General features: G+C 46.2%; 1 long non-coding RNA gene across 1 annotated transcript; it reads left to right on the top strand.

Annotated features, from left to right (window-relative positions):
• Positions 1-16960: 16960 nt before the first annotated feature.
• On the top strand, positions 16961-48806 carry LOC148513569 (uncharacterized). Its single transcript, XR_015880164.1, has 3 exons — positions 16961-17025; positions 20267-20363; positions 48722-48806. It is a non-coding gene; the product is annotated as an uncharacterized LOC148513569 (long non-coding RNA).
• The last annotated feature ends 23283 nt before the right edge of the window (positions 48807-72089 follow it).

Below are 72089 nucleotides of genomic sequence, written 5' to 3'. Positions count from 1 at the left end.
GTAGTGATGCCAGGCGCCGGTCTCCCGGCGTCGGGGAAATGCGGGCGTCTACATATAGACGCCCGGCATTTCACCCATGCCGGGATAAGACAGTCGGGAAGCAGGCTGCCGGTATATAGGCAGTCAGCTTCCCGATTGCTTCCCTTGTAGATATGTCCCTGGTTCCGCACCAAATTTGTGAGTCTCCTGGATGAGTGGGCAATGAGTAAAGATCAGTCCAGACTTGACAGAACAGGGCTGGTGTATCATGCTTGCCTATTCTCCCGGAATGTCAGGGAGGCTCTCAAATCTCAGGTGGCTCTCTTGGACTCCAGGAAGAGCAGACAAGTCTCCCAGAATCCACCGCTGCCGTCTGCTGACTGACCACTTCACTAGTAAAGTGGATGGTCTGGACAGCTAGATGACTCTGATTCACGTCATTGGGACCCCGTCCTCCATTTTACCAAGTCCGGAATCGTGGCTTTGTAAAACGGGGTGGGGACACGGATCATGAAAATAGTGCCATGCCCCCATACTGCTCATCTGGCTGCCCCTTCCCCTGGACCCTCCAAGAGACTCTTACTAAGAAGTCTATAGTGTATATATGAGGGTAGGGAGTTGTGGCAAAAAAGTGTGCCTCCCCCTTCTAGGGGAGGCTATCAGATCTGTGCTGAGAAGTCGCTACGTACTCCACCCATTGTACTGAAAGAGTATAAAATAAACACACATGCAGTAGACAATTTACAATAAACAACTCTCAAAACCCTTTATTAAACATATCATTAAATGTATATTTTTCCGCCATTTTCAGCACACTCTGTAATACAGGGTTTTGGGGAATTGTTTACAGGGCCATCATGAACTTGGCCAGTCTCGGTTCTGGGGAAACATGTCCATACAAAGGAGCCCAGGTACTTTCAACGATGCAGGCTCTACTCAGCGTCTCTGCTTGTTTATTCAATTAAAGCTTATTGAAAGTTCTGTAACTGTGTTATTATGCATTTATTAATTTAAATATTTAAGTATTTTGGTATAATAGGCAGGGTCTCAGGAACTTCTGTGCAGTATATGGTGAGGAATAACGGGTTTATGGACCAACTCGATATTCTCAGCGACTGTTTAACACCTTAGCTGAAAATAGATTAATAAATCTCATACACCTGCTGCAGAATAAAAAAGAGGCAATGCCCTCATCACACAATTAACTAAAAATATATTAACACAATTCTGCGCTGGTGTATTTGTGTAATTCAGTCATAGAAACATTTATTCAAATACAGTATACATAACCCATAAACAAATAAAAATAATAATAATTAAATATACAATTACTTCTGCAGTAGACAATTGCTACATTGAGTAGAACTATAGATTACATCGTAGCAATTAAATTGACATGCAACATTGTATTAGAATCAGCAATGTCCACAATCCTGATTCCACAATAGTTAAATTCTGTTATGATCAGTTTCTTTGTAGCTCTAATGCAAGTCCAATGTTATTAAAAACAGCCTCAGCTCTTGCTGTGTATTTATAAGCACTGCACTAATATGTTTGTGATCACTATGCAGTGTTAGGCAGTCAGCAAAGAGTGGTAATTACCTCCGGTGTACTTGATAATAAAATACTGTTACTAGCTCAGGGCCTGATTCAGAGCCAGACGCTCTGAACGAGCGCCCGCTCTGAATCAGGGCGTGTTTTTTTTTTTTTGCGAGGCGGCCTCGTGGACGCTCGCATAGCTGTGGGTTACCACCCACAGCTTATGCGAGCGTCCATGATGATGGTCACGATAGTCAAGACCATCGCGAACATCGGGCTTGCGACGAGACCCTTGCGGTAGGGTCTCGTCTGCCGCAAGCCCTGGAGTGATTTTGGCTCTATCAGAGCCAAAATCACTCCCACTGACATCACTAGGGATGTCAGTAGGGCCAGACCCAGACGGTAGGCGTTCCCATGGGAACGCCTCCGTCTGGGCAGCCACGCCCCCGGCACGCCCACCAAAGGGGGCGTGCTGTCAATCACCATCGACGGCACGCCCCATTTGGTGCAAGACCCATAACGACGGCTACCCCGTCGTTATTCGGGTGTCGCGCATATGCACGACGGAGGTGTTCATTTTCACCAGCTTTTGTGGAAATTAAGTGATGATTAATAGACCCCTAAATATTATTCAAGTGGGAAGACAGCGATATTTTGTGAAGGGTTTGTGTGGTTGATTCATATTAGTGTCTACTCCTTAAATAGTTTTACCTCAGGTTATTGTGACATTAAGTAGTTATAAGAAGTGGCTGTGCGAAAATATGCAAAGGTCCTAATGGCAGGGACTTGTATTGAGACGCCCACTCGCGTCTTTACAAATGCAGGCGACTGCGTACAAAGACACAGCATCGGTCACAGATCAGTTTATTCTCAAAGTTCTGAGCAACCCAATGGTTACTGCATATGGGATCTCAGCAGTAGCGGAGTATCTATAATGGGTGCAGGGTGTGCGGGGCCCCGCACCGCACACACTGCACCCATAGTATTACTTACCTCTCCGAAGTCCCACGTCGGCACGGGGGTCTGGCGTTGTAAAAACGACTGGAAAATGGCTGCCGCAGCCATTTTCCCATTGTTTGCGCATGCGCAGTACAAGGAATATGGCCGCCCAGAGTCTATAACTCCAGCGCTGGCCGTGTACAGCTCAGTGCGGACAGAGAGGAGGGGGCCCGTGTCGGAGACTGCACACGGGCCCCCTCCTCTCTAGAAATGCCCCTGGATCTCAGTCTGCAACATGACCCAAAACGGTTGCGACAAACCTGCATTTGCATTGCCACTCTCCCGCTGAGACCGCCGATTGTAATGAAACTTGACTCTTGTGCAGTGTATCTCAGACGCATACGCAGTTCACCAATAATCGCTCAAATGCAAGAACATTGGCATTGCATCCATATCTAAATCAGGCCCATTGTGTGTTATATAGTTTGTGTAAGTGAAAGGTAATAGATTCATTGCACCAGCATTCAAGGCCGTTAAGGTGCGTACACACGGAAGATATATCTTAATGATATGAACGATAACGATATCATTCAACGATATGTCATTCTTATCGTTCCGTGTGTATGCAACAAATGACCAACGATGCACGCTCCCACTGGACTATAATGATATTGACCATCATCCATGCATGCAGACCAACCTGGACGATATTATGTCTCCATAGGGATCCGCGATTGTTGATCGTGGGTCGTTGGTGGTTTTTGGGTGTGTGGATGAACAATATCGTTCATCCACCACACCGTGTGTACCCAGCATTATGGCTTTTCCCTAGCTGAGCCCCCCACTTTCCCTTGGAAGACTGATATATCTCAGGTGCAGGAACCGCCACCAAGAGGATCATCAATAAAAGTTTATATTTTGGAACACTGTAACCCTATCTCACACCCAGTGAGGAAACAAAGAGGTGAGAAGGGCTGTCATTAGTATTATTGCACATATACAGAGCATAAGAATATTATGGAAAAGGCAAATGATCAGACTTCCCTTCCCTTATAGGTGAATTCCCCTTTCTTAAAAATGATTTATCCCATCCCAATAATGTAATCTACCCCTTAAGATTTGAGGCCTAAACAAAAAAAAATACATTGGGGCTCACTTTATCATAGGCAACAAGTGATAAAACTCGTAGCGTATGATAAATGGTGCTCCAGCCAATCACCTTCCAACTGTCATTTTTCAAACAAGTGACAGTTGGGAGTTGATTGGCCGGTGCACCATTTATCATAAGCAATGAGTTTTAATTCTCGTTGCCTATGATAAAACTCATTGATAAATTAGCCCCATTATTTGCAAAGCAATGATCAGTGGCACGCTTGCCCTCACTGGATCATTGAAATGCCATAGATAGTTGTATCAAGCATTGGAGAGAATGGAGAAGTTACCGAAAGCAACCAATTAGCTTCTAAATTTCAGTTATGTAGCAAAGTCTTTGAAATGACCGTCAAAGGCTGGTTGGTTGCTATAGGCAACGTCTCCATTTTGACATCTCATAATGTCCACTGGTTGAGCAGGCACAAAGTCCCAGCTAGATCGAATTAAGAAGAAGTAGAAAAGATAAACAAAGGAGGTTTTTTGTGAGTGAACAGTAAATAGACATACTGTATGTGTTATTGTGATACAAGATTTCACAGCAATATAACAACATTTACAAAAGTCCTTTTAAATTTCTAGTCCATCTACAGACAAGCCTACTGCATAAGCTCTGTCACAGCATGTCCCATTAAACACACTCCAAGCCAGCTGAGAGCAAGAGAAAATTGTATAGTAATAAATAGAAAGTGAAAATGCTCACACCACTGAACACGAAGACAGGCGGTCAACAATAAAACACCAGGGATATAGGATTCTATAACATAGAAGGCTGCCCACAGAGAAGCCAATGCTTTACCTAAAAGCCAGCACACTGGAAGATGACATGATTACCGGTGTTCTATGAGCGCAAACAGACTCCCGCAGATACACTCTATTCTGCTGAAGATGAGAAAAAATGGAAATGCTAAATATGCCAATCTATGTAACTAAAGGAATGCAAGGACATGTTAGCCCTATGCTGTAAAATAATATATATATATATATATATATATATATAAAATCTCCAATGGCGGCACTCAGCGGTCTATAAGTCAGGCAATAAATGAAAAGCACACCAGTGCTATAAGCACCGTTTCGGGCTTTAATCGCCCGTCGTCAGGCTACAAAACATACGTATGTATATAATACATATATATATATATATATCTTATGCTTTATACTTTGATCAGAACATTTAACTGTAAGTAGTCAGATAATACTTAGAAAATGTAAACTGTAATAGAGCATGGGTGCTACACAATATGAGAGCATGCATGCAAAAAAAGAAAATCTTACACTAAAAGCATCATATAGATAAGTGGGGGAGTCTCTACAGTGTCTCTATTAGGGGGATGTAGTCAATATACCGATGGCTGGGATCCCGTCTGTAGAAATCCGGGCGTCGGAATCCCAACCCGGGACTAAACATAGGCGGCTAAATTCCGAAGCCAGCCTAAACATCGATGCCGGAATCCCAACAGATGGCATCCCGATTGAAGGTAAGCGGTTCACCCCTAGCTGTTAGCCGGTGGAGGGGAGGGTTCACATTAGGCACCATGGGGGGGATAGGGTTAGGCTTTGGGGGGGTCTAAGCCATATCCCTTAAAATGTCACCTATCGAGTATGCTGAGTGAACCCAATTATTATATGAGCTAAAGGGCAGCCTGCTGATACTGAAGTGTTTCTGATGGGTCTATTTACTAAGCCTTGGATGGAGATAAAGTGAATGGAGATAAAGTACCAGCCAATCAGGTCCTGACTACAATGTCACAGGCTGTGGGCCCAATTCAGACCCGCTCGCTAGGATGCGTTTGCACGCAGCCTGTCGATGTTTGGAATGTGCACATGCAGGGGCGTATCTATAATGGGTGCAGGGTGTGCGGGGCACACAGGCCCCTGAGTCCAGAGGGGCCCACACCGCACACCCTGCACCCACAGGTAATTATACTTACTTCTCCGTTGATTCCCAAAGTGCTGCTCCGCAGCGCTGGACCAGCGCTGTAGAGCAGCAAACACTCACTGGGAAAATGGCGGCGACCATGTTCCCAATGATCTACGCATGCGCAGAAAATATGTCCCCCTGGGAAAGTAGGCTCGGGCGCCATTTTCCCAGAGACCCGCACATGCGCTGTAGATTCTGGCATGAAGCCAGAATCTAAAGTGCTCAGTACAGCTGAGCCGCAGTCAGAGAGGAGGGGGCCCAAACAGAGGCTGCACATGGGGCCCCTCCTCTATTAAAACGCCCCTGTGCACATGTGTATGCAGCGAAGTGCACTTGAGTGACAGGACGAGCAATTTGTGAGTGGTGGCAGGGGTTGGTCGATGGAAACGGGGGTGTGGTGGTGCCAACGCAGGTGTGTCTGAGCATCTTAACACCATAACATAGGCGTCATAGTACAAGTCACATGGCTGAATTTTACACTGAAGCACTCACAGTGCTTGCGGTAGGGCATGGTCAGCCACAAGTGCTGCGTATGCGTCCGATGGTTCTCAATGTTACCCATTGTTGCATACACTTCCTGGAGATGACGTGTATTGTTAAGGGAAAGTGGGCGTCTTAAGACAATGTGGTGGGCGTCTACATACACACCACGATCGCACACTAATTCATAGTGGGCATGCTAATGCCTTGCTGTGCGATCGCGGGAATTGCAAACTTTGGCAGCGTGCGAACGTATCTAGCGAGCGGGTCTGAATTGGGCCCTGTGTTCGGAACATTACATTTAGGAGTTGATTGATTTGGACTTTATCTCCATCCAAAGCTTAGTAAATAGACCCCTCAAGAAGAAGCTTCCAGAATATAGAGAAAGAGGCCAGCGATGCTGCAGAAGGATGATAGTGTAACTAAAGACCTAGAGGTCTATTCAGCAATGTATTTTTTACATAAAAAAATAAGGAAACTATAATTTCTCCATTATTCAGCAATGGGTTAATGGAGAAGATAACGCAATTATCTTCTACATTCATTCCCATCCTGCGGAATACCGCGCTGTAGGGATTAGCCATTGCTCTCTACGGTGCTTTTACGCTTTTTGCTATTCAGCAAAGGAAAAAGCGTTAAATTACTAATTACTTTACATAACGCATAGTTGCCGTATTTCTGGCTACTCCTTCCGGGACGGAGCAGCCAGATCGGCAAGGCAGGGGGGCGTGGCTGCCAAAAGAGGGCATGGCCAGGCGGATGATTGAAGTTTGTGTTCGAGACGGGGAGGGGTCATGCGATCGCGTCATTTTGACCCCGCCTCCGCTACACAATGCTGATGGTACAGGCATTGTGAAGCAGGGGGCGTGGCCAAAAAAATGTGATTCAGCGTGAATCGCGTCACCACCCCGCCCCCTCTGCGGGGGTTTAACAGTTAACCGTGGGGAGGGTCAGGGGGATCGGCGGCCGGCGGGAGGCTAAACTGTCTTTCCGGGGGGCCGGGAGCTGCATCCGATTATCGGGAGGCTCCCAACCGAATCGGGAGGGTAAGCAACTCTAATATAACGCCATCTCAGAATGGTGTTATATGAAGAAAATACTTAAATTGCATGGACAGAGGGAAATTTTCCCATAAGTCCCTGCAGGATCTTGTAACTCCGCCCAGTGCTTTGCTTTGCGGTGACTGCCAACTGGTAAGTACAACTCCAGCCTGTCAAAAGTGTCTAAATTGATTGAAATGTGTACACAGGATTTATATTAGTTTGTACACATTTATATTTATTAGGGGTGAGCGGGTTCGGATTTCTGAAATCCGAACCCCCCCGATCCGAGGCAGATCCGAGTCAGGCTCGACTTTTCCCGCCTGACTTGGATCTGAAATCGAGGCAAAACGTCATCATCCCGCCTTCTGGGTCTCGCGGGTTTTGGATCCTATATAAGGTACCCGCGTCGGCGCCATTTTCTCACTCGGCTGTGGACAGTGAAGAGGGAGGGTGGGAGTTAGGGCTGGCTGGGCTGTGTAGTGTAGTGTAGTGTAGTGCAGAGTAGTGTTGTGCTGTGCTGTGCTGCTGTTGTCCACTACTTCAAAGTCCATAGGGGCTGGCTGTGTTGTGCTGTGATGCTGCTGTTAATAGGGGCTGTGTCCACTACTTCAAAGTCCATAGGGGCTGGCTGGACTGTGTTGTGCAGTCAGTTCTCCATAGGGGCTGTGTCCACTCCAAAGTCCTGTGCAGTGTCCCAGTCCTAAAGGGGTGCTGTAGTGTTGTCCAGCGGGTGCTCTGTCCATCAGGGGTGCTCCCCCCAAGTGCTAAAAAAATAATATTTTTTGTGTGTTTGTGAATTGTGTGCGCAGTAGCCGCACGTGCATCAACAAAGGAGCAGCGCCAAGCGTGCGCCTGTGTCATAAGTAAAGGGCCGGCTGGCTTGACCGTTAAAGGGTGCTGTAACTCCCAAAGTACACTCCAGTCCAAACCAAAAAAAAAATTATTATTTTCTGTGTTTGTGAATTGTGTGCGCAGTAGCCGCACGTGCATCAACAAAGTAGTGCCAAGCGTGCACCTGTGTCATAAGTAAAGGGCTGGCTGGCTTGACCGTTAAAGGGTGCTGTAACCCCCAAAGTACACTCCAAACCAAAAAAATATATATTTTCTGTGTTTGTGAATTGTGTGCGCAGTAGCCGCACGTGCATCAACAAAGGAGCAGTGCCAAGCGTGCGCCTGTGTCCCATAAGTAAAGAGCCGGCTGGCTCATTTCTTAAAGGCTGGTGTAATCCACAAAGTGCACTACTCTCCAGCAAAAATAAAAAAATATTTTCTGTGTTTAGCCGCACGTATATATCAAATCGATATAACATAAATGGAGGACCAAACTTTCTCCGATAAAAATAAAATAGAGAAAGATCAAGAACCACTTCCTCCTAGTGCTGAAGCTGCTGCCACTAGTCATGACATAGACGATAACATGCCATCAACGTCGTCTGCCAAGGCCGATGCCCAATGTCATAATAGAGGGCACATACAATCCCAAATGACAAAGTTCAGGAAAATGACCTTGAAAAAAACATTTAAATCAGCTGAAGAGAAACGTAAACTTGTCAATATGCCATTTACGACACGGAGTGGCAAGGAACGGCTAAGGTCGATCCCTAGTATGTTCATGACTAGTGTTTCAGCTTCACATGACGATGGAAGCCCTCCTCCCACTAAAAAAATCAAAAGAGTTAAGCTGGCAAAAGCACAGCGAAGAACTGTGCTTTCTAAGAAGATATCACAAATCCCCAAGGAGAGTCCAAGTGTGGTGGTGGTTGCGATGCCTGACCTTCCCAGCTCTGGACGGGAAGAGGTGGCTCTTTCTACCATTTGCATGCCCCCTGCAAGTGCTGAAAGGAGCACCCACAGTCCACTTGCTGATATGCAAATTGAAGATGTCACTGTTGAAGTACAACAGGATGAGGATACTGGTGTAGCTGGCGCTGAGGAGGAAGTTGGCGAGGAGGATTCTGATGGTGATGTGGTTTGTTTAAATCAGGCTCTGGGGGAGACAGTTGTTGTCATATGTACCATATGTAAAGGTGAAATAAGTAGGGGTAGGGACGTCAACCACCTAGGAACATCCTCCCTTATACGGCACCTGCAGCGCGTTCATAAAAAGTTACTGTCAAGTTCAGAAACTTTGGCTAAGACCGTAAGCAGTCCAGGGACACCTAAATCCCATTGTCCTGTTGTATCCAAATGCCTGCAAACCACACCGTCAACTCCCTCCTCGTCAATTTCCTCCTTAGTCAGGATCGGAAGTAGTCCTGCAGGCCATGTCACTGGCATGACTGACTCTCCTATCCGGGATTCCTCCGGAGGATCCTGCATTGCTACGCCTACTGCTGCCGCTGCTGCTGTTGCTGCTGCTGGGAGTCGTTCATCATCCCAGAGAGGAAGTAGGAACACCACTACTTTTACTAAACAACTGACCCTCCAACAGTCCTTAGCGAGGAGGATGAAGTACGACAGCAGTCATCCTGAAGCAAAACGTATAACTGAGGCCTTGACTGCTATGTTGGTGTTAGACGTGCGTCCGGTATCCGCCATTAGTGCAGTGGGATTTAGACAATTGATGGAGGTAGTGTGTCCCCGGTTCCAAATCCCGTCTAGATTCCACTTCACTAGGCAGGCGATACCGAGACTGTACAGAAACGTCAGAAAAAGTGTCCTCAGTGTCCTGAAAAATGCCATTGTACACAATGTCCACTTAACCACGGACATGTGGACAAGTGGAACAGGGCAGACTAAGGACTATATGACTGTGACAGCCCACTGGGTAGATGTATCACCTTACGCAGCAACAGCAGCAGCGTCACCATTAGCAGCATCTCAGAAACGCCAGCTCGTTCCAAGGCAGGCTACGCTGTGTATCACCGGTTTCAGTAAGAGGCACACCGCCGACAACCTCTTAGAGAAACTGAGGGAAATCATCACCCAGTGGCTTACCCCACTTAGACTCTCCTGGGGATTTGTGATATCTGACAATGCCACCAATATTGTGCGGGCATTACATCTGGGCAAATTCCAGCACGTCCCATGTTTTGCTCACACAATAAACTTGGTGGTGCAGAATTTTCTGAAAAACGACAGGGGCGTGCAGGAGACGCTTTGGGTGGCCCGAAAAATTTCTGCCCACTTTCGCCATTCAGCGACTGCGTGCCGAAGACTGGAGCGCCAGCAAACACTCTTGAACCTGCCCCGCCATCACCTGAAGCAAGAGTTTGTGACGCGGTGGAACTCAACCCTCTATATGCTTCAGAGGATGGAGGAGCAGCAAAAGGCCATACAAACCTATACATCCACCTATGACATAGGCAAAGGAGGGGGTATGCACCTGACTCAAGCGCAGTGGAGAATGATTTCCGTGTTGTGCAAGGTTCTCCAGCCCTTCGAACTTGCCACACGTGAAGTCAGTTCAGACACTGGCAGCTTGAGTCAGGTCATTCCCCTCATCAGGCTTTTGCAGAAGCAGCTGGAGAAAGTGAAGGAGGAGCTAAGATGGAGCGATTCCGCTCGGCATGTGGGACTTGTGGATGAAGCCCTTCATTCGCTTTGCCAGGATTCCAGGGTGGTCAATCTGTTGAAATCAGACCACTACATTTTGGCCACCATGCTCGATCCTAGGTTTAAAGCCTATGTGGTGTCTCTCTTTCCGGCCGACACAAGCCTGCAGAGGTGCAAAGACCTGCTGGTGAACACACTGTCAGCTGAAGCGGAACGTGACACGTCAACAGCTCCTTCTTCATTTTCTCCCGCAACTGGGGCTGCCAGGAAAAAACTTAGGTATCCTAAGCAACCCGCTGGCGGTGATGCAGGGCAGGCAGGACCAAGTTTGGACATCTGGTCCGGACTGAAGGAGCTGGCAACAATTTCTGACATGTCTACTGTCACTGCATATGATACTGTCACCATTGACAGAATGGTGGAGGATTACATTGGTGACAGCATCCAAGTAGGCTTGTCAGACAGTCCATACCTGTACTGGAAGGAAAAGGAGGCAATTTGGAGGCCCCTGTACAAACTGGCTCTATTTTACCTGAGTTGCCCCCCCTCCAGTGTGTACTCCGAAAGAGTGTTTAGTGCAGCCGGGAACCTTGTCAGCGAAAGGCGCAGGAGGTTGCTTCCACAGAATGTGGAGAAGATGATGTTCATCAAAATGAATTATCAGCTCTTCCAGGGAGACCAGCCTCCAGAACGTACAGAGGGACCTGTGGTGGTGGATTCAAGTGGGGACGAGTTAATACTTTGTGAGGATGAGGATGTACACACTGAAGAGGGTGAGGATGACATCTTGCCTCCGTAGAGCCAGTTTGTGCAGGGACAGATTAATTGCCAGCTTGTTTTGTGGGGGCCCAAACGAACCAATCATTTCAGCCACAGTTGTGTGGCAGACCCTGGCGCTGAAATGACTGGTTTGTTAAAGTGTGCATGTCCTGTTTATACAACATAAGGGTGGGTGGGAGGGCCCAAGGACAATTCCATCTTGCACCTCTTTTTTTTCTTTGCATTATGTACAGTTTGGGGCCTAGTTTTTCAAACTGCCATCCTGTCTGCCACTGCAGTATCACGCCTAGATGGGTCACGTGTTTGTGCCGCCCACTCATGTCGCTTAGCATAGTCATCCAGCTACCTCGGTGCAACCTTTTGGACATAAAAACACTATTGTGAGGTGTTCAGAATAGACTGGAAATGAGTGGAAATTAAGGTTATTGAGGTTAATAATAGCATAGGAGCAGAAAAACCTACAAATTCTGTGATTTTAGCTGTTTTTATGTTTTTTTTTCAAAAAAATACAGATCCAAAACACAAAACCCAGAACCCAAAACATGGAAGGCTGGTTTTGGCAAAACCAATCCAGATCCAAAACACGAAGAAAGATCCAGATCCAAAACCAAAACACAAAACACGAAAAGTGGCCGGTGCACACCACTAATATTTATGTGCTTTTATATTTAGAATTTACACACTTCAATCAATTTAGACAGCTTTGACAGGCTGGAGATGTACTTACCATCTGCGTCACCGCAAAGCAGGGACAGAGACCCTGATTCAGAGCCGGATGCTCTGACAGAGTGCTCACTCTGAATCAGGTCCGGCCTGCTGGCCACTCGCATAGCTGTGGGTGACCACCCACAGCTATAGCGAGCGGCCAGGAAGATGGTCGCGATGGTCAAGACCATCGCGACCATCGGGCTTGTGACGAGTCCCTTGTGGTAGGGTCTCGTTGCCGCAAGCCCCAGAGAGATTTCGGCTTTAACAGAGCCGAAATCTCTCCAACTGACATCACTTGTGTCAGTGGGGCTGCCCCCAAACGGAGGTGTTCACATGGGAACGCCTCTGTTTGGGCCCGCCCACCAAAGGGGGCATGCTGTCACTCAACATCGACAGCATGCCCCCTTTGGTACGGGACCCGGAGCGACGGAGTGCCCGTCGCTATCCGAGTCTCGCGCATGCGCACGACGGAGCCGGCTCCGTCGTGTGCATGTGCACTGGCCCACCATCGACCCGGTTGCGAGCGCACAGTTCCTGCGACCGGGTCAGAATCAGGCCCAGAGACTATTTGTCTGCGCATGACTGAGCATAAGAAACAGAAAGTAACCCGAAAACAATGCCTTCTGTCAAATTGCAGTTAACGCAACCGCTGTCCCTGCATAAAGAATAGCAGCAATAAATTTTAATAATTGATAAAAAATCGTGACAATGTTGCCCGATATTATCCAGGGCAACATCGTCACTGTTCATGAATAGACCCCTTAGGGGTATACTTACTAAAGTGAGGGTTTTTAGAAGTGGAGATGTTGCCCATAGCAACCAATCAGATTCTACTTAACATTTAACTAGCACCTACAAGATAATAGCTAGAATCGGATTGGTTGCTATGGGCAACATCTCCACTTCTAAAAACCTGCCCTTTAGTAAATATAACCTCCAGTGAATAGCCAGTGCAGGATGCTGCTTAAATGTCATGTATTCTACATTGGTCATGAGCCGTCATAGTGGGTTGTCACCTTGAAGGCTCAAGACTCCACTAGGACTAAATTGAGGGCAACATAGACCTGGAGGGGGGGGGGGGGGTGTTGTACACCCCTTACAGTATCAGTCCCAATGTCTACATAAATTTGTAAAACTAGAAAAATTGTTGTAGTCCCGTCCATCCCATTGTTTATCTGCCCCCCCTGGACACCACTTACTAGTAGAACAAGTGTGCCCATAAGTTGAGGGAAGTGAGCTGGTACCAGGAAGTGTGTAATGAGACCCCAGCTGTGTACATGCGAAGGAGAGATCTCAAGCGGCAATCCTACTGTCTAAGAATGTTAGCTCTTATGCCAAGAGAAACCACTGTCTATTTAACTCAGTGAATCATAACAGAGTGAAATTGGATGATGTAGAGAAAGACCTAGCTAATTTTTTTTTGCTTTAACAAAGCGGATCTTCTGATACCTATCTATTCAAACACCGGTAACTGTACACTTCTACACCTGCTGTATCTGCACATTGCACAGTTTGCTATTAATAAATCTCCACACACATAGGCCCTGAGTCAGCAGAGGATATAGCTCAGTATTTTACGCAGATTCCGATATTTTGGAATCTGCGCATGCGCCGGACCTGTACTGCACATGTGTAGTATCGGTCTGCGATATCGCTCGCAGTTCGGCAGCAGACTGTCAGCGATTGACAGTTTGCTATCTTTTCGGGATGAGGAGGGGGCGACGACGACAGCCTCCATTTCCCAAAATGGAGACTTGTCGCTGCCGTTGTGGGGGAGTGACGAGGCCGGGATCTATTTCGGCCGATGGAGATTTCCTGGTCTCTTTTCCTCATCTGCGCTATGGGTCGCTTAGCCGGCTGATGGGATCGCAGGTGATCCAATGTTGCGTTCTAGAACGCAACGCGGATCAGTAATGCATGCGGGAGACACGACTCATAGAGGCAGTCCAGTCAGGTCCATTATTATTGGAGAATAGTGACAATACCATTTCAGACTCATATTTCACAGAAGACATTTCTACATCCTTATCCCTATATGATGTATATATTGTATGTACAAACAAAACATTTCTCTGTAACTATAGAAAAGTTCTTGATTTCCATTTAAACCCTTTGGCATCATTAAAAGCAGAAAAATTGGATTTGGTCCCTTGCCGCAGAAGCTTATATCTGGAGAAGTCTTAAATATGTTGACAGCTGCAAACTTCTTCTGTACAACAATTTACTTAACAATTTATCCTCACTTCAGTCCATTCTAAATGCTGCTACCGTGTTTATCTCCATAAGTCATCATTCTGCACCCACCGTATCAGAACGAATGCCCTGAACATTAAGTTGCCAACAACTAATAACATAAACATTGAGAGTGAAAAAATACCTTATATTTGAAGGTGCATACACACACGATTTTTTGAACAATTATCGATAACGATATAGTTTATCATTCAATCGCTTAAAAAAATCGTTCAGTTTCTGAGTTAAAATGATGAACGATTATCGTTCATGCGCGTTCACGTTTGTAGTTTGTAGTTCAGTCAGACTGACCAACTCAACGATTTTCAGTATGGGAATATGCAATAATCGTTTGTAGTTCAAAAAAATCGTTCATTACATTTGGTAAATGAACGATTTTAGTAAACGATTTTCGTTAATTTTTCCCTTGAAAAAATGAATGAAAACATTTACTAAAATCGTTTATTTACTAAATCGTTGTGTGTGTATGCAGCTGAGCTTAAGTCCTTATATTTTCTTTCCTCTCGTATGTACAGTATATATTCACATGACATTTAAGTCTTAAAATATCTGCTCTTAAAGCAATTCAAATTATATATTAATCTCCTTGCTTCTTGTCTATTTTCTAATTGTATTGCTAAATTAGTATTACTAAAGGTGCTGGTCACATTATCCTCAGATAAGTAATACAGTGGTCAGAGATGCTGCTATTGATTTCTTTCCCCCCTTATGGTTGAAAACTAGGTTTAAAATAAATAGCTTTTCTGCAGCGCTGTTAACTACCAACATCTACCGTAGAGGATAAAGGAGGGTAGGGGTCTGCGAGAGCCCAGACTACATTTATATATTCTAACTGATTTCAGAATGACATGGAATCTGAAATCCCCAGTTTATTATGTGAGATACATATAAATTCTCCTAATAATTTACAGAATATCTCATAATCGATTATGTGATAAGAAGTGTCTCCAAAAATATGGGTGTTTTTTTAGGAATTAATAGAAAATGTGTGTATTTTTGCAGTGCATAAACATTTATATTGTATATCATTAATAAACACTACACCACACATTTTTATGTGTTTTTAGATACGTACCAGACGCACAGCAGACCAATACAATTAATTGCACCATCACTTAGTTATTTATCATCCTCACTTTATTATTTTAATGTTTATTATTAATTCATTATTATTTTACCTGTATTACTTTTATTTATATATATATATATATATATATAATATTCATCTGCTTACCTTATTTTTTATGTGTTAAACCTGCTTCAATTACTTTAATATCTTGTATATACATTGTCCTCCCTACGCTCCTACTCCTCCCCCTCTACGATGATGTCACTGCAGGCGGGTGCACATGGCCGACTAACAGTGCTGACGTCATTGCACACACATGGGAGGTAAGGACTCTGAGTTTGGTCAGAATAAAGCTTCATAAGTGTTGACTAAAGGGACCCATACATCTACGACGCCGATTCCCTGTTTCACCGATCCGACCCATACTACCGATCTGCAGATTAGTGGCCATCAATTCATTATCGGTGATCCGTCGGCAGTTCAGGGAAATATAATAAATACAAAAATCCCCTTCTCGCTGTTGCTGACCATTTTCGGGTCAGGATCAGGAAATTGAGATTTTTCAACATGTTGAATATCTCAGATTCCCCGAGCCCGCTGTAGGCACAGGTAATTGCCACGATGGCGCTTGATGTATGGGCCCTTTAACGGTGATGGTATAACACACACACATGGGAGCTAAGGATGGGGAGTATCATGGGAACCATGGCCCTGATTCAGAGCCGGACGCTCTGACCAGAGCGCTCGCTCTGAATCAGGGCCCTCATCCATTAAAATGGAGCGTCCTCCTGGACGCTCGTATAGCTGTGGGTCACCACCCACAGCTATACGAGCGTCTAAAAAGATGGTCGTGATGGTCTTGACCATCACGACCATCGGACTTGCGAGTGAAACCCTGCGGTCAGGTTTCTCAGCCACAAGCCCTGGAGTGATTTTGGCTCTATCAGAGCCAAAATCACTCCCACTGACATCACTAGTGATGTCAGTGGGGCCGGCTTCAGACGGTAGGCGTTCCCATGGGAACGCATCCGTCTGGCAGGCACGCCCACCAAAGGGGGCGTGCTGTCAGTCACCATCGACAGCATGCCCCCTTTGGTGCGAGACTCCGAGCGAAGGATTCCCCGTCGCTCGCCGGGTCTCGCGCATGCGCATGACGGAGCTCCCTCCGTCGTGCGCATGCGCAGTGGGGAACATCAACCCACTTCCGGGGCGTACTGCCGCTTGCGAGTGGGTCTGAATGACCCCCCATGTTCCACACCACTCCAGATACACTGTCAATTTTATTTGTAGGAGCCTCCACAAGTTAGTTGCCTTGGGGCCTCCACAAACCTTTATCTGGCGCTAGTGATGAACATACTTGTATAAAACAAAATTATACACACTACATTAGAAACACATGCAGATAAGTGTAATAAAAATAATTGTAAACTATTTCAAATCATCTTCCTCTGTGTCTGGATTCTATTATTCTTCTTGCAGCAGTTACCATGGAGGCATTCCAGCAAGTCAGGAGTTAATCTCTTTCAATACTTCCTGCACCTGTTCCTGTAATCAGAGGCTCAGCATAGCCTGGCTGGGCCTGACATTCTCTACCAGATCCTTCTGGGATTTGGCATATGGAGGTTCCTATTGGTTCCGACGTGGTCCTGGACCTAGTTTGATTACATGTAGGTGTTCTGGTCTTTCTCCTAGCTTCTCTGACTCCTCAGTTATTCTGCTGTCTGAATCTTTTAATCTGCCCTAGATCTGCCCTAGATATTTAATTATCAGACGTCCTTCTGAGCTTCCCAGTATCCTTTCAGCAAGTAATTGTTGTGCTGTATATTTAGCGCATTTTATTGCATATACTTTGTACTAAGTTCTTGTTTGCCTAACTTGTATTATGACTTTATACTTGTTGTATCTAATTCCCTTAATGCATATTTTCATTATGACATCTTTTGTTTTGTCAGATGTTACAACCTGGTTTTAATGGGTCCAAACACACATGGAAGAATAATGCATACACTGTAGGTATGAACTTGGGGACTGATTCAGCAGAGGACGGAATTGCAAAGCCGCGCATAACCAGCTTTGCAATTCTGTCATTCCAAATGTAGCAGGAGGTGTCTGACACCCCCCTGCTGCATTTGCGTTCCCTGCAATGCGACCAATGTTGCAGGCTGGAATAACCAGTGAACGACGCCAGCCAGCTGAGTAAACCTCAGCTTATGCAGACTGGCTGGCTTGCGAGGTCAGGAAATTGCGTCCATGGACTCCCGAAAAACAGAGATGACACACCTGCGTTTCCGGAAACGCCGCTCGTCCCCGCAACTCCCCGTAAATGCCTCTGCCAATAAGGCAGAGGCATAGAAGGAGCTGCTCGTGTATGATCACGTAGGACCCGTTCTGCACATGCACAGAACGGGTCCTGCGAACAAGCAGATTCCCGGTGATCGGGAATCTGCGTTCAGCATTGCTCTTTCATGCAATGCTGAATCAGGCCCTCAGTCTTAAGGGTTGACTAATGTTAAATGGGCCACGTACTGTAATTGTGACTGCCTCCAAAGCAAAATGTTTCCTGCCAGCCATGCAATAGTACAGGTGCTTGTGAATAGCACAGGACACTATAGGCAGCTACATGTGATTGTTGCACTGCTGCAACCTTGTCCAACAATCAGACAACATAGTAACAAGTGTAGCAGGTCTCAGAGGGAGACAGTTATAGTGCTTTGATGTTGTGTGCTGCAATATGTCTGGCATTATTGCTATTGTATTCTGTATTGCCCCACTTTCATAGCAGCATACCATCACAGAAGGCAAATGGAGGCAAAGCTGCATCCTAAGCTCTTACTACGCCCAGGGGTAGATTTAAGGGTCAGGCCGCCCCCTAGGCAAAACCTTATTGGTCGCCCCATCACATCAGTGCCCCCTTGGTTCTTTTATGCTGGGACCACTCCCTATGCCTATGGACCTCCAAAAGCAGCCACCACCTCCCGCACCACAATTTGATACCCATTACCCCAACCCCACACATGGAGATAGGGGGGAGTGGGTACTAATTACCCAGGTCCGGGCTTGCTGGACGGGCCTGGCAGGGGCCCGGGTCCAACGCCGCTCCCCCCTCCTACCTGCCAGCAGCCCAGTACACACTGCTGTTGTCTGGGCTGCAGTGGGAGACTGCTCACTGCTGCTGAGCAGCAGCAGCAGTCTCCATCGCCTGTGGGGGGGAGCGGTCACATTGACTGTGCCCCCCCCCCCAGATTTGTGCTGGGCTGAGGGGCTTAGAGTGACCTCCTCCCATCGCAGCGCTGCAACTAGGTTTTTTTTTAAGGAATTGTGGCCATGCCTCCCATGGTTAGGCCATGCCCACTTCACCCAGGTTGGCTCTTAGCGGCCCTGCCTTCACCCAGCCAGTTGGATTTTTTTTTTTAAAGTTTTAATGACAAAAAAAAGCATCACCTGGCCTCATCAGCCCAGTGACCTAGCAGAACTTTCATGCAATGGAGCCAGGTGTGCAGCCCCCCAGCAACAGGCACCCTTAGATACATGCCACAGGCACAGTCCAGGTTACCCACAGACAGTGCTGATATTATCGCTTCTAACAGGATCAGTAACAGGGGCTGATACCAGTGGCAAACGCAGGATTTCCAGAGGGGGGTTTCAAAATGCTTAATTTTAGAACAATTGTGGCTGGTCCATGAAGTGGACCAGCCACAATGTAGCACTTAACTTACTGTAGCACTTAACCAGTCATAATATATGTCATACGAAGTACAGTTTAGTGTATGTAATAATTCTGACATGATCAGGGCCAGCGATCACGGTATGCCATTATATGTAGGGCCATCCTGCCTGAGCTGAATATTTTTATTTTAGATGTGAGCTCCATTCCAGGTCATTTGAGCAAGTTGGGGAGTCTGAGGGAGCAGCAAAAGAACCTTCAATGTTCTGTAAATATATGTACACTTTGGTCTCCTTATGTACTGCATAGTGTATTATTATACAGTTTTAATAATTGACCCTATAGATGGTCTATATCCGTGCACCCCTTACAGTGCATGTTTTCCAGATCTTCTAGTTAGTGCACAAGTGTATTCATTACAGGCTCACACATTTTAAAAGATCAACAGGTGGTACTAATTATTTCATTTGTGTGGTGTGTGCTGGGGAAGGGGAGGTTCCAGGCAACCGTAACTATGGATACAGTGACTCCAATTCTCATTTTGCTAGCATCAGATCTCTCTGCCTCCTCCCCAACCAAAACCTCTCCAAAGCTCCCATTTGGAAGATTGAAAATATAGCTTGTCTGCAACAGAGAGCAGACTGTTTTACAATAGGCTATAGAGCCTGACGTAAAACAAGTGACTTGCTTTGGAGTGACCTTTCAAACCAGGTCCCCACCCCCGGCCTCTCCTCTGTCTGCATCTGTAGAGTTGTGGCTCACTTCCACTTTTAGTAACTACATCTTATAATGTGAATGACATGCTTTTAATCGTAAAATGTAATACTATTTTTAAAAATTATATTCTTTCTTTTTTTGAGATCTGAGAGTAAGCTGTGGCGTAGCAGTACAGGGGGAAGTGTTACAAAAATACCATTAAAGGAGAGCTCAGCAGGGAAATACTGAAGTGAAGTATTGTGTCAGCCTCACTAGGATTCTAATTGAATGCTCTGCGTCTTTAAGCCCACAGCGGAGGCTATCAATAACTACACGGTCACTGCGTTGTCAGAGTGATTTCTGTCTGAATTTGATGAGCAAAGATTTCTGCAACAGAATATATCACTGTTCTGTTCACCAAACAGATAGGAAGTGATCCTGTAAAGCTATCCGCTACTGCTCATAATAATTAGGTAGGGAAGTTACCAAGATTACATAAGAATTTAATCGGTGAATATAGATGTGATTTTAAAAAATTCTTCTTTCAGTTTACAATAAGGAACATAAAAAGGGATCGGTATGGAATACCGCCGGACGCATGTTCTAATCCCGACAGCGGAAGACCAGCGTGGATGATCCCGACACGTAAGTATTTTAACTATTTACTAACCTAACCCCCCTCCCCCCTAACTCTCCATTAGGGGTGCCTAACCCTAACCTCCCCCCAAGTACCTAACCCTAACCCCCCCTCTAAGTGCCTAACCCTAACCCCCCCTCTAAGTACCTAAACCTAACCCCCCCTTCCCCGCACCCTAAACCTAAGTCTCCCAGGGGGCTTGCTTAACACTAACCTCCCCCCGGGGGTACCTAGCCCTAACACCCCCTTCCCCCAACCCTCCCAGGGGGGTGCCTAACCCCCTAAGTCCCCCCCGGAAGCCCCTAACCTAACCGACACCCGTGCGGCTGTCCGCGCCTGGCGACGGGCTTACCTGCGATCGGTATGCCGGGCGTCGGGCACCCGGCGTAGGTGAAATGACAGATGTCAGGATCCCTGCTGGGATTGGACAGTGGGGATGCAGACAGTCGGCATTTAGACCGTTGGCATCCCGACTGGCACCCCATAAAAATACTACCAAGTCACGTGAAGAAAATAAAATCATACAATGGAAGAAAAAAATTCAACGAATGGGGCACACAAATCCACTATGCGGACAGATCTCACGATTTGTATTAATTGCGCATATGTCTGTGCCTGCATTTGCAATGTTCAGCTGGGAGGCGACTGTATGTTGGCATGTAGGACAAGCAGGGCCAGATTATAGGGGGGACGACAGGGGCGGTTGTCCCGTGGCCCCAACACCTAAAGGGCCGCCACACAGCAGCAGCAGCTGCACAAGAGCAGGCACCGTTATTAAACTCTGCCCATCTTGCAGCAAAATACTGTAATTTGCGGGTCAAACTGCCGGAGGCGGAGCCAGTATGATGGATAGCCCTTACAATTGTCATTTGGCTCCACCCCTTTCCGATTGACCTGTGAATCGCAGCCAAAGCCACGAGGGGGCGGAGCTTAATAACATGGTACCTTCCTGCCAGGTCCCCTCCCCATCCACAACATGCAGTGCAGATGGTGCAAGGTAAGTGTGTATGTGTGTGTGACTTGTGTGTGTATGTATGTTTGTGTGTAATGTACAGTATGTGTGACACATGCATGTGTGGTGTATATATGTGTTTTTCTGTGTGAATGTATGTATGTATGTATGTATGTATGTATGTGCACTACCGTTCAAAAGTTTGGGTTCACTTAGAAATGTCCTTATTTTTGAAAGAAAAGCACTGTTTTTTCAATGAAGATAACATTAATTTAATCATAGATACACTCTATACATTGTTAATGTGGTAAATGACTATACTAGCTGCAAAAGTCTGTTTTTTAAAGGAATATCTACATAGTTGTATAGAGGTGCATTTCCAGCAACCATCACTCCAGTGTTCTAATGGTACATTGTGTATGCTAAGCGAGTTAGAAGACTAGAGGATGATTAGAAAACCCTTGTGCAATTATGTTACCACAGCTGAAAACGGGTTTACTCGTTAGAGAAGCTATAAAACTGGCCTTAATTTGAGCTAGTTGAATATATGGAGCATCACATTTGTGGGTTCGATTATACTCTCCAAATGGCCAGAAAAAGAGAACTTTCATGTGAAACTCGACAGTCTATTCTTGTTCTTAGAAATGAAGGCTATTCCATGCGAGAAATTGCCAAGAAACCGAACATTTCCTACAACGGTGTATACTACTCCCTCCAGAGAACAGCACAAACAGGCTCTAACCAGAGTAGAGTAGAAAGAGAAGTGGGAGGCCCCGATACACAACTGTGCAAGAAGACAAGTACATTAGAGTCTCTAGTTTGAGAAATAGATGCCTCACAAGTCCTCAACTGGCAGCTTCATTAAATGGTACCCGCAAAACGCCAGTGTCAACGTCTACAGTGAAGAGACGACTCCGGGATGCTGGCCTTATAGGCAGATTGGCAAAGAAAAAGCCATATCTGAGACTGGCCAATTAAAGGAAAAGATTAATATGGGCAAAAGTACACAGACATTGGACAGTGGAAGATTGGAAGAAAGTGTTATGGACAGACGAATCGAAGTTTGAGGTGTTTGGATCACACAGAAGAACATTTGTGAGATGCAGAACAAGTGAAAAGAGTGCCTGACGCCATCTGTCAAGCATGGTGGAGGTAATTTGATGATCTGGGGCTGCTTTGGTCCGGTAAAGTGGGAGATTTGTACAAGGTAAAAGGAATTTTGAATAAGGCTATCACTCTATTTTGCAACGTCATGCCATACTCTCTGGACAGCGCTTGATTAGAGCCAATTTCCTCCTCCAACAGGACAATGACCAAAGCACACTTCCAAATTATACAAGAACTATTTAGGGAAGAAGCAGGCAGCTGGTATTCTGTCTGTTATGGAGTGGCCAGCGCAGTCACCAGATCTCAACACCATTGAGCTGTTGTGGGAGCAGCTTGACCGTATGGTACGCAAGAAGTGCCCATCAAGCCAATCCAACTTGTGGGAGGTGCTTCAGGAAACATGGGTTGAAATTTCTTCAGATTACCTCAACAAATTAACAGCTAGAATGCCAAAGGTCTGCAATGCTGTAATTGCTGCCAAAGGAGCATTCTTTGAAGAAAGCAAAGTTTGAGGGACAAAATTATTATTTCAAATAAAAATCATTATTCTAACCTTGCCAATGTATTGACTATATGTTCTATTCAGTTTGCAACTCATTTGATAAATAAAAGTCAGTTTTCATGTAAAACACGAAAATTGTCTGGGTGACCCCAAACTTTTGAACGGTAGTGTATGTGTGTGTGTAAGTATATAAATATGTGTGTGGTGTATGTGTGTATATATAAATATATACAATTATATTGATAGGGGCCCCCACAAAGTTGTTGCCTCAGGGCCCGCTCAAACCTTAATCCGGCCCTGAGGACAAGTATGCCGTGGGCATGTTGAGTGGATGGGATTGCGACTATTCAGAGGTAAGCATGCGCAGAGATATGACTGACTTAAGATGGATGTCTTTGCACCAAAGATTGTGCCAGTGCAAATATGTACTTATAGGCTAATTTCACCAGCGTATGAGTGAGGGCGGTGCTGTCGCATGGATGCACAAACTTTGGATGTCGGCTGCTATTTACACTTATTTCCCAGCACACAATTTGGGAGCAGATGTGTAGATGTGATTATAAGATACTGTAATAAATACTTTTATATTTTATTTATTTATCCAAGGAATATGACCTGACGCCCATTGTGTTTATAAATAGTGTCTGTTCAAGTCTTATGAAACCTGCATGCAAAGGGGCCTCTTTTTGTTTACATTAACCCGCAGAACTCTGACTATAATTCAAAATGAAAAAGCTCAGTAGCAAACAGATGTCAACACAAAATGGAGTACAATCCGTATAGATGCCCAATAATAGTCAGTATAGTCATAACAGACCAATAAGCTGATATACTGCCCAGCGTTTTAGCCTCTGGTTGGTAAAGGCAAACAGAATTTCTAGAGGTCTTAACATATGTTTAAATTAAAAACAAAACAAAAAATCATCACTTTTTTAATTACGATTCATTTGAACCCTTGTCTTTATTCTCTATAAATAGGCTTTTATAAGAGAAACATCGAGAGATATCAGCCAAAAGCAAGCACAGGATCTCTACAATGGGGTCCTGAATGCAATGTAAAGAAAAACTGCTATAATAAGCCTAAACAGACACTTTTTTGCAGTTAATTTTAATGTATGTGAAACCAGAGAACACCACTACTTGAATTATGTCCTCTTCTTTGAGGTCTTAACCAGTTATTAAAATCTTCAAATGATGGTGCCTCCATCCAAGCATGTACTTACTTAACCACAGGTACTGGCTTCGGATGGACCCCTGATTGATAATTACATACCCTCATGAACTAATTTTAACTTATAGGACTGAATATAGTTATACATTAGTTAACCAAACAAACAAAATTGGAGTAATAAAGTTTTTATTGTTACTGGAACACTTTGGATATAATTTCAAGAATAATAGATTAAACAAACATATATATATATTGTGATAGGATCACTGGTAAAGTGGTCTGTGGCAGGTACATTTGTCCCAGATTCCTGTCTTTTGTGTTTTAAACCCCCAGGAGAAAGTCTGCAGTGTAGCAGGCTTGAGTTTCGGCTTTTTGAAAAGCCGGTTTGGGACCTGGGGGTTGTGGGTGAGAGGAGAGGGAGGGCTCCACCCACGGCCACTCCAGGTTTTGGTTCTCGCAGCCTGGTAACAGGCTTGTTAGTTTTCCACCTGAGAGTGGCCAATATAAGCCTAGTGTGTTTAGGGCTGAGTGTCTCACCTGGGAGAGCAGGCAGGGAGTTTGCTCAGAGACACTTGAAAAACCTATTTGTGAGTACTGTGCTGTGCTTTGTTGCTGGCGAGGGCATTAGGCCCTGCCAGGTTCTGGTAGTGAGGGAACTACCATTGAAGTTAGTGCCCCGACAGGGCTAGGATTTATATTTATGTTTTCTTTATATTTCTGTCATTGTACAATAAAGACTGGCGCCGACCAGCTTGTACTTGCATCCAGACTGGTGTGCTGCTTCCCTGCTGCTGTGTGTGTGTGTGTGTAAGGAAGGAGTCCTCTACCCAGGAGAGGGACCCCCTAACCTAACTGTGTCACAATATGGTGGAGAATGCGGGCACCCACACACACTGAAGTTTCAGCGAGAGGAAAACTTTCCATTTAAAAATTAAAGGGACAGACACCCAATTTGTGAGTGTGGAAATAACACTGTGTCCTTGGAGTCCCATAGAGGAGGCGTCAGCCAATGCTCAGAGAGGCAAGGTTCAGCTTCCAACCTACACCCCAGGACAAAATGGAGGACATTATTAAGGCCTTGCTTCAAGCTACAGCAGCTCAGCAGGAGACAAACAAACTTCAGCAGGAGTCTACCAGAGCTCAGCAGGAATTTACCAGAGCGCAGCAGGAGACTAACAGACTTCAACAGGTCGCCATTGAGGAAACCCGCCAGGCCTTAGCGGAAAACAGCCAGGCCATAAGAGAGGTGGTACAGCACCTGATCGCCCGGCCCAGAGATGTTAATACTGGTCCTCCCACCACCACTCACTCCGTACGAGCCAGTCACTTCATCCAAAAGATGACTTCGGGCGATGATGTGGAGGCCTATCTCGCCGCATTTGAAAGAACGGCTGAGAGGGAGAGTTGGCCCAAGGAGCAGTGGGCAAGTCTGGTGGCACCTTTTTTGTCTGGGGAGCCACAAGAAGCATATTTCGACTTATGCCTGGCTGATGCCAAGGACTATAAAAAACTAAAACAGGAGATCCTAACTCGCTTGGGAGTCACCACCTTTGTTCGTGCCCAACGGGTGAACCACTGGGAGTTCCATAAGGACAAGCCTCCATGTTCACAGATGCATGACCTCGTCCATCTGTCCTCAAAATGGCTACAGCCCGAGACGCTGACGGGACCACAGATCGTGGAAAGGGTCATGATGGACCGGTACCTGCGATCATTGCCTGTGACTCTGCGCAAGTGGGTGAGCCATGCAGACCCTAAGTCCGCGGACCAGTTGGTCGAGCTGGTGGAGAGGTACGTGGCGGCTGAGGAGCTGATGAGTATGTCCCACCGAGCCCCGATGGCGCACAAGCGAACTCCCACAGACACTGGTAAGACTGTTCCAGGGGAGAAGGGTGCTGGGCGGTGGAATGTACCTAAGACTGAGGGTGTAGAACCTGGAGACAGGCCTGCCAGGCCGGGAAGGTTCTTGCCCCGTAAACGACTAGACATTAATATGACTCAGTGTTTCCGATGTGGTGGATTCGGCCATATTGCCGCTAATTGTTCACTTACAACTGAACCTATGCAATGTGATACTGCTCATGTCTACCGCAGGGGGTCTTTCTTTGCACAGACAGCCTGTATGGCTGACCGGCAGGTTGAGACTGATAAGCACATGTGTGTACTCACTGTAGATGGCAACCGAATAGAGGCACTGTTAGACCCTGGTAGCTTGGTGACACTTATAAAAGCTGAGCTGGTGAACCCCTTGTGGCGTGAGGGGAAAACTGTTGGTGTGACCTACTCGATATTATGTTACTGCCGAGGTGAACATCGAGACACCATGTGGTTCTGCTATAGTTTCTGTAGGTTTAGTACATGGTCTGATGTACGATGCAATATTGGGGAGAGACTTTGCTCACTTCTGGAAGTTGTGGGAAAGCCGTTTTGTTCCAGAGGTGAACAACCCCGATCCATTTGAGAAGGTTGTCGATGTAGTGGAGGAGGGAGTTTCTTCTGAGTCAGAGTTATTCCCTTTTTCTACTATGATTGGCGAACTAGAGAATGCGGAGCGTGACGGTGGCCCGCCATCTGATGTGCCTCCCATTGAGGTGGGAAGTGTTGTTGGGCCAGGTGATCGTCTGCCTGATTTAGAGGTCAGAAGAGAGGTCTTTGCCGTGGAGCAGTTGAATGACCCTACTTTGGTAAAAGCCAGGGAGAATGCAAAAGTAGTTGATGGTAAACCCGTAGACCCTGATAGTCCTTTGTCCTATCCCCACATGGCAATGTGGCAGGATTTGTTATATCAGGTGACTAAGAAGGGGGAAGATGTTGTGGAACAACTAATAGTTCCCAAAGCCTACAGAAGAACAGTGTTGGATCTGGCCCATGGTCATATAACGGGGTAGAGAAAACCACTGAGCGAATAATGCAGAGGTTTTTCTGGCCCAAGCTTCATAAAGAGGTGTCTGACTTTTTTGCGCATCCTGCCCTGAATGTCAGTATCATGCTCCCAGGCCACATTTTAAGGGTCCACTAGTTCCATTGCCTATTATAGAGAAAGAATAGCGATGTTTGAAAGAATAGCGATGGATTTGGTTGGACCCTTAATGAAGTCTGCCAGGGGACACCAGTATATACTGGTCATAATGGATTACGCTACCAGGTACCCAGAAGCGATCCCGTTGCACAATATGTCAACCAAGACCATTGCCAGAGAGCTAGTTCATGTCTTTAGCAGGCTGGATATACCTAAGGAGATACTAACTGACCAGGGTACACCGTTTATGTCCAAAGTCATGAAAGAGTTATGCCGCCTGTTCAAAATCGAACAGTTAAGAACTTCGGTTTATCACCCCCAAACCGATGGGCTGGTCGAGAGGTTTAACAAGACATTAAAACACATGCTTAGGAAAGTGGTCGACAAGGATGGTAGGGATTGGGACTACTTATTGCCGTATTTATTGTTGGCCATAAGAGAAGTTCCCCAGTCCTCCACCGGGTTTTCACCCTTCGACTTGTTGTATGGGAGACACCCAAGGGGGTTACTAGACATTGCCAAAGAGACATGGGAGGGGCAGTCTAGTCCTTACAAAACAGTGATTGAGTATGTTTCTCAAATGCAGGAGAGAATTGCTGCGGTAGTGCCGATAGTGAGAGAGCACCTGGAACAGGCTCAACAGGCACAGCAGAGGGTATACAACCACAATGCTCGGTTACGCAGCTTTGCTCCTGGGGACAGAGTGTTAGTATTGGTTCCCACTGTGGAAAATAAACTTTTGGCTAAATGGCAAGGGCCCTTTGAAATCTTAGAAAGATTGGGGCAGGTCAATTACAAAGTTTACAAGCCGGGGAAAAGAAAGCCGGAACAGATATACCATATAAATCTGTTAAAGCCCTGGAAAGATAGAACGGTACTGTCGGCCGTCCGAGACCCTCCAGTAAGCCCCTTAGTTCCCGAAGTGACAGTGGCAAAAACCCTGTCGGCAATTCAACAACAAGAGGTCAAGGAGTTTCTGATTAGAAATAGGGTGCTGTTCTCTGATGTACCTGGGAAAACCTCAGTCATTAAACATGACATCATCACTGACCCAGGGGTTAAAGTTAATCTAAAGCCCTATAGGTTACCAGAAGCACAAAGAGAATCGGTGTCGAAAGAAATTAAAAATATGCTAGAGTTAGGGGTTATTGAAGAATCACATAGTGAATGGTCAAGTCCCATTGTGTTGATTCCAAAGCCCAACGGGAGTGTGCGTTTCTGCAATGACTTCCGAAAGTTGAACAGTGTTTCAAAATTCGATGCCTACCCAATGCCAAGAGTGGATGAACTGATTGAGAGACTAGGGACGGCAAGGTATTTAACCACTCTTGACTCTTTAACCAAAGGGTATTGGCAAGTACCGTTAACCGAGAGCGCCAAACAAAAGACAGCTTTTTCAGCGCCAGAGGGCTTGTTTCAGTACAAGATGTTGCCCTTCGGGCTACATGGGGCACCTGCTACCTTCCAAAGAATGATGGGCAGGATTCTAAGGCCCCATAGACGTTATGTGGCTGCTTTTCTGGATGACGTGGTCATTCATAGTCCTGATTAGCAGTCTCACTTACCCAGGGTACAAGCAGTGTTGGACTCCATCTATAAGCAGGTTTGACAGCCAACCCAAAAAAGTGTTGTCTAGGCATGGAGGAAGTAAAATATCTGGGATACACCATTGGCAGAGGCCTGATAAAGCCTCAGCTCAATAAAGTTGATGCCATACAAAACTGGCCACGGCCTCTGAATAAGAAGCAGGTGAGAGCCTTCTTGGGAATTACGGGGTACTACAGGAGGTTTATACCCAACTTTGCCACCATGGCAGTCCCATTGACTGACCTGACCAAAGGCAAACAAAAAGTCATGGTAGAATGGAGTCCTGAGGCAGAGAAAGCTTTTCAGGAGTTGAAAGTAGCATTGTGTTCCCAACCAGTCCTGATGACTCCTAATTTTGAAAGGGAATTCATAGTACAAACCGATTCATCAGAAGTAGGTATAGGAGCGGTCCTGTCTCAGAACAAGGAGGGTGAGGAACACCCTATTTTCTATCTTAGCAGAAAGTTGAATGTACATGAGAGAAACTATGCCACAGTGGAGAAGGAGGCGTTGGCCATAAAGTGGGCGTTAGAGGCTCTCAGGTACTACTTGGTTGGAAGAAAGTTCAAATTGATCACTGACCATGCCCCTCTGAAGTGGATGTCTGATAATAAGGACAGTAATGCGAGAATTACAAGATGGTTCTTGGCGTTACAAACTTTTAAATTTTCAGTGGAACACAGGCCAGGAAGCCAGCTGGCCAATGCTGACGCATTGTCACGCGTTCATTGTTTGGGGGCTTCAGTTGTTCCGCCCCACAGGTCGAAACAAAGGGGGGGATATGTGATAGGATCACTGGTAAAGTGGTCTGTGGCACGTACATTTGTCCCAGATTCCTGTCTTTTGTGTTTTAAACCCCCAGGAGAAAGTCTGCAGTGTAGCAGGCTTGAGTTTCGGCTTTTTGAAAAGCCGGTTTGGGACCTGGGGGTTGTGGGTGAGAGGAGAGGGAGGGCTCCACCCACGGCCACTCCAGGTTTTGGTTCTCGCAGCCTGGTAACAGGCTTGTTAGTTTTCCACCTGAGAGTGGCCAATATAAGCCTAGTGTGTTTAGGGCTGAGTGTCTCACCTGGGAGAGCAGGCAGGGAGTTTGCTCAGAGACACTTGAAAAACCTATTTGTGAGTGCTGTGCTTTGTTGCTGGCGAGGGCATTAGGCCCTGCCAGGTTCTGCTAGTGAGGGAACTACCTGTGAAGTTAGTGCCCCGACAGAGCTAGGATTTATATTTATGTTTTCCTTATATTTCTGTCATTGTACAATAAAGACTGGCGCCGACCAGCTTGTACTTGCATCCAGACTGGTGTGCTGCTTCCCTGCTGCTGTGTGTGTGTGTGTGTGTGTGTGTGTAAGGAAGGAGTCCTCTACCCAGGAGAGGGACCCCCTAACCTAACTGTGTCACAAAATATATATATATATATATATATATATATGTGTGTATATAGTAAATCACACACGCCTATGGGTTAACACAGGAATTGGCTGTACTGAATATAAACCAGCTGACAGTAAGCCATTATATTAAGTCTATGATAAACAACAGTTTGTGTCCAAAAGAGGAATCCTTACACTTAGGGGAAGTGGCTTGCTCAATCTTTGATGTCACGTCAGAGGCTGCGTAAGTGTTAGTAATTCAATTTTGCCTCTCTGTCATACTGCGTGATACACATCTACTGTTTCAGATATACCAAAAGATTGTAATCCGGCTTTAAACTCAGATATTCCTTAGTGCCGGGAGGTAGCTGAATTAGTCATTCTATTATTCAATCAGCTTCTAGGTATGTTGTGGTTGATATTCAGTATAAGTTGAGTAATTACTCTATGTTCACCAAGGGGTTAAAAAGTAATCAGTTTAGTAGGCTGGGGTGCACTCCTTGCCTAGTTACTTTCCTTTTATATGAGATCAATCTGTCGTGAGCTTCACAAGTGGTAAATCTCCTCATGTACGATAGGAGATGCACTACTGTGGAATTTTCACTAATGTGTACCATGGCTGGGGTGGTGCTCTCACCAACCTTTCTGGTGCCTGTTCTTTTTCAGGACCTAGGACAGCTGCAACTCTGGAGTCTGCCCTGATGAGCCGTCAGCTATTAGTTTCAGGCAATACCCACATCTACAGTCGACACTTCTCTTCCCTCAGCCCAGCTCTTATGATATGAGTCACTCCAGCTCTCCTCCCCCAGAATTCTGGCTACACCGCCGCTCACTGAAAGAAAACCTCACAGCCAACCCTGAGCTGCTACAGTAGCTGCGTTTGTATGCTTCCCTTCCTGGCTGGAATCTCCCCACAGGTAAAGGTGCCCACACACTAGGCGATATTTTACACGATCAGCCCGATTCCGACGCATCGGGATGACAGATCGTGTAAAATATGTCCTAGTCGTGAGTCTCCACTCACGATTACGATGCTGATGCGCGTCCCCGCTGGTCGTACATCGCATCTTCAGATCTTGCCTGCTGCAGGCAAGATCTGAAAATCTCAGACATGATGCACTGGAATAGTATTGGATGCACGATAGATCGTGTGTCAATTTGGATAGTTTTTACACCAAATCGTGCCCATGACTGCCGGACACAATATCGCATCGTCACAAGATCGCCTACTGTGTGGGCACCATAAGAGTTTTTCACTTTCTCTAGAGTACTTTGGCCACTGCTGCTGTCTTACTCCCTCAAGCAGTGTGGGTTTTTTCATTTAAACCTTAAAAGAAGGAAAGGGGATCAAAGGCGATACAGATGATATTCCAAACAATAAACCCAAGTTTTTTATATATATAATACAATGATAATAATAATGCTTATACCATAAGTTTTCAATGAATGTTCATACATGTAAAAAATGGAGAATAAGGGACTAATGTGAAGTATTGCAAATGATACAGAATAATACAGTAGATTCCCCTTTGTGCTTGGAATAAGAAACACGTGGAACAACTTTCATAGGAATCAGTATTTTGCAGAAGGATAGATCCTCACCACCAATATAAAATGAGATTCAGCGTACCAAGAACTCACTATTCTAAGGTGTGGGAAAAACATGTGAAGGTATCTTTAACTAACGTGAATGTCACCAAATACTGCGCATATGGTCACTTTAAACTAGGGATGAGAGTTTTCGGATTTCTGAAATCCGAACCCCCCCTGAGCCCCCCGATCCGAGTCGTATCCGAGTCAGGCTCGACTTTTCCCGCCTGATTCAGAACTGAAATCGAGGCAAAACATCATCATCCCTCCTTCCGGATCTCGCGGGTTTTGGATTCTATAAAACGTCCCCTCATCAGCGCCATTTCTCACTCTGGCTGTGGACAGTGAAGAGGGAGGGTGGGAGCTAGGGCTGGCTGGGCTGTGTTGTGCTGCTGTTGTTCATAGGGGCTGTGACCACTCAGTCCTTAGGGGCTGACTGGGCTGTGTTGTGCTGCTGTTGTCCATAGGGGCTGCCTGGGCTGTGTTGTGCTGCTGTCATAGGGGCTGGCTGGGCTGTGTTGTGCAGTCAGTTGTCCATAGGGGCTGTGTCCACTCCAAAGTCTATAGGGGCTGGCTGGACTGTGTTGTGCAGTTTCCCATAAAGGCTGTAGTCCTAGAGGGGTGCTGTAGTGTTGTCCAGGGGGTGATCTGTGCATCAGGGGTGCTCTCCCAAAGTGCACACCAGAAAAAAAATAATTTCTGTTTGTGAATTGCGGCCCTGATGCAGAGCTGGACGCTCTGACAAAGCGCTCGCTCTGAATCAGGGCCATCCCTCTTACTGTTTGGAGCGGCCTCCTGGCCGCTCGCATAGCTGTGGGTGACAACCCAGAGCTATGGCGAGCGGCCAAAATGATGGTCACGATGGTCAAGACCATCACGACCATCAGGCTTGCGACGAGACCCGTGCGGTAGGGTCTCGCTGCAGCAAGCCCTGGAGTGCTTTTGGCTCTATCAGAGCCAAAAGCACTCCCACTGACATCACTAGTGATGTAAGTGGAGCCGGCCCCAGATGGTAGGTGTTCCCATAGGAATGCCTCCGTGTGGGCAGCCACACCCCAGGCACGCCCACCAAAGGGGCGTGCTGTCAATCACCATCGACAGCACGCCCCCTTTGGTGCGAGACCCATAACGACTGCTTGGCCGTCGATATTCGGGTCTCGCGCATGTGCACGACGGAGCCGCCTCCGTCGTGCGCATGCGCACTTGGGCAACGTCGACCCGCTTGCGAGCACTGAGCGCTCGCGGGCGGGTCTGAATCAGGCCCTGTGTGCGCAGTAGCCGCATGTGCATCCACAAAGTAGCGCCAAGCGTGCGCCTGTGTCGTAAGTAAAGGGCCGGCTGCCTTGACCAATAAAGGGTGCTGTAACCCCCAAAGTACACTCCAAACAAAATAAAAAATAATTTTCTGTGTTTGTGAATTGTGTGCACTGTGGCTGCACGTGCATCAACAAAGGAGCAGCGCCAAGTGTGCGCCTGTGTCCCATAAGTCTGTTAAAGGGTGGTGTAACCCCCAAAGTGCACTCCACAAAAAATAAACAATTATATTTTTTCTGTGTTTGTGTGCGAAATGTATGCGCAGTAGCCGCACGTGCATCAACACAGCAGCAGCGCCAAGCGTGCACCTGTGTCATAAGTCAAGGGTCGGTTTGGACACCTGGGTCCGGACTGAAGGACGTGCCAACAATGTAAATTTCTGACATGTCTACTGTCACTGCATATGATACTGTCACCACTGACAGAATGGTGGAGAAATTATTTTCTGTGTTTGTGAATTGTGGCACTGTGGCTGCACATGCATCAACAAAGGAGCAGCGCCAAACGTGCACCTGTGTCATAAGTAAGGGGCCAGATGGCTTGTCCATTATAGGGTGCTGTAACCCCCAAAGTGCACTCCACAAAAAATAAACAATTCTTTTTTTTCTGTGTTTGTGTGTGAAATGTATGCGCAGTAGCCGCATGTGCATCAACCCAGCAGCAGCGCCAAGTGTGCGCCTGTGTCATAAGTCAAGGGCCGGTTTGGACTGAAGGACGTGCCAACAATTTCTGACAAGTCTACTGTCACTGCATATGATACTGTCACCATTGACAGAGTGGTGGTTGATTACATCGGTGACAGCATCCAAGTAGGCATGTCAGACAGTCCGTATCTGTACTGGCAGGAAAAAGAGGCAATTTGGAGGCCCCTGTACAAACTGGCTCTATTTTACCTGAGTTGCCCCCCCTCCAGTGTGTACTCTGAAAGAGTGTTTAGAGCAGCCGGGAATCTTGTCAGCGAAAGGCGTAGGAGGTTGCTTCCACAAAATGTGGAGAAGATGATGTTCATAAAAATGAATTATCAACTCTTCCAGGGAGACCAGCCTCCAGAACGTACAGAGGGACCTGTGGTAGTGGATTCCAGCGGGGACGAATTAATACTCTGTGAGGATGAGGATGTACACAACACTGAAGAGGGTGAGGAATCAGTGGCTGAGGAGGATGAGGACTACATCTTGCCTCCGTAGAGCCAGTTTGTGCAGGGACAGATTAATTGCCAGCTTGTTTTGTGGGGCCCAAACAAACCATTCATTTCAGCCACAGTCGTGTGGCAGACCCTGGCGCTGAAATGACTGGTTTGTTAAAGTGTGCATGTCCTGTTTATACAACATAAGGGCGGGTGGGAGGGCCCAAGGACAATTCCATCTTGCACCTCTTTTTTTTCTTTGCATTATGTACTGTTTGGGACCTAGGTTTTCAAACTGCCATCCTGTCTGCCACTGCAGTGTCACTCCTAGATTGGCCACGTGTTTATGCCGCCCACTTGTGTCGCTTAGCATAGTCATCCAACTATCTCGGTGCAACCTTTTGGACATAAAAACACTTGTGAGGTGTGAGGTGTTCAGAATAGACTGGAAATTAGTGGAAATTAAGGTTATTGAGGTTAATAATAGCATAGGAGCAGAAAAGCTGTTTTTATGCTTCTTTAAAAAAAAATACAGATCCAAAACACAAAACCCAGAACCCAAAACACGGAAGGGTGGTTTTGGCAAAACCAATCCAGATCCAAAACACGAAGAAAGATCCAGATCCAAAACCAAAACACAAAACACGAAAAGTGGCCGGTGCACACCCCTACTTTAAACATGTGTACCCCAAGTCACGTAAATGGTAGTTGGGCTCAATATATAAAGGTTTCTTAATTCACCCGATGATGTCCATAGGCTATCTCACACAAATGGTATATAGAAAATGTATTTTATTCCAAAATAAAATCAAAGGCAAAAAACAGGAAACCAAAATGGCCTAAAAAATGTCCATCAATAAAGTCCAATTGATAATGAAGAAATGTATCAAGGTATGCAAAATAAACCTCTATAGCAGGTATCAAAAGTCTGGACTTCCAAGCCTGTATTTAGAAGTGATGCATACCTTCACCAACTGTCCATGTCACAAGTCTCTATAGATTATCTTGGACTGGCCCACAGCTCTCAGTTACCAATGCCATTCAATCCTTCGTGGATCTTCATCAAGGTATGAGCTGGGAATACATTCTGCTGGTATATATACCTCCTGACCAGAAGTGATGTAATAACCTGTGTGTGCAATACATTCATTCAATAACTTAGCACATAAAAGTAATAGAATTGTACAGTGGGTGACTGTTCTTAAAATATTTGTATCCTTAAAAACATCTCAATAAATAAATAAAAGGGAAAGGTATGCCATCAGTAATAGAATTCCTCCACTAGACACTCCTCATGGTACAATGCTTTGTTCGTTGATGGCCTGTGTGGTGGTCACAGTCCGCCAGCTGGGTTTTCCAGAGATGAAGGAAATCTAGCAGGGTTGGATGGACTAGAATTTAGCTGCACTAAATTCTGAAAACATTCATAACCCTGATGTCCAGTCCTCCTACATCTGAAACATCCTCTTGAAGACTGTTTTGATCCCCGATGATGAAAAGCTGTTTTAGAGGGAGGAATATTTTGGCAACAAGGTCTAAGTCTATTATATTTTTGTAAAGCACTCAGTTCATCTTTCTTCTTATTCTGTTCCTCTAAAAGTGTTAGCAAATTATAATCCATAGGTAATCTTACTCACTTTTCACTTGTCACAGCCCTTGTTTCAATGAGGGTCTCTTCTAACTTCACATCCCAAGTGAGATCATTAAAGGATGGTACAGAGGTTCTCCCTACTGAATAATGTCATAATTGAGCCACTTGGGTCATTAGTCAGTGCTCCTCAAATGATTTGCTTCAATCTACTTTGATCGATCTCACTTCTCTCTAGTTCTCTTTCTACACTTTTATAAAGAAGACAGTTTAGTATATATATGCAAGTAGTAAGCTTCTCTCCTGGATCTTGGGAAGTATAATTAAGTCTAACCATTAACTCACTTATGTCTTCTATTGTGCCATATGCATAATCAAGTGCTTCAAAATAATCATACACAGGCCCTCATTCAGAGCCGTACGCTCTGAGCAGAGCGCACGCTCTGAATGAGGGCTGGCCTCCATTTTCATGGAGCGTCCTTCTGGACGCTCGTATAGCTGTGGGTCACCACCCACAGGCTATACGAGTGTGCATTGTGATGGTCGCGATGGTCGAGACCATCGCGACCATCGAATTTGCGAGCCGGAGCCTGCGGTTGAGGTTTTCAACCGCAAGCTCCGGAGTGATTTTGGCTCTATCAGAGCCAAAATCACTCCCACTGACATCACTAGTGATGTCAGTGGGCCGGCTTCTGACGGGAGGCGTTCCCGTGGGAACGCCCCCGTCAGGGAGGCACGCCCCCGGCACGCCCACCAAAGGGGGCGTGCTGTCAATCAACATTGACAGCACGCCCCCTTTGATCGGACACAACGAGCGAAGGACTTTCCTTCGCTCGTCGCGTCTGGCGCATGCGCACGACGGAGCTCCCTCCGTCGTGCGCATGCTCAGTCCATAACATCGACCCACTTGCGAGCGGACAGCCGCTCGCGAGTGGGTCTGAATCAGGCCCACAGTTGCATTTGGATCACGGCATCTGGTAGCCTTTATAATTCTCACAGCCAGCCCTCATAGACTTTCCGTAATAGGTTGCCGCTTGATGTGATCAGGGTATTATCACTTTTCTCATTGCTGTAAAGTGGCTTCCTTCCATGAATCATAATTGTATTCACTTATCAGAATGGGAATGATCCCTGAAAAGATTTGTAACTTCGGTAGCTTCCCTCATAGTGCCAATGTTCGAGTTGGGTCACCACACGGTTCACTACAGTTTCAAATTGGGTCCCAATCTTCTCTTCTGAATTTTCAGTTTGTGATCTATTACTTTAAACTGAGGCAGCAATGGAAGAGGATCCCCTAGACAATTGATGGTACCCTTCTTTAGATATCAATTCAACAGTTTTCTCCTTATCAGGCCAAACTATACTTCAGATTCTGCCTGGATTTTCCCAACTGCAATAGCTGGGGGATTGAAAGATGGCTCCATGTCTTGAATAGTGGAAAAATTAGAACAGCACAAATAGTCCCATACTCTGCCCTCCATCTGTCAGAGATACAGGGTTGAACTATACCTCACAATAAACATGCTTTAACAGAATATCATTTTCCCATTATTCATTAAAATTTCCACAGAGCCCCATACATCAGGAAAGAATTTCCCCTTTCCTCTTTCACCAAGCATATGTCCCCCCCACACACAAACACCCGAGATATCTTCCATGACTATTGTTTTCTTAGGCAATAGTAGAGGTTCCCAGCAGTGCCTCCAAATGTAACTGGGGTACACCTCTACCTGGATTATGGGCCTGATTCAGCAAGGATAGCTATTCTGCTAATACGCACGCAGCGCAGTTGCTAATATTAGCAGTGATATGCAAAAAATTGCATTCGCATTGTGATCGCAGTCTAACATAAGGACGCCCACTTCCCCTTACACACATCCGTATACTTTGGCAACATAGCAGATTAATCGGTAACATCGAGTAACATCGGACCCATATGCACAGGTAAGGCATGTCAGACCTCACTCAGGAACTGCTAACTTCAACGCACGATATGAGGACTCAAGCTGCGTATGGTATCGCAGTGGCTAATTTATACACGTACCTGCAATGCCATTCAAATGCACTGGCACACCTGTGTTCGCCCAACCACCCCCGTCACCACCAACAAATGGCACTTCCTGTCAATCACTCTGTGATGGGTCTGCGGTCTCTGCGATCGCAATCCCAATCACAGTGGCGTGTTCGCACACATGTACTGCGATGCATACGCATGCACAGAACGCAACAATTGGTTGATTGCATGCGTATTAGCAACTGTGATCCTTGCTGAATCATGTCCTCTTCTTTAAAGTCCACCCAAGTATGTACTTACTTAACCACCGGAACATTAACCATATGCATTAACCATCGATGGTGGCATATAAGGATGCACCAATTGGTATTAAAGTGTGCACAGGTACAGAAAATGGGGAACCTCTGTCCTTGGACACTCAGATGCAGAGATGTACACAAGGGAAGGGGTTTGTATGACATCTGCATAAATTCATAGACGGACGACCATCAATACACACAAGCTGCATTCACTTTTGCATGTGACTCAGAATCATCCACATAAACCACATATAAGGAGAGCACACACTGCTAATAGCAATAACTATGGGGAGGGGCCCTAGATTGCACACCCTAAGCACAATGTGAGGTGCTACTTGCTGGGACTTGTAGTGCTGCAAGCAGAAGAAGAGACAGATGCAAGTGCACACCCTAACTATGCTGAACCTAATAATAGTACTGCTAAACTGCATCCAAGAGGTTCTTTGCATAATAATGGACATAATTATGGGCCTGCCCACCACATCCAGGTGACCTCCATCAGGCAGGTCCCTAACACTCCTATGGAACAAATGCAGGGCACGGGACCCCCCAGGCCAACCCAGCAGAACCACCCCATGGCATCACACTAGTGTGAGATTTAAAGTGAAGGTTAAAGAATAATAAAGAAAGCCTATGTGTTAAGTCCTACATAAGTAGGAGGTTATAATAAAAAGTGTATAAAGTGCTACATATATAAAAAAACAAAGACTATACTAGTCTTTATATAAGTATTGACAGGTCCTAGTCAACACTAGGAAATGATCTCTATTTGATAAATGTTATCCTTAATTGTGTGTCTTACGTTTTTCTTCTATAATTGTTTCTTACATTTAATGGAAATCTTTTTTATGTTAGGATGTATTAAAATCTAAGTTTTAAAATAATAATAATAACACTAGAATCAGAATACCCCCAAACAAGAGTCTTCATCCTCTCTCTTCTTGTCTATGATATTTTTTGACTCTTGGGGAGCACCGCTGAACCAGAATGTATGTTACTTTAGTCTTGTAGAGGTAATGGTATTCTCAATACCAGACATTGATGATATTTTCAGCCACATATCTTGTATCACACTAATACCCCTTTCAGACATATCGAGAATCTCGGGAATTTGGCCTGCCTCAGCCAAATTCCCGGGTAGCCGCGTATGTCTGAAAGGTACCTACCCGGGAATACGTTCCCGGGTACCCGATCCTTCAATCGACCAGGGTACCCTGCTTATGTCTGAATGGTGCTACCCGGGAATTTACTACTCCCGGGCTGCACCAAGCAGCTTTTACATTGAGTTGGCAGTGCAGAACGTCCTATAGGACACTCAGCGCTGCCGCTCACCACCCCCTGCGCCGGTGGCAGTGTCGCTGTAGATCGAGGCAGCGACATAGGACCCCAGCCAGATGCTGGGAACACCCGCCTGCGCTGGAGACCACCGACTGGTCTCAGCCATAGCTGGCCCACTCCCGCTGGACCACCAGGGCAATAAAAGAAATAAAACAAATAATTTAATAAAAAAATAAAAAATTTAAAAAATGCTGCATTTTGATTGGCCGGCTGCCGGCAGCACTTTGATGACATCGATGACACATCATCAGCGGCAGCCGGAGAGTGGATAGGCTAGGAGGAGCCGACAGCAGAGGAGAGGCAGGTAAGCAGAAAAACCCGGCTCATGTATGAAAGGGGTCTACCTGGGAATTTCCCGGATAGACACTGTAGTGTGAAAGGGGGGTCTCGTCCAAATACCCGGTAATTTGCACATGAGAAATTCCTAAGTCTGAGCAGGAAATTTCCCGGGTTATATGTCTGAAAGGGGTATAATTAACGGAATTGGTATGAAATACCGCCGGCCGCATGGTTCGATTCCCGGCAGCGGCAGCCCGACATCAGCCGAGATCCCGGCAGCGGAAGCCTGACAGCGCTGGAAATTCCGATTGTGGATAGGTAAGTATTGTCTAACCTAACCTAACCCCCCTAACCCTAACCCTCCTTAGGGGTGCCTAACCCTAACCTCCCCACCAAGTGCCTAACCCTAATCCCCCCTCTAAGTGCCTAACCCTAACCACCCCCTTCCCCGCTGTCTAAACATAAGTCCCCCGGGGGGTGCCTAACCCTAAGTCCCCCCCGGGGTGCCTAACCCTCCCGGGGGGGGTGCCTAACCCTAAGTCCCCCCCGGGAGCCCTAAACCTAACCCTCCCCCCCGGGCTGTCCGCTCGCGGCGCCCGGCATCTCTACGATAGGGATGCCGGGCGCCGGTCTCCCGGCGTCGGGGAAATGCCGGGCGTCTACATCTAGACGCCCGGCATTTCACCCTTGCCGGGATATGACAGTCGGGAAGTCGGCTGCCGGTATTTAGGCAGTCGGCTTCCCGATTGCATACCTAATTAACTGTGTGAATTTACCTGTGCACTGACCATCTCCTATACCTTGCTGTATTTTGTTCCTTTTTTCCCTGTAGTAAAACTGCAGCTTAATTAATCCCATGATTGGTATTCTTATCATCTAAAAATTCAGTATGACGATTGATGCGTGTCGGTGTGAAAAAGTGACTTTGGCCATGATTTTCTTGCAGTTTTGCCTTTAACAAAACTGACTGTCCCTAGTTCTTTAACAAACATTCATTGATACAAAATGTGAAATATACTTTGCAGAACATCTCTGATTTAAAATGTACATTAGAATTATTACTTGTTGTATTGACTTAATCCTTTTACTATAGTATTTTCATATTGCATATTAAATTGAAGCTTCTTAATGGAAAAGCAGCAAAGAAATTATTCCACAATTACTAAATTAATGGAACCTGTGTTAGTAATTAAGTGGTTTTATAATGCTAATACTGATGAGAAGGCATATCTTTATTCTTGGATCTTATCTTGCTGACTCTGGAAATGAAAATAATTTTTTGCAGTAAAGACAGGAAGCATTATTTTATTACTGCTACTATGACTGCTGATTGTATTGGACCTAGCTCAATATTTGCACTTATTTTCAGCTGAAATTATTCTAGTATTAATCTAGCAGACTATTTTCAGAAATCTGTATTTGCACACAATCTTACCTGTTGTAGATTAAATAGAAATGTATTATTTCCAAGCAAGCATATTCTATTCATTTTTTCAAAGGCGAACTCTCAGCACTGAGGGGTTATTTCATCAAGCAACGATTGATTAAAACTGATGGGAAAATCACACAGTCATACAGCTACTTGCAAGCATGGCTCGTCGTAAATTGCCATCCAAATTTTTTGCAAGTTCTAAAGACATACCGCCAGTGGCGGCTCCTATTCTTCTTCTCCATAGACTTCGGTGGGGCAGACGAATGCAAGATGCTGGCCCCCACCACCGACTACACCACCACCGCAATGCCGACACCACCGGCACCCCCGCACTGCCGACACTGCTTGCACTCTTGCACTGAGGACATTGCCGCAACCATCTCACTGTCAACACCACCGGCACCCCTGCACGGTCAACACCACCGGCACCCCAGCACTGCCAACACCACCGGCACCTCCACACTGAGGACAACGTCGACACCCTCTGTCACAGTAAGTGCACCATTGGTGTATCTAACCCTCACTGTATCCGACCTGCACTGTAACCAGCGCTGTATCCAACCCACACTGTATCCTGCACTGTATGTGACCTGCACTGTATCAGACCCACTCTGTATCCTGACCCACACTGTATTAGACCCGCACTGTATCTGACCCACACTGTATCATGCACTGTATCTGACCCACACTGTACCCCGCGCTGTATGCAACCCGCACTGTATCTGACCCACACTGTACCCCACACTGTACCCCGCACTGTATGCAACCCGCACTGTATCTGACCCACACTGTACACCGCACTGTGTGCGACCTGCACTGTATGCGACCCGCACTGTATCCCGCACTGTATGCGACCCGCACTGTGTCTGACCCCCACTGTACCCCGCACTGTATGCGACCCGAACTGTGGGCCTAATTCAGAGATGGACACTAATGCAATTTTCACGCACATCAAGCGATTGTTTGACATTGTGCATGCACCGCACTGTGCGTGTGCTGAGATTGCATTGCGATTATGCACGCATAGAGGAATCCATCGCTAAGTGAGTGACAGACTACCAGCGTTTGGGGGTGGTAATGGGGAGGGGTCACAAAAGCGCAGGCGTGCCTGTCCATTTAAACGCCATTACATGGGTATGCATAAATTAGCCACTGCTACTGCATACGCAGCTCTGTGTGTCAGAAGAGCACCCAAGGCTGCGGCAGGTCTGACATTCCGCAAGGGTAAGATGGCCACCAAAGTGCTTCGATGTTAACGATGTTTACGTAGGTATGCGTCGTCACACGCAGGTGAGAAGGCAGCAGTGGGCGTCTTAACGCTCAGGTGATCTTTGCTGACATTAGCATATTTTCGCAGCTATGTTGCGTATGAAAATGCAGGTGCGATCGCATTAGCGCCCGTCTCTGAAGCAGGCCCTGTATCCCACCAGCACTGTAACCTGCACTATTTATGACTCGCAGGTACAGAACGCTGTTTTTATGGTTGGGGAGATTTTGGGGAACTGCTCAACATAAAGGCTGATTGATCGGGGCTGACCATGGGCACAGAGTGCCAGTCATCAGTGGCCCAGGGTTCCCAGGAGGGAGGTATAGATTGGGCACTGAGAATAGGCATGTTCTCTGTGCATGTGCCCTTGTGTAGGGGGCATCCACGTCTGCTGTTGCTACTTTACACATGGTTTCGTTTTTTTTTTTCTTTGCTGTTTGTTAACTACAACTATTTTAGAGCAATAATATTCCACGCACGATTCTTAGTACATTTCTGTGTTGGATTGTTCTCTTTTGAAAGTACTTGTGAGTTGGTTTGATTGGTTATTGCTAATACATTACTAATTTGCAAAACATTTTTAAACAGAAATAACTGCCGTGTGTTAATGCCGTTGCTCTGTTGCTTAGTTTAGCCAGCCAGACTTTGGCCTACTGTATATTGGTGAACAATATTGTGAGCTGTGAGTTGGTCAAAATTGAGTGGAAATGACTGGAAATTAATGTTATTGAGGTTAATAATACTCTAGAAACAAAAAAAGGCCCAAATTATGTGATTTTAGCTTTTTTTGCCAATTTTTGGAAAAAAACAAAACCAAAACCAGTCACAACATTTTTGGCAAAACCAAAACCAAAGCCGGATGACGAATTAGAACCAAAGCCAAAACCAGCAAAAATGGTCCGGCACGCATATCTGATTTTAAGCCACTAAAGATGGGTACAGACCTTTGCGAACACTCGGCTGTCCCTAGCTTGACCCCCTGTGATCCCCATACACACTGTGCTAGAAATAGTTCAGTGTGTACGGGCTTCTATGGGATCGGGAGGTCAGACCAATAAATATTAAACAGCACATAAGATGCGACCCCCGATCCCAACTGTTGTAGAAGCGTTATAAGTCGTTTATCGGCTAGCACTCCTGCAATGGTCCGGCACACACACCTGCAGTATACAATTGTTGGCCCAATCACCCAATATCATGTAATGGGGCTGAGGATTGTTTAGGTGTGCACCCAGCTGAAGGAACTCACTACCAGGGGCGTATCTATAATGGGTGCAAGGTGTGCGGTGCACATGCGCCCCTGGCCCACACCACACAACCTGCACCCATACTTTCTAATACTTACCTCTCCAAAGTCCCATGTCAGCTGGAGAGGCGCTACACAGAATGTTTGGAAAATGTCTGCCGGCGCCATTTTCCTGGTGTTTCGCACATGCATAGTAGGGAAATTGCTGGGAAAATGGCTGCCGCACCATTTCCCCAGTGTCCTGCACATGCGCAGTAGACTCCAGGCACAGACTAGTGACCGGAGTCTACTGAACATGTCAGTGCGCCGCGGCCGTCAGAGAGAGAGGAGGAGCAGCTAAAATTAAACATACCGGAATGGACAGAGCTGGGCTACAGTATGTTATGTTCTCCTGTGAATAGTGGAACAACTACGTCCTTCCCTGAATATACCTTTGTACAGCCCTGGTTTACTGTAGCTGGCATCACAGAGATTATTATGCTATAGCAGATCATTACCATGTTTTACAAAGCGATCCAACAGAACAGTAAAAGCTATCAAGTTGAGAGGCTCCAGCCTTATTAAAAGTAAAATATACAGTAGAAAACACCACCTACACTCCACACAGCTACGGGTTTCAACTGTTCAATAACTGCTGCAGTTTATGTTTTCTAAATGTATACTGGGTACTTACTAGGAATAATCTAATTATTATTGTAATTAAAAATGTTAATGATTTGCATTTCCAAGCATAGGATACCGATAAGGCACTTACTGGCAGATACGTTATCAGACTTCTCAGGCATCAAAGGAAGGCAAATATATTTTCACTCAGAGATGTCTGATTAGAAAGATATTTATCTTCATAGATTAAAATAAATTGCCTGCAGCCTTGGCTTGATTTTCTGGTTGTGTAAGGTGATAGCGTTTCTTAAGGATGTGAGTGTGATTGATGTCATACTGTGAGATCAGGAAATAGCGACATACCTGATGTCTATAGTGAGATAAACAAGCAATGTGTGGTGTGTGGTACATGCAGCATCGGAATAATTACATGCAGTGTGGGTTGCTGCACGAACGTGAGATAAATGTGTCAATAAATGTTACTGTAGAGCTGATTGAGAGGCTGTCAGATTACAGGGAGCAATTTCCCAGAAAGTAATGTCTGATTTTATGGTTATACTGTTTGGGTGGATCACCTATTGTACGACAAACAATGATCACCTAACATGCTCACCCAGCTCTTATCTGTGTCCAATCTATCCAGTTATACTCTTATATTTGTTAATTGGAACATTTTCTAGAATAAGACGCAGAACAGTTAAGGGGCCTATCCACTACGCGCCCTGAAAGACTGAACGTCTAGCATTCAGACTTTCAGGTCGCCGAGGTGCGGTGCCCGCACTAAACAGCGTTCACTGAGCGTCATTCAGTGCAGGAGCCTGACCTCCTATCTCTGAACATGCCGAACCTGTTGAGCATCGTCAAGTTGACGGTCATGTTCAGTAGATTCAGGATCAGGCCCGTAAAGAGCTGAGCTGGGCTCCGTTAGTTTTCCGGGGCGTGGCCAAATTGCGGAAGGCGTGGCCTTGTCCCCTTTAGAAGAAAAGATAGAAAAAAGGACTGTTTGCAGTGCCATGAACAGGGAGGAGCTGTAAGCCCCTCAGCCAGGGTCAAAAATCCAGGTGGGGCGCAATCAGTGTGATTGCTAAACCCACCCATCGCCCTGGCCCCTCTGCAGCCCAGCACACAGTAGCATGTGCTGGGATGGGTGAGATGTTGCTGACAATTAAGAGGGAGGGGGTGTGCGGAGCCGACCCGATGCCCCTCCAACAATCATGGGCCTTTGTAATTAGTAACTGCTCCCCCCTTCTCGGCACCCCTGTTCAGGATGTCATATTTGGGACCCATGTGCAAGCCCATAAACGGGTTATGGCCGATCATCAAGGAGGAGTTTGACGTTTTGGGGCATGACTGCATGTTACGCAGTGGCGGCTTCAGGCACGGGCAAGCCGGTCCGTCGCCCGGAGCGCTATGGTATCCGGCAGGTGCAGGTAAAGCTCACCCTCCCGCCCGGCGTTATTTTGATAATATACGCTCAGGGGGAGGGAGCGGAGGAGGGAAGGGGCGACAACACAGGACAGCGCTGGGCGCAGCAAAGCCTAGCGCCGGCCCTGATGTACACCCCTGCTTTCACATCATACTGGGGGGCGAGTCCAGCTCTCCGGCAGCTCCTGGACTGCCCCCAGCCTCCTTCAGGCATTAAGTTTGACAATATTGTATTTTAATAAATCTGAACATGTGGCACTGATGCTCCAAGTGGGACATTGGGGAGACAGTTATCGGTAAAAGCAATGACTTGCTTCTTAAAGGCTCACTCAACCTATAATGCAATTTGCACTAAATGAAAGGGCTACTGGCAGCATTCACAAATAAATATATTATCTTTTCTTCCTGGTCAGCAGATCTAGAAGCAGTTTGATTTCTCTCCTGCAGCAGAGAAGAATTTGCATCTTCTAGTCGCTGAGTCTTCACTAAGTTATAGTCAACATCGAGAGTCCATTGCAATTCACAATAATGACAGCTAGTACATTGGGGAATACTGGTATACTATAAATTGCACAGAGGCACATCAGTTTTTTGCTGGCGTTGCGCTATTTGTCCAAATGCAAGATACCTAATGAACCAAGGCAGTAAATACGGATATTTATAAATGACAGCAAAAATGTCATCTGATTTTTAAGCTTTACGGGACGGCAAATTCCCTCCTGCTGATATTTCCTGAAATGTACGTCAGGATGTGAGAATGTGATAATGAGACATCACAGCAGTACTAGAGACGGATCCCATGCCGGGATTTCACAGTTGGGAAGTTGGCGGTTGGCACTTCCTGACTACATACCCTAGAGACTCCACTGCACATGGATTGTTGAAGATTAAAATCTGTCATCTTTGTCTAGGACACCAAAACGCAAGTCAGTTTCGTGGACGGATCTGACATTTTTCAGTACTGTGCATGCTCCGGATATGAGCGAGTGCAGACTAGTACGCAATTCATAACAGTGTGATGCTGCCCTGCGAGCCAACAGTACATGCTCTAATGAGAATATAAACTAATTGCTCAAGCTTTCACTTTAATAGATACGCACAGATTTGTGGTGGGGATGAGCGATGCCGACAGCAATTATTGTTCTGCTTTGTATTTACATATGGCATTACTGCCATGCAGCTGGTACTATGTATAATAAAGGTAAAGCCGAACACTGGCATATATCTTAATTTTTCGAATGCAACTCATAACTGACAGGGCACAGATGGGTGGTAACTGGGCGTTCACACATAAGTTTATTGAGGGTGCGTCGACGGAACTGCGAACTATGCTGAGTTGTAAGTATGTTGAGATACGCCTTTTTTCAGGCATTCTGATAATGACGCTGGCTATGAAGCCAAGCGTACGGATGGGGGTGGCATAGATGTGTACAACTCAGCAAACATCCACATTTTGGTATCCAGTCACATGGTCGACATTTGCCATGTCAAAATTCATTACGTTGACAACACAATGTCGACACTAGAATGTTGACACATCCCAACATGTTGGCAGACACCGGGTCGACATCCTTGGAATGTCGACGTGTTCACAATGTTGATACCGGAAATTATCGCCATGAAATGAAATGTCGACAATGTCTCAGAATGCAGATGGTTGTGGTAAAGCACCGCCTGGAGGGTTAGGGTTAGTCTGCGGGTGGAAGTTAGGGTTAGGCTGCGGGGGGGGGGGGGAAGGGGGAAGAGGTTAGGGTTAGGCACTAGAGGGAGGGTTAGGGATTGGGAATAGGGCAGGTATACTTAACAGAAAGCCGGCGCATGCGATCACTCCACCCAAACTGATGTTCGGAGACCCTGGAGATGTTGCAGCCACCTGGACCAGGCAAGTAACCATTAGGTAACCAGGGACATTATCGTAATATGCTATCATGTTGACATCAGGGGCGCTGAGAGCTGGGGGTGGGTATTAGTTATCTAGGCCAAGGCTTGTTGAAGGTGCTGGCAGGGGCCCGGGTCTTCTGCAGCAGCCCATCCCTTCTTGCTCTTACCTGTCAGTAGCCTCTCTCCCCAGCCCAGCACATACTGTTGTGCTCTGTGCTGCAGAGAGACCAGGAAGGCTGCTGTCCTGGATTTACCCCTGGCTGAGGGGCTCACAGCGCTCCCCTGTTTAGCATGCAGCGCCACAAAAATACATTTTTTTTCTTTTTTTTTAAAGGGGATCGTGGCCACGCTTTCCACGGTTAGGCTATGCCCCCCTCGATAAGTACCAGAGCCTGGACGACATGTCATCCACTGTCGACATGTTGCACGTTGACATTCCAACCATGTCGACATTCTCATGTCAACCTAATGCTGGTCGACATGAGAATAGTCAACCTAACATACCACACATCCTTAAGTTTTTGTCCATGTGGGAGTAATTACACCCAACAATCATTACATTAGAACCAAAACCAAATGAACACCAATATGCGGTACAATGCAGCACATTTTTTACATCATTAAACGTAACCAGTTCTCTTTTGTTACTATGAATATTTGTTGCTGGCTCTATCTGTACTATCCCTGCATTACGCCCGTTTGCAATCTAAATTCATGTCCCCAAGATTCACAAAAAAAAAAAAAATCTTTTTGCTGCAGAATGAATTAAGCCAAATATAAAAATTACTTATCTTGAATCTGTACATCTGAGGAAATGCTTTATTAGAGAAATTGTAATTCACTGCCAACAAAATCGGCATGATAGATCGCCTGGCTCATTTGCCAACTTTATTCTGAAAATATGTAATTGGCAGAAAGAGGTTGATGGGTTCTAAAGGAATTACAATATTTTGCTGACTCACAGAAATGTTTCAAAAATTATTATAAAAAAAAAAAAAAAAAGAATCAGTGCAGCCAACGTCCCTTTACTGTAAACCGCAGCCAGCCAGGGAGACTGTAGTAAGTGTGATAATAAAATTGATCAAATTCCTTAATACCAATTGATTTCCTGATGGATCTCCAGTTCAGATTTACTGTTACTACAAAAAGTTTTAAACTCACTAAAACTTCAGGATTGCATTGTCCAAGATGGATAAAATGTAAGGAAATATTTCCAGGCTGAACAGGATGTCATTTCATATTCTTCTATTTCTGAACAGGTCAAGTGGCTGTTACATGTGTTACGAGACTTCCGATGACACCTTTCAGCTCCGATGGCGAGAGGGTTTATAATGTAATCAGGACTGAGAGCTTCTGTAAAATGGAAGATCATAAAAGTTTTTATTTTAAGCAGAATCATATAGAAATGTAATCTGGCTCTGCTTGTAATAGCAAAAGAAAGAATTACAAATATAAAACAAAATAAAAATGTTTGATTTGCTTTCAGACTATTAGACTATTTATTGGACACTTGAATCTTCATGTACAGATGTAGCCATCAACATCGTTTTCGTAATGCATGCGCACGAGCACACGCATTGCGGCATAGCGCAGCTCTCGCCGGGCTGCGACTAGGTGCAGACGGCGTTCACCCCGTTGAAGTCTATGGCGTGCGTGTGCCATAGACACGGGCACACTAGTTGCGCCATTCATGCCGCGATGCACTCACATCGTGGGATAGTTGAGTGCGGCTACATCTGTATATGTTTACAGTTAAAATAAGAAAGGAGAAAATAGAACGCCATTTCACTTGGGGGCCTATTTATCAATGTTGTGATTAATGTCAATAAACCGAAAATTCTTATCCATGGCAATTTAGGAATGGTTTATGAGGCTGTTTATCATTGCCCCCTAGGCGGGACAGCTGCCCCGATAAGTAACTGTCCCAGCGAAGCCACAAACCTATGCTACCGCTGGCACCGCTAATAGTAGCAGGAAGTAGTAGGTTCCTTCACGCATGTGCACTGTGAGGGCCAGAAGATCCTCCTCCCATAGGTACGAGTGGATTAATGCCATCTGAAGATGTTGTAAGTACCCACAGTCAAGCTCCAAAAACTGTTAAGTGTCCGGGACTTGATAAATAGCAAAATCGCAACGCCCCCATATCACCTTCATTAGAGGCTTAATAAATAGCCTAAACAGGAATCGGTGTAATGCCGCTGAATAGCCGCCAGATCACATACCGACAGTGGAAGACCGATGGTTCAAAAATACCGACGGGGTGGGCTGGTAAGTACCCTAACCCTCCCCTCTCCCTACCCTAACCCTCCCTTAGTGGTGCCTAACCCTGGCCTGCCCCCTTACCCTAACCTCCCCCCGTTGGTTCCTAAACCCACTTCCTTCACCCTATACCTATCCCTCCCGGGGGGGGGGGCGTAGCCTAACCAGGGCTGAAACTAGGATATCTGTCACCCGGTGCAAGGCAGCAATTTTGCGCCCCCCCTCCCTTCCCGTACCTGGATTTTGTCCTTGCTCCTCCATAAGGCAGTGCATTACTCAGACGTCCCTGGTATAGTGACTTACATTATTCCATACACCATAATGCCCATTACACATTATACCACACACTGTAATGCCTATTACCAAAGTGCCACTTACATATTTGCCCAGCACCATTTTATGCCCCACAGTAATGCTTCTAATTACTTTAAAATTACCTGCTCGTTGCCATGGGGTTTCATGCTCGTTGCCAGGGGTTACATGCTCATTGCCAGGGGGTTTCATGCTTGCTGTCAGGGGATTTATGCTCATTGCCAGGGGGTTTCATGCTTGTTGTCAGGGGTTCCATGCTCGTTGCCATGGGGTTCCATGCTCACTGCCATGGGGGTTTATGCTCAGCCAGGGGGGTTTATGCTCGTTGCCAGGGGGGTTTGAAGGGAGAAGATGCAGCTCTCAGCATCCTCTCCCTGCAGCGCCAGCGTTCCCAGCACTTCCGGGAACGCTGTGTGCATTGCGCTCTGCTAACAGACATTAGAGGTCCAGTAGGACCTCTAGCATCTGTCTCTTCCTTGGCGGCGGCCATTTTTTGATGGCCGTTTTCAGCAGAGTCCATGCGGACGGCTAGTCCGCATGGAATCTGCTGAAAACGGCCATCCAAAAATGGCCGCCGCCAAGAAAGAGACAGACACTAGAGGTCCAGTAAGGACCTCTAGCATTAGTCTCCTCTTCGGCGGTGGCCATTTTCAGATGGCAGAGTCTGCTTTTTCACCCCCCCGCAATCCCCTCCCGGTGCACGTGCACCTCTAGCCCCCCCCCTAGTTGCGGCCCTGGCCTAACCCTAACCCCCCTTCCCCTAGCCTAACACCCTAACCTTCCCGGGGGGTGCCTAACCTTAAGTCCCTCTGGGGGCTGGGGGTTTCTAAAGCTAACCCTCCACCCGCCCCCACCCCCGTCGTTTAGAACCCAAGACACCCGGCTTACCTGTCAGGATTTCGTCGTGGAGCTAATGATAGGCATAGGGATTTCGAAGCCTATCATTAGTCACATGTCGGCCTTTTGGTGTCAGGATTTCGGCGGCCGGGATAGCGGCCCCTGGTATCCTGACTACATCCCGTTTAATTTTGTAGTAATCATGCAGAAACAGATGATTACCTTTGCCTGAACTCTTAATAAATAGAGCCCAAGTTCTAGAACATCCAGAGCCATTTTAAATAAGTAAAGCTTACTAGTCTTGCATATACTGTATAACCCGCCACATCCTAATAGTACAGTATTCTGATTTTTACACAATATATGGCTTGTAACACCCTCAATTGTATCCGATATGTACAATAATTTATGAGAGACATCAGAGCTGCGATAACTTAAAGATACACAAACATTTTTACATACAAATATACACACAAATACATACATACAGTACATACATACATACATACATACATACATACAAACACGTAAACATTGCCTCACTGCTGTATTTCATCAGCATTGTGCAATACTTTAATTCCTAATGTACATGTAACATTCATATCAATAAATTCAACAATAAGCAAATATAAAGTTATACATAAACCATAATTACTGTATGCATATTTAATATTTTCCATAAACTCTGTCCTTAGATTGATTTATGTGTTTGTCTAAGAGTGTGTGATGGAGTTCTGGATTTTCTTTTTCTAAAACGACTACAGACAGATGTGCAGCTTGAGTCCTTTGGGGTGGATTTTAGGTCAATCAAGCCTGGACATTCTCAATGAACATGTAGCTTGATATCCCTGAATAACACAGGTGTCTGTAGATTATTCATAGTCTAAAGTCTCAGTCGATACCACCCAGCCAAGTGGACATACATAAAAAGAAAATATCAAGCTAAGCAAGAATGTCAGTTTAACAATCTCTGAAAACCAGATGACAAATAGCAGACCAGAGAGCACCACAACACAGGCAACGTGTGGGAAGACACAGACATCAATCAGAAGCTACGGCTGATTAAGTGGATCTTGAAAAGTGACTTGAGGAGAAAATTAGAATTGGGAAAACTTGGAGAAATCTATCCAACGCCAGTAACCACAGCAATTCCCATTGCTGGCTAAAGATCTCAGACTAAGAAAAATCATTCTGACTGCTCCAATACGTCATTAGTAGGGTTTAACAGTAGTTCTCATTCACAGACAGACCTATGAATGAAAACTAGTTTACAGCTTGGGTTCATCGGTACTTAAACCAAATGAACCAAATGAAATGGGGTGCACAGGTGGGGGGGGGGAGCTGGGCAAGAAGCATGCTCTGCTTAGGTAGGCAGTACACATCTAACTTGACTTAGGGATGACCATCGACCATCAATGGTTTGCCACCAATGATGGCACAGAGGGGCAGCAATGTTATTTTTTTTCCTTTCCCAACACAGCTTACTCCTCCCCATATTGTACCGCTCAGCCTCACCACCTTCCCTGATTGTCTCGCTGTCCGCCATGTCACAGATCAGGGATGTTCATGAATGAGTGAAACTATCAATGATTTCACAATGGTTTCATGCCATCAATGCTAAGCACCGGTAGCACCATCAATGGAGTCCATTGACGGTTAATCTTCCGATGGCCTTACTGTACCTAACTTAACTAATTATGGCAACGCTCCCCACCTTTGCATACTTCATCTCCTCCTCCCCTGACTACCTCTCCAATGGTCAGGTCTCTAACTGTGCACCAACCAGTGAAGGAAGAAGGCAGCAATGTGAGTAGCACAGGCAACTCACCCTCGGTGTCTGCAGCTATCTGCCAATTCTCCTGTGAGTCTGTTGCCTCTTCTGTGTTTGCCTGTCTACAGTTTTGTATGTGTCCATCATCCCCACCAGGTGTGTCTCTGCTCCGCTCCCCATGTGTGCCTCGACCCCCTACACTATAAATTTATCTGCCACCTCCCCTATGTGCTCCTCCATCCCCACCCACAAGTGTGCCTCTGCCTTCTTCCCAATGTGTGCCTCTGCCCTGTCCCCATGTATGCCAGTTCCCCTTCCCATGTGTTCATTTGCCCCCACTGTCCATGAGCACCTCTGCCTCCTCATCCCCATGTGTGCCTCTATACATCTATACATCTCTGTCTTTCTTCCCAATGTGTGCCTCTATACATCTATACATCTCTGTCTTTCTTCCCAATTGTAACTATGACTATCTTTGCCAGGGACAAGTCATGAGGTCTTAAAGCTTGTGAGGTGGTCTGAGGAGCATTTAAGGGGTATGTGTGGCACTTCATACCATTCAACTTCTCTAGGTGGAAATGATCTATGCAACACATCTACATTAAACTGTTACTGTGGAGTGGGAGGTCAAAGATGGGGTTTGCATGTTCAATATGTACTGGGACCCACATTTTTTATGCCCGCTCTATATATATTTGCCCCTTGTAACCCCAAGCAGTATTCTAAATGACAGCTAAGCAACTTTCTAAACTAAAGGTGCCTATACAGGGTGCGATTTTTTTTACACGATTTGCCCATTTTCGATCATTCGTAATGACCAATCGTGTAAAAAGTGGCGTATTCCAGTACGATTCCAATGGCAATGCGTGTCCCCGGCGTGATGTATCGGCATTGCAGATCAACTGAACCTGCAATAAGATTTCGACCTATCAGGTAGGATTTGACACACATCGTACAGTGTTTTGCTTGATGTACGATTGCAATGTGCAATTTACGATGTCCCTGGCCACTCCCCTCCTCCATTTTGTGACAGACGATGGGAGAAGTGGAAGCAGCAGCACTATCGTCTCTTGCGGAGGCTTCTGTTATAAAAAGTGAGTAATCGCCTGTATTCTACTATGTACACCTCTCTGCACCCCAATGCATAGTAAACACTCCACCCCCAATGTGTATTTTAACCACTGCATCCCCAATGTGTTTTTTTAACCTCTGCACCCCCAATGTATATTTTAACCACTGCATCCCAGTGTGTATTAATCCCTGCACCCCCAATGTGTATTTAAACCTCTGCATCCCAATGTGTAATTTAACCACTGCACCCCAATGTGTATTTTAACCACTGCACCCCCAATGTGTATTTTAACCACTACACCCCAATGTGTTTTTTAACCTCTGCCCCATATGTATTTTAAGTACTGCACCCCAATGTGTATTTTAACCTCAGCACCCCCAATGTTTATTTTAACCACTGCACCCCCAATGTGTATTTTAAACTCTGCACCTAAAATGTGTATTTTAACTAGGGGTGTGCACCGGACACTTTTCGTGTTTTGTGTTTTGGTTTTGGATCTGGATCTTTCTTCGTGTTTTGGATCTGGATTGGTTTTGCCAAAACCACCCTTCCGTGTTTTGGGTTCTGGGTTTTGTGTTTTGGATCTGTATTTTTTCTTAAAAAATAAAAAAAAACGCTAAAATCACATAAATGGGCCTTTTTTTGTTCCTACGCTATTAATAACCCCAATAACATTAATTTCCACTCATTTCCACTCTATTCTGAACACCTCACACCTCACAATATTGTTTTTAGGCCAAAAGGTTGTACCGAGGAAGCTGGATGACTATGCTAAGCGACACAAGGGGGCGGCACAAACACGTGGCCCATCTAGGAGTGGCACTGCAGTGGCAGACAGGAAGCCAATCAGCGTTATGGTGCCCATTTGCATGTAGCACGAACCCGGGAGATCCGTGCTACATGCATCTGTGTGATTGGCACAGAGCAATGACAGGTCCGTGAGACCCGTCTGTGCTGCTGTGGTAAAAAAAAAAAAAAAAAACCTGTGTAAAAAAAGAAAAAAATGGCGTGCACCCCCCCAAAAAAGAGCAACCAGCCCCGGGCATTAGTAACCCAGTGCTGGGTGTGCTTAAATACAGGGGACAAACGACGTAGGGGTCCCCTGTACTTAAGCACAACCAGCACCGGGCTAGTCAGAACCAGCGCTGGTTGCCAAAATACGGGGGACAAACGACGTAGGGGTCCCCTGTATTCTGCGCAACCAGCTCTGGGCTCTGATCCGGTCCTGGTTCTGGAAATATAGGGGACAAAAAATGAGTAGGGTTCCCCTGTATATTCCAGAACCAGCACTGGACTTTTTCTAGCGGGGGGCTGATGCCACAGCCAGGGGAGCCCTTTCACCGGGCCCCCCAGCCGCAGCATCAACCCTGACCGCTAGTCAGCCCAGGCCGGGGATCCCTGGAGAGCTGGGGACCCCCCCAATAAAGGGGTCACCCTCTCCAGGGCACCCCAGGCCCAGGCTGATAGCCCGGGGCTATCCCCGCCACCCCTGGTGGTGGTGGGTGGCGGGTTGATTGTGTGGTGTGGTGTAAATAAAGAATATCAAACATTGTCTTTACAAGTAGAACTGCAAGTCCCAGCTAGCCTGCCCCGCATGCTGGTACTTGGAGAACCACAAGTACCAGCATGCAGGGCATTAAGGGCCACTAGTACCTGTAGTTCACCTGTAAAAAAAATGTTTAAAAAAACACAGGACACACACACCGTGACAGTATAAGTTTATTAAACATACATACACACACACATGTACACATACTCACCTATGTAACCTGTAGCATCGGTCCACTTGTCCGGTAAAGTATCCCTAGGGGACCTGTGAAAAAAAACATACTCACCATCTCCTATGCGAGGTTCTGTCCTCTTCGTTCCAAAGTAGGCATCCCCGGACTTGGCAAAAAAAAAAAAACGAAAACGCGATCCACGAACTTAGTACCGTTCTATAGAACGGTACTTCCCGAATGAGAGCTTAGCGGCGGGGTATCACCATGGAAACCCCGCTGCTAAGCGTTCATTGGCTGAGAGAGGTCATCTCCCGTCTCTCAGCCAATGAACGGCTCCCTCCATTGTAGTCAATGGTGGGAACCGCAGGGTAAACTTTAATAACCTTGCGGCTCCCAGCATTGACTACAATGGAGGGAGCCGTTCATTGGCTGAGAGAGACGGGAGATGGCCTCTCTCAGCCAATGAACGCTTAGCAGCGGGGTTTCCATGGTGATATCCCGCCGCTAAGCTCTCATTCGGGAAGTACCGTTCTATAGAACGGTACTAAGTTCGTGGATCGCGTTTTCGTTTTTTTTTTTTTTGCCAAGTCCGGGGATGCCTACTTTGGAACGAAGAGGACAGAACCTCGCATAGGAGATGGTGAGTATGTTTTTTTTCACAGGTCCCCTATGGATACTTTACCGGACAAGTGGACCGATGCTACAGGTTACATAGGAGAGTATGTGTACATGTGTGTGTGTGTGTGTGTGTGTATGTTTAATAAACTTATACTGTCACGGTGTGTGTGTCCTGTGTTTTTTTTAAACATTTTTTTACAGGTGAACTACAGGTACTAGTGGGCCCTTAATGCCCTGCATGCTGGTACTTGTGGTTCTCCAAGTACCAGCATGCGGGGCAGGCTTGCTGGGACTTGCAGTTCTACTTGTAAAGACAATGTTTGATATTCTTTATTTACACCACACCACACAATCAACCCGCCACCCACCGCCACCAGGGGTGGCGGGGATAGCCCCGGGCTATCAGCATGGGCCTGGGGAGCCCTGGAGAGGGTGACCCCTTTATTGGGGGGGTCCCCAGCTCTCCAGGGATCCCCGGCCTGGGCTGACTAGCGGTCAGGGCTGATGCTGCGGCTGGGGGGCCCGGTGAAAGGGCTCCCCTGGCTGTGGCATCAGCCCCCCGCTAGAAAAAGTCCAGTGCTGGTTCTGGAACATACAGGGGAACCCTACTCATTTTTTTCCCCTGTATTTCCAGAACCAGGACCGGATCAGAGCCCAGAGCTGGTTGCGCAGAATACGGGTGACCCCTACATCATTTGTCCCCCGTATTTTGGCAACCAGCGCTGGTTCTGACTAGCCCGGTGCTGATTGTGCTTAAGTACAGGGGACCCCTACGTCGTTTGTCCCATGTATTTAAGCACACCCAGCACTGGGTTACTAATGCTCGGGGCTGGTTGCTCTTTTTTTGGGGGGGGGCACGCCATTTTTTTCTCTTTTTAGTTACACAGGTTTTTTTTTTTTTTTTTACCACAGCAGCACAGACGGGTCTCACGGACCCGTTAATGCTCTGTGTCAATGACACAGATGCAAGTAGCACGGATCTCCTGGTCCGTGCGTGCATCTGTGTCATTGAAATACACAGCAGCACAGACGGGTCTCACTGACCCATCTGTGCTCTGTGTCACTGTCAATCACACAGATGCATGTAGCACGGATCTCACGAGTCCGTGCTACATGCAAATGAGCACCATAATGCTGATTGGCTGAGAGCCGTGACAGACGGCTCTGTCAGCCAATCAGCACTTTGCCCATTAAAGGCAAAGGCATTTTTTTTAAAATGGCCGCTCGAGGCAAAACCTCGAGATCCGACAGCAGATCTCGAGGTTTTGCCTCGGGAGAGGGATCCGGGGCAGACAGGGAGATCCGAGCTTGGGCTCGGATCGCCCCGGATCCCCGAAGTTCGGGTGGGTTCGGTTCTCAGGGAACCGAACCCGCTCATCCCTAATTTTAACCTCTGCACCCCAATGTGTAATTTAACCTCTGCACTCCCAATGTGTATTTTAACTAGGGGTGAGCGGGTTCGGATTTCTGAAATCCGAACCCCCCCGAGCCCCCCCCGATCCGAGTCAGGTTAGACTTTTCCCGCCTGACTCGGATCTGAAATCGAGGCAAAACGTCATCATCCCGCCTTCCGGGTCTCGCGGGTTTTGGATCCTATATAAGGTACCCGCGTCGGCGCCATTTTCTCACTCGGCTGTGGACAGTGAAGAGGGAGGGTGGGAGTTAGGGCTGGCTGGGCTGTGTAGTGTAGTGTAGTGTAGTGTAGTGCAGAGTAGTGTTGTGCTGTGCTGTGCTGCGCTGTGCTGCTGTTGTCCATAGGGGCTGTGTCCACTACTTCAAAGTCCATAGGGGCTGGCTGGACTGTGTTGTGCAGTCAGCTGTCCATAGGGACTGTGTCCACTCCAAAGTCCTGTGCAGTGTCCAAGTCCTAAAGGGGTGCTGTAGTGTTGTCCAGGGGGTGCTCTGTCCGTCAGGGGTGCTCCCCCCAAGTGCTAAAAATAAAAATATTTTTTCTGTGTTTGTGAATTGTGTGCACTGTGGCTGCACGTGCATCAACAAAGAGCAGTGCCAAGCGTGCGCCTGTGTCCCATAAGTAAAAGGCCGGCTGGCTTGTCCGTTAAAGGGTGCTGTAACCCCCAAAGGGCACTCCAAACAAAATAAAAATATATATATTTTTGTGTTTGTGAATTGTGTGCGCAGTAGCCGCACATGCATCAACAAAGTAGTGCCAAGCGTGCGCCTGTGTCCCATAAGTAAAAGGCCGGCTGGCTAGTCCGTTAAAGGGTGCTGTAACCCCCAAAGGGCTCTCCAAACAAAATAAAAAAATATATTTTTTTGTGTTTGTGAATTGTGTGCGCAGTAGCCGCACGTGCATCAACAAAGTAGTGCCAATCGTGCGCCTGTGTCCCATAATTAAAGGGCCAGCTGGATTGACTGCTAAAGGGTGCTGTAACCCCAAAAGGGCACTCCAAACAAAATAAAAAAAATTTTTCTGTGTTTGTGAATTGTGTGCACTGTGGCTGCACGTGCATAAACGAAGGAGCAGCGCCAAGCGTGCGCCTGTGTCCCATAAGTAAAAGGCCGGCTGGCTTGTCCGTTAAAGGATGCTGTAACCCCCAAAGGGCACTCCAAACAAAATAAAAAAATATTTTCTGTGTTTGTGAATTCTGTGCACTGTAGCCGCACGTGCATCAACAAAGGAGCAGCGCCAAGCGTGCGCCTGTGTCCCATAAGTAAAGAGCCGGCTGGCTCATTTCTTAAAGGGTGGTGTAACCCACAAAGTGCACTACTCTCCAGCAAAAATAAAAAAATATTTTCTGTGTTTGTGTGCGCCTTAGCCGCACGTATATATCAATATAACATAAATGGAGGACCAAACTTTCTCCGATAAAAATAAAATAGGGAAAAATCAAGAACCACTTCCTCCTAGTTCTGTTGCTGCTGCTGGGAGTTGTTCATCATCCCAGAGAGGAAGTTGGAACACCACTACTTTTACTAAACAATTGACCCTCCAATAGTCCTTAGCGAGGAGGATGAAGTACGACAGCAGTCATCCTGAAGCAAAACTTATAACTGAGGCCTTGACTGCTATGTTGGTGTTAGACGTGCGTCCGGTATCCGCCATTAGTGCAGTGGGATTTAGACAATTGATGGAGGTAGTGTGTCCCCGGTTCCAAATCCTGTCTAGATTCCACCTGCATCCTCAAAGCAGCAGCGACAAGCGTGCGTCTGTCTGTTAAAGGGTGATGTAACCCTCAAAGTGCGCTCCACAAACAATAAAAAAATTATACTTTTTTTTTCTCTTTGTGAAATATGTGGGCTGTAGCCGCACCTGCATCCTTAAAGCAGCAGCGACAAGCGTGCGTCTGTCTGTTAAAAGGTGGTGTAACCCTCAAAGTGCGGTACACAAACAATAAAAAAATTCTTCTTTTTTTTCCTGTCTTTGTGAATTGTGTGGGCTGTAGCCGCACCTGCATCCTCAAAGCAGCAGCGACAAGCGTGCGTCTGTCTGTTAAAGGATTACATAGGTGACAGCATCCAAGTAGGCATGTCAGACAGTCCGTACATGTACTGGCAGGAAAAAGAGGCAATTTGGAGGCCCCTGTTCAAACTGGCTCTATTTTTCCTGAGTTGCCCCCCCTCCAGTGTGCACTCCGAAAGAGTGTTTAGTGCAGCCGGGAACCTTGTCAGCAAAAGGCGTAGGAGGTTGCTTCCACAAAATGTGGAGAAGATGATGTTCATAAAAATGAATCATCAACTCTTCCAGGGAGACCAGCCTCCAGAACGTACAGAGGGACCTGTGGTGGTGGATTCCAGTGGGGACGAGTTAATTTTCTGTGAGGATGAGGATGTACACAACACTGAAGAGGGTGAGGAATCGGTGGATGAGGAGGATGAGGACGACATCTTGCCTCCGTAGAGCCAGTTTGTGCAGGGACAGATTAATTGCCAGCTTGTTTTGTGGGGGCCCAAACGAACCAATAATTTCAGCCACAATCGTGTGGCAGACCCTGGCGCTGAAATGATTGGTTTGTTAAAGTGTGCATGTCCTGTTTATACAACATAAGGGTGGGTGGGAGGGCCCTAGGACAATTCCATCTTGCACCTCTTTTTTTTCTTTGAATTATGTACTGTTTGGGGCCTAGTTTTTCAAACTGCCATCCTGTCTGCCACTGCAGTGTCACTCCTAGATGGGCCACGTGTTTGTGCCGCCCACTCGTGTCACTTAGCATAGTCATCCATCTACCTCGGTGCAACCTTTTGGACATAAAAACACTATTGTGAGGTATGAGGTGTTCAGAGTAAACTGGAAATGAGTGGAAATTAAGGTTTTTGAGGTTAATAATAGCATAGGAGCAGAAAAATCAGCACATTCTGTGATTTTAGCTGTTTTTATGCTTTTTTTAAAAAAAAATACAGATCCAAAACACAAAACCCAGAACCCAAAACACCGAAGAGTGGTTTTGGCAAAACCAATCCAGATCCAAAACACGAAGAAAGATCCAGATCCAAAACACAAAACACGAAAAGTGGCCGGTGCACACCCCTAATTTTAACCTCTGCCCCCAATGTGTATTTTAACCACTGCCCCAATGTGTATTTTAACCCCGCACCCCAATGTGTTTTTTAACCTCTGCCCCAATGTGTATTTTAACCCCGCACCCCAATGTGTAATTTAACCTCTGCACTCCCAATGTGTATTTTAACCTCTGCCCCCAATGTGTATTTTAACCACTGCACCCCCAATGTGTTTTTTAACCTCTGCCCCATGTGTATTTTAAACACTGCACCCCAATGTGTTTTTTAACCTCTGCCCCATGTGTATTTTAACCACTGCACCCCCTATGTGTTTTTTAACGTCTGCCCCAATGTGTATTTTAACCCCGCACCCCAATGTGTATGTTAACCACTGCACCCCCAATGTGTATTAATCCTTGCCCCCCAATGTGTATTTTAACCACTGCACCCTCTATGTGCATTTTGACCACTGCACCCCCAATGTACCCTATGCCACCAATGTACTAGCCCATCAATGGTTAATATCCACCGTAACCACAATGTACCCACTGCCCCAGCCAATGTTATGACAATGTAGGACAATGCAAGTTGTCCCCCAATTGTTTTTTTTTTTTTAAAAAGTACTATGAAAATAAACTGATACAGGTTTAAACATTTAATAAGAACACATTAAAACATATCAACTAATTAAAATAATTCAACTGTTAAAACATTAAAACTTTAACATTTTAAAAACATTTCTTTTTCTGTTTTTCCAGAGAAATTACCAGTGCAAAAGAGCAATAATTTGATGCACCCACGAATGTCTGGGGCATCAAGGGGCCTGACTACAGCAATAAATGCAAGAGAGATGCTGCAATTGAAGAGCTTGTATCTTTTAGCAAGTCATTACACGATGAGGCTTCACCAAAGTGAGTGAAAGCCAAAATCCAAAATTTGCATACGGTGTACATTAAAGAAAATAAAAAGCAGCAGGAGTCGCGGACATCTGGAGCGGGGGCTGATGAGGTCTACACCACTAACTTGTGGTACTTCAACCTCATCAAGTTCCTGCATGAGCAGGAGCCGCAGCGTGCTTCACAAGCACTTATGGTCGAGATTGTCCCTGGGGAGCAGCAAGAGGACACGGCTGAAACATAACTTCCATCCTCTTTGGATGTGGTAAGTACAGACATAGGGCCTGATTCAGAGCCGGACGCTATTTGCGGACGGTCGTTCTGAAAAAGGGGCCGGATATTTAAATTAAGCGCTCGCTCTTTGCGGTCTGTTGACGCCTCTATGTCTGAACGAGCAAACTACACTACTATTTTGAAAAAACGCCCCCTGGCCACTCGCATCATACGTCATCTCTGCTATTTATTAGATTAATCAAGTACATCGAACGGCGTATGAACTGCTCGCTATTCTTGTGGTAGCATTTTCCTACCGCAATCATGCGAGCAGTTCAGACTAAAAGACAACCAAGTGACGTGGTCGATGACGCTGCTTTGTTAATTATGCACACCCTTAAAACGGCCGTTTTGACCGTTTGGCAAGCCTGCGTTCGGATCTCCACTCCCCGTTTTCAAGCACCTTCCCCTGTTACCACCCACAAACGCCTCATCCTGTCACTCATATTAGCAAGCATTAGCTATTTTGCGAGCACACGATTTCCGACAGCACTGACTGGTTGGCGCATGCACATTACAACCAATACGCATGCGCAGATGTGCAAACATCGCTCGGAGCGAACGAGCGGCCGCTTACAATCGGCTCTGAATCAGGCCCATAGTGCATACACACCATGCCAAATGTTTTTTAAAAGTTCAAAAGTCCACAATTGTCTATATCACACAAGCGGATACTGTCCTCCTTCTATGGTACTGCCCCCACTCCATTAAAGTAGGCTAGGTATTGCTCCCTGACCTCTTGAGCCTGCTCAGACCCTGTTGACTCCAAAACTGCAGATGGGGCCACAGAGGGCATTAGCAATGTCTCCTGTGGATGGGCCAGGTCGTCTGCCATAGCTGCGTCTACTGTCCTCTGTTGTATAGACAAAGTTTTTCTGAGGTAATTGTGGAGGACACAGCAGGCCAAGACGACGGAATCTATTTTGTCCACACGTAGATTTATAGCCATATGGAAAATTCGAAAAACAGTTGCATAGAATGCCAAAGGTGTTTTCCACTATCCTCCGTACCCTGGATAGACGGTAATTGAAGATGCATTTTTCTTTCATCAGGCCGTTTTAAGCATATGGCTTCAACAAGTGTTCATGGAAAGCAAATGCCTCATCAGCCACAAAAATGAAGTTTACGTTGTGCTTCGTTGCCTCAGACAGTTGGTGTTAAGTCTCTCATAGAAGATGACCCTCCATCAGAAGCACGGCCATTTTTGCCCACATCAGCAAAAAGAAACTCTTAATTGGCGTTCACTACTACCATGAGCACTATACTAAAAAAAAACTATAATTGTAATAAAAGGATCCACTATGAGCAGGTGGGTTAATGCGGTATTGTTTGCCATCAATGGCTCCACCAGAGTTCAGGGAAATTCCACCTACGTTCAAAATCCTCAGCAATGGTCTGCCACTCCTCCACTGTTGTTGGGAGCTAGAATAAAGAAAGAAAAAACAAGATTAGAAAACATGTTATTAACATTAACCTTTTCTCTCTCTCCTCCAACAGTCTACAACACCAGACCTCGACATCACCACTAGTCCGCAAATGGCCACCCGAAGCGTAGCCAAATGTACTCATCCTGCTGCAAGATGGTGTAGGTGCCAGTGCAAGACCCAAGCTCAGCCAGATCCGCTGCTTCAATAGGTTGAGCAGGCGCTACACAAGCCCCAGGACATGTTCAACCACCTGGGCACTCATATAGCCAGGGGCTGGCTGGCAACTTTTAGTCTGGGGGGCACATGCAATCAAGTGGCCCGGGCGGGGGGCGTAGACTGAGGCCTGGCACCGTAGATGCAGATGGAGGGGCGGGCCCCGGGATGGTCCGGGCCCCATAGCATCTGCAGTTACTGCACCTACAGTAGTTACAGCACTGCCGAAATATACAATAACACACATACATACAGTTACACACATACATACAGACACAATTTGCAGTCACACACTAATACACACATTCATACAGTCACACACTAATACACACCTAGTCACAAATGAATACACACACACATAGTCACATACACACATGCATATACACATTTATTCACTGTCACACACTAATACACACATACATACAGTTACACACTAATACACACCTACAGTCACAAACTAATACACACACACAGTTCACATATAATCACATACACACACACATACATATAGTTACACACATACATACACACACTGATAAATATAGTCAGACACACATACCCACAATCACAGACATACATACACACACTTATACAGACATAAACACAGTCACACACAAACATGCATAAACACACTTAAATATAAACACATACCCAGACATACATACACAGTCAAACACACATACATACAGTTACAGAGACACATACATACACACAGATACATGCATACAGTTACAGAGACACATACATACACACAGATACAGTTTCAGAGACTCATACTTACACACTTATACACACAGATACATACATACACAGTCACAGGATCCCCCCCCCCTCTCTATCACCTTACTGTCAGATAGGATACAGTATACTCGCTGTTTATGTACTCTGTCTCCTCCATCCACTCTCATCCATGCTGCTGCTGGCCTGGCACTGACTGCCGTGTAGCCCCGCCCCCTTTCCCGACACCGCCTCCCTGTTAGCCTACTTGGAACTGCACTGCACTGTTACACTGACTGCAGCTGCAATGAATGGCCTGGGGCCCGCTGCGAGAGAACGGAGAACAGGAGGCGGGGCACGAGGTAGGAAGTCCGATGGAGCAGAGAGCGGAGGAGGACCAGCCCCAGCCGACGGCCTTACACAGCCTGCGCTGCTATGTATATGCAGAGCACGGCTGCGGGCGGCCCTGGGACACTAAAATGTTACCGGCCTGGGGGGCACATGGCACCCTGCCCCCCGGCCCAGCCCGAAACTGCATATAGCAAGTAGTCTCCGGGAAATGGGCAAAGGCCAACAAATCCATGCCCAGAGGATCATCTATGACACAGTGATCTGCGGGAGATTGAAGCAGCTGGGCACAACAACTAGGCTGACCGATGAGCCTCTGCCCCTGACAACAGTCCAGCCACGCTATGGGTTATCCTCATCCCATTCCTACCTGCCACCAAGTTACCAGGCCACACAACTGGGGCCAACCCCATCTCACCCTACACCCCATCTCACTTACCTTACTCCTGAACCCACCAACCTCTCCACATCCTCCTCAGAGGTTCTTTACAGAGCCATGTTGGTGGAGGGAGAGGAAATACCCCATTTTTAAAATTATAGTAAATTTAAAATATCAGCAAGTTTTATCTCTCCCAATAACTACTGCATGGTATATAGCGTGGATGATGCAAATTGGACAGGGACACTAAACGCATGGCGCAAGGACAGATTGGGGAATGCCGGGAGCTTCAATCTGGACTTGTGCCATGTGCATATTGGTCTATTCACACTGTATACCATGCAGCTGTCTAGCTATTGGGAGAGATAAAACTTGTTGATATATCAGTTTTTATACATTTAAAACCATGTGGTTTTGGTAAACATTAAAAAGCAGCCATGTTGGTTTTGCTTTTAAGTAAAAATACATTTATTGATGTGTACAGCCATGTTGGTTGAGTAAATAAAAAATTAAACCTTTTCTTTCCCCAGATAAAAAATGTGTAGTGATTTTACTTACCTTAAAGTAGGGGTGTGCACCGGCCACTTTTCGTGTTTTGTGTTTTGGTTTTGGATCTGGATCTTTCTTCGTGTTTTGGATCTGGATTGGTTTTGCCAAAACCACCCTTCCGTGTTTTGGGTTCTGGGTTTTGTGTTTTGGATCTGTATTTTTTTGAAAAAAAGCATAAAAACAGCTAAAATCACAGAATGTTTAGGTTTTTCTGCTCCTATGCTATTATTAACCTCAATAACCTTAATTTCCACTCATTTCCAGTCTATTCTGAACACCTCACACCTCACAATAGTGTTTTTATGTCCAAAAGGTTGCACCGAGGTAGCTGGATGACTATGCTAAGCGACACGAGTGGGCGGCACAAACACGTGACCCATCTAGGCGTGAAACTGCAGTGGCAGACAGGATGGCAGTTTGAAAAACTAGGCCCCAAACTGTACATAATGCAAAGAAAAAAAAGAGGTGCAAGATGGAATTGTCCTAGGGCCCTCCCACCCACCCTTATTTTGTATAAACAGGACATGCACACTTTAACAAACCAATCATTTCAGCGCCAGGGTCTGCCACACAACTGTTGCTGAAATGATTGGTTCGTTTGGGCCCCCACAAAATAAGCTGGCAATTAATGTGTCCCTGCACAAACTGGCTCTACGGAGGCAAGATGTCATCCTCATCCTCCTCATCCACCGATTCCTCACCCTCTTCAGTGTGTACATCCTCATCCTCACAGAGTATTAATTCGTCCCTGCTGGAACCACAGGTCCCTCTGTACGTTCTGGAGGCTGGTCTCCCTGGAAGAGTTGATAATTCATTTTATGAACATCATCTTCTCCACATTTTGTGGAAGCAACCTCCTACGCCTTTCGCTGACAAGGTTCCCGGCTGCACTAAACACTCTTTCGGAGTACACACTGGAGGGGGGGCAACTCAGGTAAAATAGAGCCAGTTTGTACAGGGACCTCCAAATTGCTTCTTTTTCCTGCCAGTACAGGTACGGACTGTCTGACATGCCTACTTGGATGCTGTCACCGATGTAATCCTTTAACAGACAGACGCATGCTTGTCGCTGCTGCTTTGAGGATGCAAGTGCGGCTACAGCCCACACAATTCACAAAGACAGAAAAAAGAAGAAGAATATTTTAATTGTTTGTCTAGCACACTTTGAGGGTGTCACCACCCTTTAACAGACAGACGCACGCTTGTCGCTGCTGCTTTAAGGATGCAGGTGCGGCTACAGCCCACACAATTCACAAAGACAGAAAAAAGAAGAAAATTTTTATTGTTTGTGTAGCACACTTTGAGGGTGTCACCACCCTTTAACAGACAGATGCACGCTTGTCGCTGCTGCTTTGAGGATGCAAGTGCGGCTACATCGCACACAAGTCACAAACACATTAAAAAAATAGTTTTTTCTTTTTTGGAGCACTTTGAGAGTTACACCACCCTTTAACAGACAGACGCACGCTTGTCGCTGCTGCTTTAAGGATGCAGGTGCGGCTACAGCCCACACATTTCACAAAGACCGAAAAAAAAAGAACAATATTTTAATTGTTTGTATAGCACACTTTGAGGGTGTCACCACCCTTTAACAGACAGACGCACACTTGTCACTGCTGCTTTGAGGATGCAAGTGTGGCTACATCGCACACAAGTCACAAACACATTAAAAAAATAGTTTTTTATTTTTTGGAGCACTTTGAGAGTTACACCACCCTTTAACAGACAGACGCACGCTTGTCGCTGCTGCTTTAAGGATGCAGGTGTGGCTACAGCCCACACATTTCACAAAGACCGAAAAAAAAAGAACAATATTTTAATTGTTTGTATAGCACACTTTGAGGGTGTCACCACCCTTTAACAGACAGACGCACGCTTGTCACTGCTGCTTTGAGGATGCAAGTGCGGCTACATCGCACACAAGTCACAAACACATTAAAAAAATAGTTTTTTATTTTTTGGAGCACTTTGAGAGTTACACCACCCTTTAACAGACAGACGCACGCTTGTCGCTGCTGCTTTAAGGATGCAGGTGCGGCTACAGCCCACACATTTCACAAAGACCGAAAAAAAAAGAACAATATTTTAATTGTTTGTGTAGCACACTTTGAGGGTGTCACCACCCTTTAACAGACAGACGCACGCTTGTCGCTGCTGCCTTGAGGATGCAGGTGGAATCTAGATGGGATTTGGAACCGAGGACACACTACCTCCATCAATTGTCTAAATCCCACTGCACTAATGGCGGATACCGGACGCACGTCTAACACCAACATAGCAGTCAAGGCCTCAGTTATACGTTTTGCTTCAGGATGACTGCTGTCGTACTTCATCTTCATCGCTAGGGACTGTTGGAGGGTCAATTGTTTAGTAAAAGTAGTGATGTTCCTACTTCCTCTCTGGGATGATGAACAACTCCCAGCAGCAGCAACAGCACAAGGAGGAAGTGGTTCTTGATCTTTCCCTATTTTATTTTTATCGGAGAAAGTTTGGTCCTCCATTTATGTTATATTGATATATACGTGCGGCTAAAGCGCACACAAACACAGAAAATATTTTTTTATTTTTGCTGGAGAGTAGTGCACTTTGTGGGTTACACCACCCTTTAAGAAATGAGCCAGCCGGCTCTTTACTTATGGCACACAGGCGCACGCTTGGCGCTGCTCCTTTGTTGATGCACGTGCAGCCACAGTGCACACAAGTCACAAACACAGAAAATATATATTTTTTTGTTTTGGAGTGTACTTTGGGGGTTACAGAACCCTTTAACGGTCAAGCCAGCCGGCCCTTTACTTATGACACAGGCGCACGCTTGGCACTACTTTGTTGATGCACGTGCGGCTACTGCGCACACAATTCACAAACACAGAAAATAATTTTTTTTTTGTTTGGACTGGAGTGTACTTTGGGGGTTACAGCACCCTTTAACGGTCAAGCCAGCTGGCCTTTTACTTATGACACAGGCGCACGCTTGGCACTACTTTGTTGATGCACGTGCGGCTACTGCGCACACAATTCACAAACACAGAAAATAATTTTTTTTTTGGTTTGGACTGGAGTGTACTTTGGGGGTTACAGCACCCTTTAACGGTCAAGCCAGCTGGCCCTTTACTTATGACACAGGCGCACGCTTGGCACTACTTTGTTGATGCACGTGCGGCTACTGCGCACACAATTCACAAACACAGAAAATAATTTTTTTTTTGGTTTGGACTGGAGTGTACTTTGGGGGTTACAGCACCCTTTAACGGTCAAGCCAGCCAGCCCTTTACTTATGACACAGGCGCACGCTTGGCACTACTTTGTTGATGCACGTGCGGCTACTGCGCACACAATTCACAAACACAGAAAATAATTTTTTTTTTGGTTTGGACTGGAGTGTACTTTCGGGGGTTAAAGCACCCTTAACGGTCAAGCCAGCCGGCCCTTTACTTATGACACAGGCGCACGCTTGGCACTACTTTGTTGATGCATGTGCGGCTACTGCGCACACATTTCACAAACACAGAAAATATATTATTTTTTTAGCACTTGGGGGGAGCACCCCTGATGGACAGAGCACCCCCTGGACAACACTACAGCACCCCTTTAGGACTGGGACACTGCACAGAACTTTGGAGTGGACACAGCCCCTATGGAGAACTGACTGCACAACACAGTCCATCCAGCCCCTATGGACTTTGAAGTAGTGGACACAGCCCCTATTAACAACAGCAGCACAGCACAACACAGCCAGCCCCTATGGACTTTGAAGTAGTGGACAACAGCAGCACTACACTACACTACACAGCCCTAACTCCCACCCTCCCTCTTCACTGTCCACAGCCGAGTGAGAAAATGGCGCCGACGCGGGTACCTTATATAGGATCCAAAACCCGCGAGACTCGGAAGGCGGGATGATGACGTTTTGCCTCGATTTCAGATCCGAGTCAGGCGGGAAAAGTCGAGCCTGACTCGGATCGGACTCGGATCGGGGGGGTTCGGATTTCAGAAATCCGAACCTGCTCACCCCTACCTTAAAGTAGTGGAACTTCAGGACATTGACAAGGGCATCACAGGTGTCCAGGATGATGCGCCCCAAAGCCTGGGGGGAAATGAGGTTCCCAAACTTCAGGTCTTCAAAGGACCTTCCTGTAGCCAGGTACCACAGGGTAGCAATGAGCCTTTCCTCAGCCGGCATGGCCCTCCTCATGCCGGTGTCCTACCTCTGGATATAGGGGCTCACCAGATGCAGCAACTCCTGGACGGTTGAATCAATCATACGAAGGTAGTTGCGGTAATTATCCGGGTTGTTCTCCCTAATCTCCATCAACAGGGCATATGGGAGCGAGTCTCCCTCCTCATCAGCAACTCCTTAGTCCAGATAGACCTCATCCTTCTCCTCTCCTTAGCTCCATCACCTTTCAGCTTCAGATAACCACAGGCTAGCAGAAGATTATAGCGATAGGAATCCATCACCACAGAATGTAGTATAGAACACACTTTGTTAAAGGCAAGCCCAAAACAAAGCAAAGCACGATAGCAATGTACAGCATTCAGCAGGGTATAAAACCAAGTCTTACTAGTCTCAGAGCAGTGTGTGCCCAGATCTAAAATAGATGCTGCCTTTTATACCCCCTAGATAATCCCTCTCCTATTGAGATTCTAGCAGATGCACCGTGAGGTTGTTTGCTGCGTACAAAATATCTTAAATGAATTGCAATCACTTTACGACACATTTAATCGTATGCTTGTTTGTACAATCGTACCATTTGTTGGCAGAAATTGTAAAGAATTTCAAGGGAAGAATTTTCAAGGGAAAACGTATATGAGATCGCATTTTATACAAATCGCACCGTGTATGGGCACCTTATGACTAAGGGTCTCATTCAGACCCGGTTGCAAGCACTGAGTGCTCGCAACCGGGTCGATGTTAAGGCCCTGCGCATGCGCAGCAGCCGCACTGCGCGTGCGCAAGCCCCGGGGCGAGACAGAAACTCTCTCGCTCCGGAGCTCACTGCAAAGGGGGCGGCTGTCGATGTTGATCGACAACTCGCCCCGTTTTGTAGGCGGGGTGGCTACACAAACAGAGGCGTTCCTAATAGAACGCATGCCGTTTTGTGGGCGGCCACACTGACATCAGAGCAGGAAGCTCCCTGGGGCTTGCGGTTGCTGAGACAACCTTAGGGTCTTGTCACAAGCCCCGATGGTCATGATGGTCTTGACCATCGCCCTGGTCAGTCGCTAAAGCTGTGGGTGGTAACCCACAGCTTAGCTAGCAACCAGGAGGCCACACTTAAAAAATCAAGCGGCCGCCCTCATTCAGAGAGAGCGATCGCTTCTTGCGACCGCCTCTGAATGAGGGCCTAAGTTTTATGAAAGACCACAGGGAGAGAGTCAGGACCTCATTCAGAGTCGGTCATTGCGGCTGCACGGTCGTACGCCACCGATGTTTGCTAAACTGTGCATGCATAAAGTTCGCAATGTGCATGCGCAAACTAGCTCTTACGATGAGAAATTTCTCTCTCCTTGAAGACAGCCAGGTCGTTAGTTTGAGTGACAGAATTAACCGTTTGTGGGTGGTAACAGGGGAAGGTGCTTGAAAATGGGGGAGTGGAGATCCGAACGCAGGTGTGCCTAATTATGCGAACGGCGTTTAATGGGAGTGCATAATTAACAAAGTAGCGTCATGGCACATGTGACATGGGAGGTTTTTACACTGACCTGATCGTAGTGCTTAAGAGAGGGTATGGTCAACCTTAAGCTCTACGACCAGCTCCGATGGTTCCCGATGCTCGCGATTAATCCTTATATCCCAGGAGATGACGTGTTTTGTGATTGAGAAGGGGGCGTTTATTTAGTCTTACGGCCGCTTTTTACCCTCGGCCGTTCAGCTAACGATCTCATCTTAGGACCGCAACTTGTGATCGCTTAATTTGCATATCCGGCCCCTTTCACCTACGACCGTGCGGCCGCAACGACCGACTCTGAATGAGGTCCTCAGTGTGGGGTCCACCACAAAGTAGTAGGAGTTGCTGCTGTTAAAGAGTGTTTTGGTGCTTAATTTCCCTCAAGTATTAGAACATCAGTCATTCAAGTTTAAGATCCTTTACAGTTCCTTCATATGTTGATGTCCTACAGTTGCTAAGAAAACATTTTTAATCAGAAAGGGACCCGAGACACTTCTCCAAAAATAACTCCAATATAATAATGAAATATATAATGAAAAGACAAAAAAGCAGGCATCATCCATGTTTTGTACACTTAACCATTTGCATTACGAGCCTTGAGAACAGCGATTTATTCCTATCTACTGTATATCTAACATGAGGTGCTGATGAGGCTGAAGTCTGCGTCACAGGAAGGGGATTTGTGAAGTTATTCTCATGTAAGGGGCTTATCCATTACACGACTTTGTGAACAATCTGACCAAAACCAGGAGGTTTTGGTTGGGTCATGTAAAAAAGTTGTGTAATGGATAAGCTACAAACGTCCTGCGACGCGCACTACCGCGAACAACTGTCGGAGTCTTTTACCATTCAAACATGCTGGTCACTTTCTGTGTATTGCTGAACAAATTTAGAAAGTTGTTCAGTAGATATGCAGTGATCGACCAACGGTGAACGGCAAACGACTTCTTTAATGAATATTCACTGCACTCATTAAAAATGTGGTCCTTGGTCTATAAAGAGATTTTTCACAAAAGTCTATCATGTTTGTGAAAGACTTTTGCATGAAAGACTTTTTTGTTGGCAGGAAAAGTCTTTGGTCTCTGGTCTTTCACAAAAAAAATCTTCT

This window comes from Taudactylus pleione, unplaced genomic scaffold (genome assembly GCF_031769625.1).
Source record: "Taudactylus pleione unplaced genomic scaffold, aTauple2 ptg000276l, whole genome shotgun sequence".
Classification (NCBI taxonomy): domain Eukaryota; kingdom Metazoa; phylum Chordata; class Amphibia; order Anura; family Myobatrachidae; genus Taudactylus; species Taudactylus pleione.
Note: the sequence above shows the minus strand (reverse complement) of the source record. Positions and strands in the feature narration are given on the sequence as shown.